A 72,089-nucleotide genomic window follows, 5' to 3' on the forward strand; every position below is an offset into this window, starting at 1 on the left:
AGAACCTTTGAAGTGGGGGGAACCAGTTCGAGCCTCAGCGTCAGCTCTCCTCGTGACCTTGGGCAAATGACTATCTCCCTGCGCTCCGGGCACTCAAAAGTGAGGCTGTAACATGGTTCTTCAGGGCAGCATGTACAGCGCATCGTACACCGTCAGCACCATATATATCAAACTATTATTATTATTTCAAAAGTTAATCAGTGGGGCATTAAACTCCTTCACTGCTTCACATGTCTGGCAGAGACAGCGTAAAGTTTGCCATATAAATGCCTTTACACTACACATTTTAAAGCCTTGCATCGGTCAAGAAAGCAGCGGAAAACCATGAAAACAGTTCATTTCACACCAAATATCTATCATTAAATAGTTAAGGCGCGAAAGTGAAAAGATAGGAAGCAATATATTGCTAGACAACAATTTCTAATAACATAAAGCAATATTATATAGTCACTTACAATACCAAAGCCATTAACAGTTAGACATCTAAGCCACGCAGCCACCTCTGGAGTAGAATCTGCTGAAGGATAATGGGCAACTGAGGCACAGGGAGATAAAATGGCTGGCACCTTAACCATTATACCACACCTCCTCTCTTGTGAGACAAGGCCAGGGAGCTATAAATACCCTCCTGTCCTGCGCATGGGCCATGCCCACTTATGCTGGACACAAACCATCCGCTTGGAAACAACACAACAGTTTGCCAACATCTGCAGGCCTCACATGGAGGACTGGCCTCCTGGGAGGGTGTTATTGCCTACAGAAGGTTGCAATCAGGAGCGGAGATGCCCATGGTCACGGGTCAGGGGAAGGGGCAGTCCCCCCCCCCAAGCTTCTCCTGCTGTCCTGGTGTCCTGTCACAGGGTCTGCGGGGCAGGCAAAGCAAACAAAGTGGAAAGCCCCAATCACAAACAGACTCTGACCTTCTCTGGCCTGGGTGATCAAAACTTCCTGTGCCTTTACTAGCATGGGGGCTGCAATAGTATAGTAGGGGGGGTTTGGGTGAGTTAATCAGGATATTTACAGGGGGGGGGGGAGAAGATGACAGTCAGGGTGGATGGAATGCAGGAATTCTGCAAGAGTGACCAGCCCTCCAGAGAAAGCTACAAGTAGCAGTTGCTGGTAATGTGTCTGACAAACGAGATCAGGGTGGGATTCCTGTGACTGATGGATCGGTTAATCAGTCAGTCATTCCGACAGGAGGGGTTACAATCACTGTGACAGGGCCCAAGGTACCAAAAGATGACATCTTAATGGAATCGACTCTGACAACAGCGAGGGACCTGGGGAGCCACAGGGAAGGAGCGAGGCTGTCTGCTAGCCAGGGAGAATAACTGGAAGGGGCGTAGTCTGACTTGTACTCTCCCTAGAAATAAGAGGAAGCCTTCTGATGAGATGGAGTGAGTGCCCACCTGAGAGAGAGAGTGCCTACCTGAGAGAGAGAGAGAGAGGGAGTGCCCACCTGAGAGAGAGAGAGAGAGGGAGTGCCCACCTGAGAGAGAGAGAGAGAGAGAGAGAGAGAGTACCCACCTGAGAGAGAGAGTGCCCACCTGAAAGAGAGAGAGTGCCCACCTGAGAGAGAGAGAGAGTGCACACCTGAGAGAGAGAGAGAGTGCCCACCTGAGAGAGAGTGTGCCCAACTGAGAGCACACCTGAGAGCCTGCATACGAGAGCGCGCATATGAGAGAGGGAGAGAGTGCATACAAGAGAGAGAGAGCACATACCAGAGAGAGAGAAAGTGCAGACAAGAGAAAGAGAGCACATATGAGAGAGAGAGCGCATACAAGAGAGAGAGAGCGCATATGAGAGAGAGAGTGCATACGAGAGAGAGCATATGAGAGAGCGCATACAAGAGAGAGAGAGAACACATATGAGAGAGAGGGAGAGGGTGCATACAAGAGAGCACATACGAGAGAGAGAGAGAGAGCACGCGCATACGAGAGAGCACACGAGATCGCGCACACGAGAGAGAGAGCATACGTGAGAGAGAACAAGAGAGGGAGCACAGGAGAACGAGAGCTTAGAGAGCGCGCGAGATGCTTTACCAGATGTCTTGGGTTTTACCCCCGAGGAAAGAATCCTGTACCGATTGTAAAGTTACAGGGGTCTGGGCAGCATTATCACGCAGTTCTCAGAATGGCAGCCATTTTAAAAGCCCTCAATAATAATACATCACAAAAATTCGTAAAACAGAAAAGTATTGATTATGACAAATAATATGATCAAAAGAACACACATATACATATCTATATATCTACATATATATACACACACGACGTGGAACTGCACATTTAACTCTTCTAGCCACTTCTACAACCATAACGACTCAGCACTAAAGGGTTAAAGACATTTGGCGGGAAACACTGTCAGTCAAGTGGAAATCAAGGGCCCATTAAATAGTTAATATGTAACCATGGATCTTAGTATTTAGCCGCCTATAGTATCATGCTAGATTATAAACCCAGGTGTGATTACCATAACTTGAACTTGAAGCCAAGTGCTTACTTCCAAAGATATTCTAAAAAAAACCCTATAAAAACAGTTCATAGGTTCACCGCCACGCCCCAAACTGCGCGGGTAACTAGTGTAAGGCCCGGGCCATGGTGCCTTCGCCTGCGCTGAGGCGCGCGGGGGCTGTGGGAAAGCGGGTGCTTTCCCTGGCCATGGTCGATTGGCTGTGGGGGGCGTTCCTAGGGGCGTCACGGAGCAGGTTCACCCTCATTGGGTGAAACCGCTCACGTGACCGCGCGTGTCGCGCAAGAAATCAGTTTAAACTGATTTCTTGCGCAACGTGCGCCCCCTCCTGCCTCTGCCCGCATGGTCTATGTGCGCGATCACTGCCTTAAAGCAATCTGATCGCGCCCGGTGCAGACGCCTCCGCGCGGTCTCCCACACCATGGACTCAGCCGAACTCATTCTGAGGGAGGCGCACTCACGGAGTGCCGAATGGCTCATTTATAGGTTCAATTCCCTCAGCATATGGATTTTGGTTATTTGTGAATGATCCCCTCACCGTACTACTGCTTGGACAGGAAAGCATGATTACAACCTGCAGCTACAGTGAGTAGATGCACCTTTCACTGTCCCCCTAGAAAAGGAATTCCTTTTTACCTTCTCCCCACAAATGTTACCTGCCAGTTATTTTATACCCTCTCCAATAAAAGTTACAGGAAACAGCCGGACTCCGTGAGCATTTAAAGGAGACGGGTTTAGCTACCTGATCCTACTCACTTGCCACAGTGGGCCAGTATATTTGCCCTTAAAAAAACAACTGCAGTCTTCTCACATACCCTTCTGCAACTAGAAAAACGCCTTTTTCTTCACATTTTGCAGCAGTATCAGGGCCGGGGATGCATGGCTGTAAAGAGAGTCGGACTCACTGTTTCAACATTGAGCGCTGGATGGTGCAATTTTTGAAGTGAACCTTCTTTGCTGGCACCTACCAAATGAAAATTTGCCTTGGAGTAAATCGCCTTCATGGTGACGGAAGTGCAGCCGCGGAAGTGACATCACTGCTGGCAGAAGAGCCCAGTGCACCAGCAGCAGGACACAGAGACCACACCCACACACACACACACACACCCACACCCACACACACACACAGAGACACCACACACACCACACAAACACACACACCACACACACACACACACACACACACACAGAGACACCACACACACACACACACACACACACACACACACACACACACACACACACAGAGACACCACACACACACACACACACCCACACCCACACACACACAGAGACACCACACACACCACACAAACACACACACCACACACACACACACACACAGAGAGACACCACACACACACACACACACACACACACACACACACACACACACAGAGACACCACACACACACACACACACACAGAGAGACACCACACACACAAACACACTGACTGACACACACACGCTGACTCACACACACACACACAGACACCACACACACAAACACACTGACTGACACACACACACACTGACACACACACACACACACACACACACACAAAAGGAATTCACAGTTACTATAAATATAGAACTGCAAATAGCTAAAACACATGTTCTAAGTCACACACTGACGCGCACACACACACACTGACGCGCACACACACACTGACGCACACACACACACTGACGCGCACACAACACTGACGTGCACACACACAGTGACTTGGACTACGCACACACACACTGACTGACACACACATTGACTGACACCCACACACAGTGATACACACACACACACACACACAGTGACGCGCACACACACACACAGACACACACAGTGACTTGGACTACGCACACACACACTGACTGACACACACATTGACTGACACCCACACACAGTGATACACACACACACACACACAGTGACGCGCACACACACACAGACACAGACACACACAGTGACTTGGACTACGCACACACACACACATTGACTGACTGACACACACACTGACTGACACACAGACACACATGCACACACATTGACTGACACCCACACACAGTGATACACACACAGTGACGCGCACACACACACACACACACACAGACACACACAGTGACACACACACAAGGAAGTCACAGTTACTATAAATATAGAAGTGCAAATAGATAAAAACACGTGTTCTAAGTCAAACTTCTTTGCGTTTTGGCACGGAAATTGTGTTTTGATTATTAATTAAAAACATCACATCACAAATACAATTTCTGTGACCAAACAGTGACAAAAAACAAAGAAGTTTCACTTAAAATGCGCGTGCTCGGCACACACACACACACACTTTCATTCTCTCAATGTTGCGAGGGGTTAACCTGAAATGTTACTGTAACGACCTGCTTTGAGATTGACAGGTGTCTGCAGCGAACCTGTTGTAGGACCTGTCAATCAAAATGATCTCATTCCTTTTTTTTTACATAACCCCAGACCCGACCCATCGCTGCTATATCCGGATAGTCTGAGGCTGCTGCCTTAGCCACACACATGCAGACGTACGGGAGGTCACATCCCTCCCCAAACATAAGTGCGTGTGTTCCTACTCTGCATAGGACAGGGGTAGCCAACTCCGGACTTCAAGAGCTACCAACAGGTTTTCAGGGTATTCCTGCTTCAGCAGAGGTGGCTCAACCCATCCCTGCTTCAGCACAGGTGGCTCAGTCTTTGATTGAGCCACCTGTGCTGAAGCAGGGATATCCTGAAAACCTGACCTGTTTGGCAGCTCTTGAGAACTGGAGTTGGCCGCCCGTAACCTAGAACATAGGTAGGCACCATTCCTGCCGTGCTGCTACTTTGTTGGGGGTTCTCCTAATGGCGGCTTCAATGTCCCGCGTCCTGTGGGCCAATAAATAGTAAGCCGTGACGTCACCCCTTGTGGCTTCCTATTGGCCCACGTTACGCGGGACATTTAAACCTCGGAGAGATACCGGCACCCACTACAGAGGTAAGTGTCTCAGGAAGCAGGGGGTCCCCGGACCTGACATGAACACGGTTCAGCTCCGGAGACCCCCTGCTTTAAACCTGTTTAAAAAAAACCCACATGTAATGCTGCTTTAATTAGAGACGGCAAGGGGAGTGAAAACGGAGTGCCTTACATACCCATTCAGCAAGTATGGAGAGTGCCGGCTTACACCAATTGCAGTATTATTATCTATTTATAACGCCAACATATTCGGTAGCGCAGTACAATCGGGGTTGGAGGAAACAATAAAATAACAAACATACACATACACTGTTGCAGTAGGTAAGGAGGGGCCTGCCCCAAAGAGCTCACACTCTAGGCCTGGGACATAGTGGCCTTGAAGCTCGCTGAGGCGCGCTCCTGCTCTGCCTCGCCTGCTGAAAATGATGCTTTTCCTGTCCTTGCAGGCGAGGCAGTGAGCGCGCTCAGGGGGCGGGGCGGAGGCGGGGGCGTGCCAGGAGGCGGGGCGGGAGGCGGGGCTAGTTCCCCGCTCCCATTGGACGGGAGCGGTCACGTGACCGCTCCTCCGCTTCCCCGAGCGGCAAATTTCAAAACTGCCTGTCTCTGGAAAGTTTCTCAGCCTCTGCAAGCATCAGCGCGCATGCGGAGGGAGAAACTATAGCCGCGCTGATTACAGATGCAGGGGCTTTGTGCATCTGTTCAGCACGGCTCAGCGCGGCTCAGCGACGCTGATTTTACTATGTCCTAGGCCTAAGGAAGGGTCTTGGGCAGTATCTAGTGCAGGGGCAAGCAACAAATGGGTACAAAATGTTTGGTGGGACGATGCCCTACTGTGCCCCCCTCCCCCTCCCACCACATCCGGTTTAAATAAATAGCTCAGCCTAAACTAAATAACGCCAAATGTGAACAAGGATAATCAAAAACATTCAAATATCAACAACGGGTTTTTTTATTGAGAAAAGGAGGAAAAAAGGTGAAATCCAAATAATTAAAAAAAAAAAATAGAGGAAGAAGAAGAGGAAGAGGACGAATGGGAATGTAAAATGTATCCATGCGATTCCTGGACTTGCATTTTCAGGTAACAGTTTCTCAAGATTAGCATTGATTTTCGGGGGCGATAACAGAGGCAGACGGCGCCCGCACGAGCGTCCGGCAATATCGATCTGGACTGCTGGTTAACGAAGTTTATTGCCCCCCGAAAAAAAAACACCGCATCTAGGGACTAACTTACATTTTATTTTAATTGAATGATTTAACTTCAGTTGTTTTTTTATTTTTCTTTGTTAAAGAAGTGATTAAAATTGGGGTTCATTATAAAAAACGCACGTTAACATGTCATTGTGACGCGTTTTGAGTCCCATTGGGAGAAATGCGCTATACGTCATCATAACTGCTCAGGACATACTTGAAAACGAGAGGTAACGCTCAACGCATTACTTCCTGCTAAAATATTTGATAAATAATTAAATAATATAGCTCCACCCAATGTTCTAGAAGCAGGTTCCTCGGAGTTCTGGCAGAGAGCCTCATTGTGAGTCCTGTAAATTATTCTTAATATTATTATAATGATTATTATTAGTTTCCCCCGTCACGTTTATTTGTAATTGAAAGGATTTCGTTCCTTTCCTTAATATCGACTTTTCATTTGGGCTTCTCCATCACGTGGACCATTCCCAATTCCATCGTGGGCCACCCCTGACCTACCTTGTCCCGAATGTATGTACAGTGAGTTTCCACCGGAAGGCAGCTTGGTAGGACGTCCTGCAAGCCACACATAGCGCGAACGCTCGTATACACCCATAGGGAAACTACTGACAGGTATGCAATGCCTCCCCTAATTACACCAGCAATTTACGGCCTTGGGAAGGGCGTGCAGAACCTGCTTTTAAGCCTCTACGAAGGTGGTGGTGGGGGGGTGGGGGGTGCAAAGGTGACAGCTGGCCCCCAGGCCATGAACATAAGGTAGAGTTTGGTTGGAGTGCATTATGTATTTACAATACAGACATATAGACGTTGACAGAAGATCAGGTTTATGCAGCCAACCTGACGATTTCCCCTACTATCCACAGACAAGACCAGACCATGGATTTTTATTCTCGAACGTGCCTAAGCTCATGTTTCTAGCTCTGCTGGTTAGCTTCTCCGTGCATCAACTACACTTCTAGTAATATAAAAGTGACATGACAAAACGCAGTAGCTGAGAAAGATTTGTTGCATTGCTTCGCTGGGTCGTGGGGAATTCATTCTCTTGGGCCCTGATATGAAAACATCCTTCTAATGATACCCGCCCAAACAGGAGCAATTATTCAGGATCAGAAATGTCACACACACATACAGATAGATCAGAAAGTGTCGATCGTTGGGGCAATCAGCCAATGGCTATCGGCAAAATGTACTGTAACAGATGGAGCCAAGCTGACGGGGTCACCTTGTCACCAAGAGAAATGACAATTTCTTCAACTGTCCCCGTAAGTCTTAAAAAAAATGTATACATATTTCTGTGCCTGGAGTGTTTGCTTTATTAAGAACCGGTTCCAACCTCCTAAACTGCCCCCCCTCCTGCCCCCATTCTAAGAGTATCACACTTATTTTAAGAACTTGCCCTTTATTTCAGCAATCCCCCCGCCAGAAGCCTATATAAATTTAACTCCTATAATGGTAGCCTCGTGATCATCATTTCCGTAATCCAGGGGTGGCCCACTCCAGCACTCAGGGGCACCCAACAGGTCAGGATTTCAGGATATCCTTGCTTCAGCACAGGCAGCTCAATCAGTGGCCCAGTCAAAGACCGAGCCATCTGTGCTGAAGTGGCGGTCTTCGAAAGCCACCTGTGCTGAAGCAGGGATATCCTGAGAACCTGGCCTGTTTGTGGCCCTTGAGGACTGGCATTGTCCACCCCTGCGCACCAATGTTTTGAGAAAGCAGGACACATTGGAGACGTTCACTTGGATCTACCAACACGGCTTGTATTATGGTGTTTTATCATCTTCCGTGACTATTATATATAGCTAGGACAGGCCTGCACAACTCCAGTCCTCGAGGGCCGCAAACAGGCCAGGTATGACTGAGCCACTAATTGAGCCAGCTGTGCTGAAGTAGGGATATCCTGAAAACCTGGCCTGTTTGCGGCCCTCGAGGACTGGAGTTGTGCAGGCCTGAGCAAGGAGGAACCCGTACACTCATCTACGTTCGAGAGATTGCTTGACTAGAGAGTACATACCTGCACCTACTACAGTTTGTATCACATGAGAGTAATATTTTGTGGCGACATAATTCCGCTACTTATGGCGGTCCTCTCTGAGTTTGATACTACAGGGACGCTTACCAACACAGTATCTTCTGTTTACAGGGTATGATAGATACTCTCTATATTGTTTGGAGCATAAATACTATGTTACACACACATACTGTATATGTACTGTTTGCATATACCTCGTACGTCCATGCTAGATTTTCTATGAGGAGATACTACCTATACCTGGGTTATTATTGTAAGTGCTACTATTAAGTTATCACCCTCATATATTACCATACCTACCTAGTCAGCATAGCATACAGACCAGGAGATACAGTATCTATAGGGTGTATTCCCATATACCCACTCATTATAGATAACATTATTCTATGACGCATGCACTTCTATATATATATATATATATATATATATATATATATATCTATATATATATTTTTGAAAACGTATGTTGGCTGAACATCATCAGCAGATGGAATGTTCCGCGGGGAGGGGGGGGGGGGGAGCTGACGGACGGACGAACGACCAGCCGAAACAGCGGGGGAACGGACGGACAGGGGAACGGATGGATGGACGGACGGGGGAGCAAGTGGCTGCCGGAAACATAAATAATGTCACCTCCCCCCCCCACTCTTCCTCCCCCCACCTTCACCTCCCCCCCACCCACGTTCACCTCCCCCCCCACATTCACCTCCCCCACCCCACCTTCACCTCCCGCCTTTCCGGCCCCCCCTGCCTTTCACCCACCCGCCGCCCGCCCTTCCGCCTCTGCCTTTTGCCGCCCTCCCGCCTCTGCCTTTTGCCCGCCCACCCGCCTTTGCCTTTTGCCCGCCCTCCCGCCTCTGCCTTTTGCCCGCCCTCCCGCCTCTGCCTTTTGCCGCCCTCCCGCCTCTGCCTTTTGCCCGCCCACCCGCCTCTGCCTTTTGCCCGCCCTCCCGCCTCTGCCTTTTGCCCGCCCTCCCGCCTCTGCCTTTTGCCCATCCTCCCGCCTTTGCCTTTTGCCCACCCTCCCGCCTCTGCCTTTTGCCCACTCTCCCGCCTCTGCCTTTTGCACACCCGCCTCTGCCTTTCGTCCGCCCTGCCTTTCACCCACCCACCCGCCTCTGCCTTTCGCCCGCCCACCCGCCTCGGCCTTTCGCCCGCCCACCCGCCTCGGCCTTTCGCCCACCCACCCGCCTCGGCCTTTCGCCCGCCCACCCACCTACCCGCCTCGGCTTTTCGCCCGCCCACTTGCCTCTGCCTTTCGCCCGCACACCCGCCTCTGCCGTTCGCCCACCCGACTCCCGCCGCCTCTGCCTTTCACCCCATTACCGCCTCACACCCCTGCGCCCCACAGCCGCCGCACGCACTCAGACACCCGCCGCCTCTCACCCACCCGCCATACTCGACACACACCTGCCGCCTCCCGCCCCTACATCACTGACCAGCCGCCGCCCGCACTCACCACACACCCGCCGCACTCACACCCCTACACACCGACATCACTGAACATCCTCTGCCGCACTCACCACACACCCGCTGCCTCACGCCCTAGCAGGACCCCCACTCACTACCCACGCGCCACCCGTACTGAACACCCACCCGCCGCCTCACACCCTAGCAGGACCCCCACTCACTACCCACGCGCCACCCGTACTTAACACTCACCCGCCGCCTCACACCCTAGCAGGACCCCCACTCACTACCCACGCACCACCCGTACTGAACACCCACCCGCCGCCTCACACCCTAGCAGGACCCCCACTCACTACCCACGCGCCACCCGTACTGAACACCCACCCGCCGCCTCACACCCTAGCAGGACCCCCACTCACTACCCACGCGCCGCCCGTACTGAACACCCACCCGACGCCTCACACCCTAGCGGGACACACGCCTCACATTTTTATATCACATGTCACCAAAATATACATTGTACTGTGGTGTGTTTAGAATAAACCATTTTTAAACAACAACATCGTATTACATTTTCTTACATCTTTATTTTCAACATTATTACACAACCTTTCCACCAAATAGTCAACCTATTGTTCCCCTATTTATAAATAATACTAGCTATTACGGATTTACATCCCGGGCAACGCCGGGTATATCAGCTAATATATATATATATATACTGTACGCTCCAAACTACTACCTCCTTACTTGACACACCATATACTATATAGCGTCACAATATTACCTCGTTGAGGGTCTTGCCACTAGGCATATCTATAGATATACGCTGACATATATTGCACTCAAATAGTTGCGGGGCATCGTCGCCACCCCACCATTGGGGATTTTAATCATTGTCGCTGTAAATAAATTTCACTCGTAGATTATTTTTGATGTAATAAAATTTTATTATTTTGATCCTGGTTCCATGTGGACCTCTGTGGATGGTTCAGAGTCCAGAGTGCAGCCATCATCACAGAGTCATTCACGACAGCCACTTATGAGAACTATTCATCCCACGGGCAGTACAAAGGACTCGGGGCCATCCCTTAAGGTTGGAGGAAAGGAGATTTCACCAGCAACAAAGGAAAGGGTTCTGTACAGTAAGGGCAGTTACAATGTGGAATTCGTTGCCCATGGAGACTGTGATGGCAGATACAATAGATTAGTTCAAAAAAAGTTTGGACACCTTTTTAGATAGGAAAGGTATACAGGGATATACCTAATAAGTATACATGGGAAGGATGTTGATCCAGGGATTAATCCGATTGCCAATTCTTGGAGTCAGGAAGGAATTTATTTTTCCCCTTATGAGATATCATTGGATGATGTGACTCTGGGTTTTTTTGTTTTCCTTCCTCTGGATCAATAAGTAAGTATAGATATCGGATAAAGTATCTGTTGTCTAAATTTAGCATAGGTTGAACTTGATGGACGTACGTCTTTTTTCAACCTCATCTACTATGTAACTATGTAATATAATCTTTTGCCTTATACAGTCCTATACCAGCCTTCCACAGCGAGTGCATCCATTTGGGACCTGTTCTCACCCCCTCGGGCATCATACCTATACATACGTATGCATTATTTCCCATGATGCACCCCGTTTGTTCCCATACTTTGGACATTGTTTATATCGGGGTGAGCGGTAGAGTCATATCCTCGTTGCTCCCACAATTCATCACAACCTGCAGCAAATCTACACCTCTCCAAATACTAACACGGCTACGGACGTTGTTACATGCCTGAGTTCTTTCACTTCATTCCCATTACAAATCTGCATTGCTGAAGCGTGTGCCTTTCACCCGGGGGGGGGGGGGGGGGGGGCACCTCTACTCCTCAAGGGCCACCAACAGGCCAGGTTTTAAAGATATCGCTGCTCGTCGAAGATATCCCAGCTTCAGCACAGGTGGCTTAATCAGTCCCTGCTTCAGCACCGGGTGGCTCAAGATTGAGCCACCTATGCTGAAGCAGGGACATTCTGAAAACTTGACCTGTTGGTGGCCCTTGAGGACTGGAGTTGCCCGCCCCTGCTTTAACCCCAGTGCGTTGCAGGCCTCTGCAAGTTTGTATCACAGGGGAATTGGGAACAGCACAGGAATGTCCCTTTCGATACAAAAACAGCCAGGAGTCCGACAGCTTATCAACGGCTCTTGTACATGATGTAACCAGTGTAACTAGCGCAGCGTCCAGCTCTCCCGGTCGCAGGAATGAGGTCGGGCATAGCGCGGCAGGGTTTGCAGGGCTGTACGTTTGCATTGGCTGGACCAGCGTGAGAAATGTCCGCGCGCCGTCTCTCTGTTGTAAAGGATGTGATGTTGTCATTTGGAAGATTTGCATGATAATACGTCCGGGACTGGAAATTATGCAGAGCGATGCAACGGGAGGAAGGGAAGCGAGTCCGGGGGGTTGGGGGGGGGAGCTTTGTTTTTGTGTGTGTCTGTTTGTGTTGCTAGCGGATCATTTGAATAATTTCATAAACAGCTGAATCCCCGGTGAAATTATATTCAAAGCCCTGTGTGAATAATGCCATTATGTTATAAGGGATCTGCGGAGCAACGCAGAGAGAACTGTGTTTAGACGCACGGCTCCGCTTTTTGGAGCAGAGCTGCGGCCTGTGTAAGGACAGCTTCTTACATCTGATGCAGAATTTTACACTTACGCCGCTTCAGATATGGAGGATTTTGGGGGGAGATAAAAGGGAAAAAGAATGGGGCAGAGAGACGCAGAATGTGATACATCTCATTATAATCTGTGCACCATGTAACTCCCCCCAACTCCTCCTACTGACACCCCTCAAATCACATGCTGGGGCAGAGACGCAGAATGTGATACATCTCATTATAATCTGTGCAACATGTAACTCTTCCCAACTCCTCCTACTGACACCCCTCAAATCACACGCTGGGGCAGAGAGATGCAGAATGTGATACATCTCATTATAATCTGTGCACCATGTAACTCCCCCAACTCCTCCTACTGACACCCCTCAAATCACACGCTGGGGCAGAGAGACGCAGAATGTAATACATCTCATTATAATCTGTGCACCGTGTAACTCCCCCAAATCCTCCTACTGACACCCCTCAAATCACACGCTGGGGCAGAGAGACACAGAATGTGATACATCTCATTATAATCTGTGCACCATGTAACTCCCCCAACTCCTCCTACTGACACCCCTCAAATCACACGCTGGGGCAGAGACGCAGAATGTGATACATCTAATTATAATCTGCGCACCATGTAACTCCCCCAAATCCTCCTACTGACACCCCTCAAATCACACGCTGGGGCAGAGAGACACAGAATGTGATACATCTCATTATAATCTGTGCACCGTGTAGCTCTCCCCAACTCCTCCTACTGACACCCCTCAAATCACACGCTGGGGCAAATGGGGCTAAAATTGGAGCACAATGCTCTTGCTTTTGTGCCAATATTGCCTTGATACAGAGACCCCTTTAGTCTCCGAAGCAAACCTACCACCAAAAAAGAAGCGCGTTATAAATTACCAGGAGCAACCTGTGTGATAATAAGTGTCCCACACACGCAATTTCAAACCTGCTCTCTCCACCAATTTTCTCACACCTCGAACACACAGATGTTGGGGTAATAATTCCCCCCTTCCCCCCCCCCGGTATTTCTTTTATCAGTACATTCATTACTGCATTACCCTGTGCGCTTTGGTGAGCATTTGGTGTTTATTGTGGAGTTCTCTTTGTGCTGCTGTCTATAAGGGGAAAGTAATGGTTAGGAGAGGTATGTGGATCCTACACTGCAAGGGCGGGCAACTCCGGGGCCACCAACAGGTCAGGTTTTCTGGAAATCCCTGCTTCAGAACAGGTGGCTCAATCAGTGGCTCAGTCGAAGCCACTTGTGCTGAAGCAGGGACTGATTTAGCCACCTGTGCTGAAGCAGGGACTGATGGAGCCACCTGTGCAGAAGCAGGGATATCCTTAAAACCTGACCTGTTGGTGGCCCTTGAGTACAGGAGTTGACCAGCCCTGCCATACTGTATCAACTGAATGATTTAGCTATGGCAGCACAACAATAAATATCAATACAAAGTATCTCCTGCTGCACAGAGAGTGGTCCTCAGAGCGGTTCGACGCCGTCACACCTCCCAGCGACGCCAGGTAAAGTGCAGAGACCTCGCGGCTCACCTGGCACTAGGGAACTGGGTGACACCAAGAGGTCCGTCCCTGGGTGGATGGAGGAAGCTGTCACTTCCCTCGCCTCCCACATACCAAGTGGAGCACAGCAGGGACAGACCTGCGGAGGCCGCTCACATAGCGTCGCACACAACCAACACCTAGGCCCATACCTCAGGAATCTCCCCACATCTCCTACCCCCGCCACACACACACGCACACGCACACGCACACGCACACACACACACACACACACACACACACACACACACACACACACACACACACACACACACACACACACACACACACACACACAGAGAGACATACACACACACACACACACAGAGAGAGACACACACACACACACACACACACACACACAGACAATGGTCGGATTAAATGTTTCTAAAAGCAGCAGTCTGACTCATGAGGAAGAAGGCTGCCGGTCTCGCGAACCCTGTGCTCTTGGTCATTCCTCCTCCCTGAGATACTGAGCCCTACAAATCTGGGGTGCGTTGTCATGGAAACCACACAAACGGAACAATAACTCCTTCATATTTATGATTTCTTTTTTTTTTATGGGGGGAGGGTAATATGAATGGGGTCACGCGCACAAAAGCTGCATCATATTATGATTTTTGGCTCGCCGCGTATTTAGGTAAGGGTCACCGTGTTTTAACCTGTTCACTGCCTGAGGCAGTGTAGGCCCATCTGACAACGACATGGGGTATAACACATAGACTGCAGGCTCCACGTAAAATAATGTCCTTAAAAAGTCCTTACTGTTCCCGCCAGGACGAAGACATCTCGCACGTGGGAGGTATCGGAGAGGCTGCAGCGTGCGGAGATTCCTCAGCAACAGCATCTTCCTCAGCTGAGGCGGGCACGGCACGAGTGGAAGAAGTCAGGGGAGAAGGGTCAGATTAACGGTGGCATTAACCCCTTGGTGGCAGCTGCCTGATTCCTCCCCACCACCACCCTTCCTCCCCCCCACACACGGCAGGGGGACACTGTGACATGATACAGGGCAGGGGGACACTGCGACACTGTGACATGATACACTGCAGGGGGACACGGTGACACAGTGACATGATACACTGCAGGGGGACACTGTGACATGATACACGGCAGGGGGACACGGTGACACTTACATGATACACGGCAAGGGGACACTGTGACACTATACACTGCAGGGGGACACTGCGACACTGTGACATGATACACTGCAGCGGGACACAGTGACATGATACACGGCAGGGGGACACTGTGACACTGTGACATGATACACTGCAGCGGGACACTGTGACATGATACACAGCAGGGGACACTGACAGTGACATGATACATCGCAGGGGGACACTGTGACATGATACAGGGCAGGGGGACACTGCTACACTGTGACATGATACACTGCAGGGGGACACTGCGACACTGACATGATACACGGCAGGGGGACACTGTGACACTGTGACATGATACACGGCAGGGGGACACTGTGACACTGACATGATACACTGCAGGGGGACACTGCGACACTGACATTATACACTGCAGGGGGACACGGTGACACAGTGACATGATACACTGCAGGGGGACACGGTGACACAGTGACACGATACACTGCAGGGGGACACTGTGACATGATATACGGCAGGGGCACACTGTGACACAGTGACATGATACACTGCAGCGGGACACAGTGACATGATATACGGCAGGGGCACACTGTGACACAGTGACATGATACACTGCAGCGGGACACTGGGACACTATACACTGCAGCGGGACACTGTGACACTGTGACATGATACACTGCAGCGGGACACAGTGACATGATACACAGCAGGGGACACTGACTGTGACATGATACATGGCAGGGGGACACAGTGACATGATACACTGCAGGGGGACACAGTAACATGATACACTGCAGGGGGACACATGACAATGACATCATACACTGCAGGGGAACAGGTGACAGTGACATGATACACTGCAGGGGGATACTGTGACACAATACATGGCAGGGGGACACTGTGACATGATAAACTGCAGGAGGACACTGACACTGTGACATGATACACGGCAGGGGGACACTGACACTGTGACATGATACACGGCAGGGGGACACTGACACTGTGACATGATACACGGCAGGGGGACACTGACACTGACATGATACACGGCAGGGGGACACTGTGATACTGTGACATGATACACGGCAAGGGGACACTGTGACACTATACACGGCAAGGGGACACTGTGACATGATACACTGCAGGAGGACACTGTGATACTGTGACATGATACACGGCAGGGGCACACTGTGACATGATACACTGCAGGAGGACACTGTGACACGGTGACATGATACACTACAGGGGACACAGTGACACGGTGACATGATACACTACATGGGACACAGTGACACTGTGTCATGATACACTGCAGGGCGTCACTGTGACATGATACACTGCAGGGGACACGGTGACCTGATACACTGCATGGGACACTGTGACACTGTGACATGATACACGGCAGGGGGACACTGCAGGGGACACTGTGACATGATACATTGCAGGGGGTCACTGTAACACTGTGACATGATAAGCGGGGGAATTTTAAATTCCCCTAAGACCTGCGCTTCCGCAAGCGCGCGGAAGCGCAGGTGAGCCCCTACTAAAGCCGCGCTAATTGCGGCTGTAGGGGCTCAGTGCTGAGCGGGAGCGCGCCTCAGCACGCTTCCGCCAGCAAGCGCTAAACATGGCCAAGGCCTTAAACTTAGACTGAGCCTCTGATTGAGCCATCTGTGCTGAAGCTGGGATATCCTGAAAACCTGACCTGTTGGGGGTTGGAAGTTATAGGGATTTAGGGGTGGTGTTTTCATTGAAGATGGCATGTTCACGTGGTTGCGTAGCAGACTCTCAGTGTAATGATATATATTATTTACACTTCTTTCTCCTGGACGATGAATTTTCCAATTCTTCGCCAATTTTCCGCCCAGATCTTATTAATCGGAGCGTGGAACCTTTCTGGTTAAAGGGGTTTGCCTATTCTTCACCCATCGCACAAACCCCCGCAACGGGCAAATGTCCCAAATAATCATCAATTCCTTACAGATATTTCAAGTTACACGATCCGAAGGCAGCGCGGTGATAAGGCGCTCACTTCTGGGCACTTGCAGTAAAAGGGTGCGTGCAGTCACATGACCTCTTCTGGACAATGGCGGAACTCCAGTGGTAACTGCCCCGCTGTCTCTTTCTGATCCAGTCCTGGTTTCCCTGTGACTGCTATATTGCCGTAAGACCTGAGGAAAGATGTAGGGTTAATATATGTGCATCCCCTGCATGTCTTTCTGTCGAAAAAACGATTCCAGAAAGGGGTAATCTAGTCAGCTGTCAAAATGTGATGTTTCTAATGTGTTTAGTCATGGGGTGGGCAACTCCAGTCCTCAAGTGTGCGGGGGCGGGTGGGCCAAGGGACCAATGAGATTTCACCTAGGGACACAGGACATCCAGACAGGCATACAGTGCTTTCACTAATATAGTATAAGATATATATATATATTTTTTTTTTTACATATTCCAGAGACTATAATAACGGTAAGAAAAATAAAGAAATACCAAGTATTTTATCATCTATTTATTGCAGAACACGAATAGTTATAAAATAATAGGTATTAACAAAATATTAATTAAATAAAAAAAAGTGGTGATACAATGAGGTTAAAACTCACTACATTTATTCAGTGGATCTGAGCACTTTGGGGAACTTTGCTTTAAATGATGAGAACCCTTACAGTTTTGTTAAAAAAAAATGTAAATGTAACATTGGGTTTAAAGCATAAATATAGTATATACTTTTCTGAGAGCGAGGTCTTTATTTCTTGGGACCCTTCCTTTTCTTGAGATGCTGTGTTGACAGAATCAGGGAAATGTTCCCTTATTTTGTGTAACAGTGTAAATAACAAATTCACCTGGGCAAGTTCATTCATTTCCCTCTGCTGTGTGGGATATGACTAAAAACTAGGTCCCCAGGAGGCCAGGCGGCTTCTCCGAAAATACTGGATACAATGGTGAACGGTGTAACGGGCTCGAGACACACACACACACACACACAACCTCTCACCACTCCATGCTGTTTCCTCCTCTCCTTGGCCCCACCCACAGGCTCCTGACACCTCCTGATTGGCTGTATTACCCAGCAGCAGCCAATCGGGATGGAGGAAACTGCCCAGCCCCCTAGCAACAGCTCTGTTCTCTCCCTGCTCTGGGAAATCCCGCGGTCCCCCCAAGCCGGTCAGGTCACAATGTCCAGAGAGGTAATACCGGTATACACATACATGTCCAGAGAGGTAATACCGGTATACACATAGACACCCAGAGAGGTAATACCGGTATACACATACATGTCCAGAGAGGTAATACCGGTATACACATAGACACCCAGAGAGGTAATACCGGTATACACATACATGTCCAGAGAGGTAATACCGGTATACACATAGACACCCAGAGAGGTAATACCGGTATACACATACACGCCCAGAGAGGTAATACCGGTATACACATACACGCCCAGAGAGGTAATACTGGTATACACATCACGCCCAGAGAGGTAATACCGGTATACACATACACGCCCAGAGCGGTAACACCGGTATACACATACACGCCCAGAGAGGTAATACCGATATACACCTACACACCCAGAGAGGTAATACCGGTATACACATAGACACCCAGAGAGGTAATACCGGTATACACATACATGTCCAGAGAGGTAATACCGGTATACACATACAGTAGACACCCAGAGAGGTAATACCAGTATACACATACATGTCCAGAGAGGTAATACCGGTATACACATAGACACCCAGAGAGGTAATACCGGTATACACATACACGCCCAGAGAGGTAATACCGGTATACACATACACGCCCAGAGAGGTAATACTGGTATACACATCACGCCCAGAGAGGTAATACCGGTATACACATACACGCCCAGAGCGGTAACACCGGTATACACATACACGCCCAGAGAGGTAATACCGATATACACCTACACACCCAGAGAGGTAATACCGGTATACACATACATGCCCAGAGAGGTAATACCGGTATACACATACACGCCCAGAGAAGTAATACCGGTATACACACACGCCCAGAGAGGTACTACCGGTATACACATACACGCCCAGAGAGGTAATACCGGTATACACACACACGCCCAGAGAGGTAATACCGATATACACATACACACCCAGAGAGGTAATACGGTATACACATACACACCCAGAGAGGTAATACCGGTATACACATACACCCCCAGAGAGGTAATACCGGTAAACACATACACGCCCAGAGAGGTAATACTGGTATACACATACACGCCCAGAGAGGTAATACCGGTATACACATACACGCCCAGAGAGGTAATACCGGTATACACATACACGCCCAGAGAGGTAATACCGGTATACACATACACATGCCCAGAGAGGTAATACCGGTATACACATACACGCCCAGAGAGGTAATACCGGTATACACGTACACGCCCAGAGAGGTAATACCGGTATACACATACACGCCCAGAGAGGTAATACCGGTATACACATACACACCCAGAGAGGTAATACCGGTATACACATACACGCCCAGAGAGGTAATACCAGTATACACATACACGCCCAGAGAGGTAATACCGGTACACACATACACGCCCAGAGAGGTAATACCGGTACACACATACACGCCCAGAGAGGTAATACCGGTATACACATACACGCCCAGAGAGGTAATACCGGTATACACATACACGCCCAGAGAGGTAATACCGGTACACACATACACGCCCAGAGAGGTAATACCGGTATACACATACAGGTCCCGAGAGGTAATACCGGTATACACATACACGCCCAGAGAGGTAATACCGGTATACACATACACGCCCAGAGAGGTAATACCGGTATACACATACACGCCCAGAGAGGTAATACCGGTATACACATACAGGCCCCGAGAGGTAATACCGGTATACACATACACGCCCAGAGAGGTAATACCGGTATACACATACACGCCCAGAGAGGTAATACCGGTATACACATACACGCCCAGAGAGGTAATACCGGTATACACATACACGCCCAGAGAGGTAATACCGTTATACACATACACGCCCAGAGAGGTAATACCGGTATACACGCCCAGAGAGGTAATACCGGTATACACATACACGCCCAGAGAGGTAATACCGGTATACACGCCCAGAGAGGTAATACCGGTATACACATACACGCCCAGAGAGGTAATACCGGTATACACATACACGCCCAGAGAGGTAATACCGGTATACACATACACGCCCAGAGAGGTAATACCGGTATACACATACACGCCCAGAGAGGTAATACCGGTATACACATACACGCCCAGAGAGGTAATACCGGTATACACATATACGCCCAGAGAGGTAATACCGGTATACACATACACGCCCAGAGAGGTAATACCGGTATACACATACACGCCCAGAGAGGTAATACCGGTATACACATACACGCCCAGAGAGGTAATACCGGTATACACATACACGCCCAGAGAGGTAATACCGGTATACACATACACACCCAGAGAGGTAATACCGGTATACACATACACGCCCAGAGAGGTAATACCGGTATACACATACACGCCCAGAGAGGTAATACCGATATACACATACACGCACAGAGAGGTAATACCGGTATACACATACACGCCCAGAGAGGTAATACCGGTATACACATACACGCCCAGAGAGGTAATACCGTTATACACATACACGCCCAGAGAGGTAATACCGGTATACACGCCCAGAGAGGTAATACCGGTATACACATACACGCCCAGAGAAGTAATACCGGTATACACATACACGCCCAGAGAGGTAATACCGGTATACACATACACGCCCAGAGAGGTAATACCGGTATACACATACACGCCCAGAGAGGTAATACCGGTATACACATACACGCCCAGAGAGGTAATACCGGTATACACATACACGCCCAGAGAGGTAATACCGGTATACACATACACGCCCAGAGAGGTAATACCGGTATACACGCCCAGAGAGGTAATACCGGTATACACATACACGCCCAGAGAGGTAATACCGATATACACATACACGCACAGAGAGGTAATACCGGTATACACATACACGCCCAGAGAGGTAATACCGGTATACACATACACGCCCAGAGAGGTAATACCGTTATACACATACACGCCCAGAGAGGTAATACCGGTATACACGCCCAGAGAGGTAATACCGGTATACACATACACGCCCAGAGAAGTAATACCGGTATACACATACACGCCCAGAGAGGTAATACCGGTATACACATACACGCCCAGAGAGGTAATACCGGTATACACATACACGCCCAGAGAGGTAATACCGGTATACACATACACGCCCAGAGAGGTAATACCGGTATACACATTCACGCCCAGAGAGGTAATACCGGTATACACGCCCAGAGAGGTAATACCGGTATACACATACACGCCCAGAGAGGTAATACCGGTATACACATACACGCCCAGAGAGGTAATACCGGTATACACATACACGCCCAGAGAGGTAATACCGGTATACACATACACGCCCAGAGAGGTAATACCGGTATACACATACACGCCCAGAGAGGTAATACCGGTATACACATACACGCCCAGAGAGGTAATACCGGTATACACATACACGCCCAGAGAGGTAATACCGGTATACACATACACGTCCAGAGAGGTAATACCGGTATACACATACACGCCCAGAGAGGTAATACCGGTATACACATACACCCCCAGAGAGGTAATACCGGTATACACATACACGCCCAGAGAGGTAATACCGGCATAGACATACACGTCCAGAGAGGTAATACCGGTATACACATACACACCCAGAGAGGTAATACCGGTATACACATACACCCCCAGAGAGGTAATACCGGTATACACATACACGCCCAGAGAGGTAATACCGGTATACACATACACGCCCAGAGAGGTAATACCGGTATACACATACACGCCCAGAGAGGTAATACCGGTATACACATACACCCCCAGAGAGGTAATACCGGTATACACATACACGCCCAGAGAGGTAATACCGGTATACACACACGCCCAGAGAGGTAATACCGGTATACACATACACCCCCAGAGAGGTAATACCGGTATACACATACACGCCCAGAGAGGTAATACCGGCATACACATACACGCACATATACCTCTCATTTTACAATACTGGACCCCTGGCAGCCCTACGACGCAGACCCTTGCAGTATATGAAGCGTTTTCGTGGCTCTCATTAACTCTTTTTTCCTTCTCCTCCTTAGCGAGTGATTATTGACACGAGAGACATCTTAAACGTGACCCATGGAATAATCATCTAATAATAATAATCATCTCTCCATTTCTCTCTACTCCCTAAAAAAAAAAGAAGCAAAATGAATCCACTTCTGCATTTTGTATTTTCTGGAAAATGCCGAATTCTCTTTTTAAGGTTCAAATATGAAATGCACTTTTGGGGGTTACATGCCCTATTCACAAGCTGGCGGTAACTGGTTGCAGAAGTGAGTTCATTTATCTTGTGTCATAGGTCCTTATTTTATAAAGGGCGATGTCACCCTGACCCGGCGCGATACCACCCTGACCCGGCGCGATACCACCCTGACCCGGCGCTGGGCGATACCACCCTGACCCGGCGCGATACCACCCTGACCCGGCGCGATACCACCCTGACCCGGCGCTGGGCGATACCACCCTGACCCGGCGCTGGGCGATATCACCCTGACCCGGCGCGATACCACCCTGACCCGGCGCGATACCACCCTGACCCGGCGCTGCGCGATACCACCCTGACCCGGCGCTGGGCGATATCACCCTGACCCGGCGCTGGGCGATACCACCCTGACCCGGCGCTGCGCGATACCACCCTGACCCGGCGCTGCGCGATATCACCCTGACCCGGCGCGATACTACCCTGACCCGGCGCTGCGCGATATCACCCTGACCCGGCGCGATACCACCCTGACCCGGCACTGGGCGATATCACCCTGACCCGGCACTGGGCGATATCACCCTGACCCGGCGCTGGGCGATATCACCCTGACCCGGCGCTGCGCGATACCACCCTGACCCGGCACTGCGCGATATCACCCTGACCCGGCGCTGCGCGATATCACCCTGACCCGGCGCGATACCACCCTGACCCGGCACTGGGCGATATCACCCTGACCCGGCGCTGGGCGATATCACCCTGACCCGGCGCTGCGCGATATCACCCTGACCCGGCGCTGGGCGATATCACCCTGACCCGGCGCTGGGCGATATCACCCTGACCCGGCGCTGGGCGATATCACCCTGACCCGGCGCTGGGCGATACCACCCTGACCCGGCGCTGCGCGATACCACCCTGACCCGGCGCTGCGCGATATCACCCTGACCCGGCACTGGGCGATACCACCCTGACCCGGCGCTGGGCGATATCACCCTGACCCGGCGCTGGGCGATACCACCCTGACCCGGCGCTGGGCGATATCACCCTGACCCGGCGCTGCGCGATATCACCCTGACCCGGCGCTGGGCGATACCACCCTGACCCGGCGCTGGGCGATATCACCCTGACCCGGCGCTGGGCGATACCACCCTGACCCGGCGCTGCGCGATATCACCCTGACCCGGCGCTGGGCGATACCACCCTGACCCGGCGCTGCGCGATATCACCCTGACCCGGGGCTGCGCGATATCACCCTGACCCGGCGCTGGGCGATACCACCCTGACCCGGCGCTGGGCGATATTACCCTGACCCGGCGCTGCGCGATATCACCCTGACCCGGCGCTGCGCGATACCACCCTGACCCGGCGCTGCGCGATATCACCCTGACCCGGCGCTGGGCGATACCACCCTGACCCGGCGCTGCGCGATACCACCCTGACCCGGCGCTGCGCGATATCACCCTGACCCTGCGCTGCGCGATACCACCCTGACCCGGCGCTGCGCGATATCACCCTGACCCGGCGCTGCGCGATATCACCCTGACCCGGCGCTGCGCGATATCACCCTGACCCGGCGCGATATCACCCTGACCCAGCGCTGCGCGATATCACCCTGACCCGGCGCTATATCACCCTGACCCAGCGCTGCGCTATATCACCCTGACCCGGCGCTGCGCGATATCACCCTGACCCGGCGCTGGGCGATATCACCCTGACCCGGCGCTGGGCGATATCACCCTGACCCGGCGCTGCGCGATATCACCCTGACCCGGCGCTGCGCGATATCACCCTGACCCGGCGCTGCACGATATCACCCTGACCCGGCGCTGCGCGATATCACCCTGACCCGGCGCTGGGCGATATCACCCTGACCCGGCGCTGGGCGATATCACCCTGACCCGGCGCTGGGCGATATCACCCTGACCCGGCGCTGCGCGATATCACCCTGACCCGGCGCTGCGCGATATCACCCTGACCTGGCGCTGGGCGATATCACCCTGACCCGGCGCGATATCACCCTGACCCGGCGCTGTGCAATATCACCCTGACCCGGCGCTGCGCGATATCACCCTGACCCGGCGCTGCGCGATACCACCCTGACCCGGCGCTGCGCGATATCACCCTGACCCGGCGCTGCGCGATATCACCCTGACCCGGCGCTGGGCGATATCACCCTGACCCGGCGCTGGGCGATATCACCCTGACCCGGCGCTGGGCGATACCACCCTGACCCGCGCTGCGCGATACCACCCTGACCCGGCGCTGCGCGATACCACCCTGACCCGGTGCTGGATGATACCACCCTTACCGGTGCCAACGCATAGAAAGCCCGATCGGCATGAGCGGCGCAATGTTCATGGCTGCGCTGCAGCGCTGGATCTGTGTAACCGTGACGGCCATTTAAATACTGACGCTGTGCTGGGTACAGGAGGGACAGGATTCGGGAATGCCGTTTAAAGGCCAGCGGTACTAACCGCGGCTAAGGCCTAATGCCTAGAGCTCTGCGCTTCCAGATCTCCGTGGCGCCAGTCTCCCGGAAATGTAGCATCATTGCTCTCAGACTTTAATATACCATTTTTTGTAATTATTTTTCGTTAAAATCCCATTTTTTTATTCAGAACCCCTCAAATCTCAGTGAAGCTGCTCTTGGACTTCACATATCACACCTTAAGGCGCAGGTGCACAACACGGTGCCAAGCGTTCGCACGCCTGTGCTCGTATTCATATCAATGGGAGCAGAGGCGTGCCGGTGCTTAGCACCGTGTTGTGAATCTGGGCCCAAGTGAGCGCACCAATTAGCCACTTACTGGCTTTTTATAAAACAAAAAGAAACACACCAGGCTTGCAACGTGTATATCACCTTTAGTACAGTGTATATTTATTGCAAACAATGATACACAGGAGGGTACGTTTCACAATGTCGACAAAAGGATCGGCAAAAGAAAACAGCGATAGTCACAAAATAATAAACACAAAGAGATGAACAAGTTTCAACCGCGACAATGAAAGAGATGGAGTCAGCTGTGGCGGGTTTTTTTAAGTTAAAGGAATATTTATGGCCGGCTTTTCATAAGGACGGCATTAAAGCTGCAGTTCAGTCTATATCCTGCATGTGTGTTTTTTTTAATAAATCAGTTCTGTAGTAAGAAAAAATACTTTTAGCATTTTCTGTTTTTAAAAAAACAACAACTTTGAAAGACCAATTTTCTTGTATTCTATTTTAACAGCCATTTGCTAAGGCACTGCCCCTTCATGTCCTGTCACAAGCCCTGGCACACCCCTTTGTCAGCCCTGCCCTCCCTCTAGCACATGTCAGTGCAGGAGTGCTCATGAATATTCATGAGCTTCTACTGAGTGACAGAAGCAGAAGAAAAACAGATCCCTTCACTAATTATGTCACCAAATTTCGCCTATCAATACATGGAGAACGAATTGACCTGCAGCTATGCAGTTCTTTAGGTAATTAGAGATTGCACACATGAAACTATTGAAGTAAAAAAATTAATTTAAAAAAAAAGACTGAACTGCAGCTTTAATTAACCCAGGGGGGGGCTCAACGACAGTCCTCAAGCCCCCCCCCCCCCCCCAACAAGTCAGGTTTTCAGGATATCCCAGCGTCGAAGACTGAGCCTCTGATTGAGCCACGTGTGCTGAAGCGGGGACTGATTGAGCCACCTGTGCTGAGGCTATCCTGCAAATCCGACCTGTTTGGGGGAGGCTTGAGGACAGGAGTTGAGCCCCCCTGAATTAAGGAAGGCTCTGTGGTGTCTAAACATTACAAATATAACCTGTAACATTTTATTTTTCTAAGCAAATGATAAAAACCGTTCACCGTTCGCAACGGTTATTTCTGCAACGTTTTTCCTTTCTGTAAGGATTTGCTTAGAGAAGGCATATATATATATATATACTGTTGATTTAACAGCGGATATATCAATCGTGTGCGTGATCTGCTGCTTTGTATGATTCCTGCCACCGATCTGTTTCAACCATGTCATTTTCGAGCCACGGGAAGGAACGCCGAGTGTAAAGGGAAGCAAAAAAAAACAAAAAACAAGTGACAGAGAACAAAACAAAAAAAAACATAATTTAACAAGAAGCGTTCAGTCTTCCGAGAGCGGAGTGAGCAGCATGCTAACATAATGTCACAAAAATTAAGAAGTACGGAGATCCTTTTATGTGGCGGTCTGGGTGTTTTTTAGTTGTTTTTTTTATAAGCATTTATTTTTTTCTCTTCCTTTCATCGGATTATTACTTCTTTTTTTTATTTATTATAATAAAATAAATTAAGATATGCTTTTCTTTCTGGCATAAAAAATGTGTTTTGAAATCTGGAGACAGGTTCGGGAGTTTTCACCCCTTCTTTGCTGGACAGGGTTGTAGAGGTGAAGGTTTAAGGTCACTTGGTTTGAATCAGGGTTTGTCAGGCACCGTGTGAAGGGTCAGGCTTGGACATTGAGTGTGATATTGGCACTTGGGTGTAATTGTGGAAATAAATTCCCGATGTGTTTGTTTTAGCGCTAGCTTTAAGTCATAATGGTATCAAACAAACAAAATTAAGAACTTCTAATATACAGCATTTAAAATTCTGCATTACAAAAGGTTAAGAGGCCTAACTCCTGCTCAGACGCCTCTCTTAATTACTTATCCAAACGGTCCGATCCGTTATTAAAAAACGTTATGCAAGAATAAACTTCTGTACAAAAATACGATTGCAAGAAAAAATTAAGAGTGTATAGATTTTTTTTTTTTTTTACAAAAAAAAACTAGTTGAGCAGAAAAAAGGAGCATTTTTCTTTAAAAAAAAAAAAAAAAGACGTTTTCTAAATATAAATGTATAAACCCCCACAAAAAAAGGCAATGAATCATACACAGTACATACTAAAAAAAAGTATTTCTGGTGGAGAATAGTCCTCACAGAGGATCTGCTCTTTTATATATATATATATATATTTTTTTTTAATTACGACTAAAAACATAATAATTACAAAGTCCTCCGAACAGCCAAGAAATTGCTTTTCAAAAAAGTCTCTCTGTTCGCTCCCTCTGGGTTGATATAGGTCACAAGTCCGTTTACGGGAATCACACTCGTTCTCGCTGGTTGCCAGCAGAGGGCGCTAAGCCCTGTGCGGTATGAAGGGCGCCACGCCCCATACGGGAAGATGGGCACCACGCTTTTCGCCGGTGAGCGATGCTTTGACAAATTGTCTGGTAAAGTCAGCCCCCCTACCTGCCTCTTTATGGCCTGGTCAGCTGTGTGTAGACAGGCTGCTCCCAGTGCTGTGGGCTATGTGTTTGGGGGATAGAGGGCACCCCTGTCGTGTCTGCGATGGGAGTGTACATGGGACGTTGGCTTGGGTTCATGTAGCTGAAGGTAGAGTAGAGGCTGGAGCTCTGGCCGGCGGCGTGGCTGTAGTAGGAGTTGGAGCCCTGATGTTCGGCGTAGTCATATTGTGAGCGTGTGATGGTAGGGTAAGAGGCGCCGTAATGTTGCAGGTTGAAAGAGCTGTAGTTGAGTTGTTGGGGCGAATGCTGTTGCTGTTGGTCGCTGTAATGGCTGGGGCTCAACTGCTCTGTCTTGATGTGTGTTCTCTGCTGGGATTGGCTCTGCTCGCTGTTCAGGGTAGACAGCGCCTGCTGCTGCGCCTGCTGCTGCTTGGACATCCAAGCGTGACCTGCCCCCGTGCCAGCACTGGACGCGCTGCTGATGCCGTAGCTGCCGGTGTAGGTCACCTGCGTGGAGGCGACTCCCGGGTGGCCGTTGGGCGGGAGGTATTGGTCAAACTCGTTGACGTCGAAGGTCTCGATGTTGGAGATGACCTCGCTGCTCAGCTCCCCGATGTCAACGTCTCGGAAGTCGATGTGGGGAGGCTGCCGGCCGTTCTCCTGCACGGGGCGACCTTCCCGTTTCAGGTCCGGCTTGCCTGGCTGAGCGTCGGTTTTGGGGGTGGTGGGAGGGGTTGGAGGACCCTGGGACTGGCCTGCAGGAAACAGAACACAACGGGTCCGTTATTACATTGGCGCCGATCATTAGAACTTGTTACTGCTGCAGTCTCGCTGACAAGTTGTGAATATCTCATTTGATATATTTATATGTCCCAGCTTCAGCACAAGTGGCTCAGAGCCTCTGATTGAGCCACCTGTGCTGAAGCTGGGATATCCTGAGAACCTGACCTGTTGGAGGGGGTGGGGGGCTTGAGGACAGGGGTTGAGCGCCCCCTGCCTTATATCCCAGCTCCGCTAACCCACGAAATCTAAAGCCAACCCTTTTTAAGCAGGTGCTACATAATGACCCTACAATAACATGGTTAATGGTTAACTGCAGATTCCCCTTTCATCTGCACAGCGAGAGGTTAACCCTCTGGTTACTGGCGGGAGAAGAGGTTGGGTGTACGGACCGGTCCCATTGCCACACACGCACATGCGATGGCATTTACACGCCGTGAGCGCCTGTAATGCCCAAAGCGCATTTGCTGGGGAGAAGACGGGATTACTGTGGGTCCCGTAAAGCAAGTGGGTGATCAATTCGCGCCAAGCACCAGCGACCACGCCAAGCACCAGCGACCACGCTAAGCACCAGCGACCACGCCAAGCACCAGCGACCACGCTAAGCACCAGCAGCCACGCTAAGCACCAGCTACCACGCAAAGCACCAGCTACCATGCCAAGCACCAGCGACCACGCTAAGCACCAGCAACCACGCTAAGCACCAGCTACCACGCCAAGCACCAGCGACCATGGTAAGCACCAGCTACCACGCCAAGCACCAGCTGCCACGCCAAGCACCAGCTGCCACGCCAAGCACCAGCTGCCACGTCAAGCACCAGCTGCCACACCAAGCACCAGCAACCACGCCAAGCACCGTCGACCACGCCAAGCACCAGCAACCACGCCAAGCACCAGCTACCACACCAATCACCAGCTACCACGCCAAGCACCAGCTAGCACGCCAAGCACCAGCTACCACGCCAAGCACCATCGACCACGCCAAGCACCAGCTACCCGCACCACACCAAGCACCAGCTACCATGCCAAGCACCAGCTACCCGCACCACGCCAAGCACCAGCTACCCGCACCACGCCAAGCACCAGCTACCATGCCAAGCACCATCGACCACGCCAAGCACCAGCTACCCGCACCACGCCAAGCACCAGCTACCATGCCAAGCACCATCGACCACGCCAAGCACCAGCTACCCGCACCTTGCCGAGCACCAGCTACCACGCCGAGCACCAGCTACCACGCCAAGCACCAGCGACCACGCCAAGCACCAGCGACCACGCCAAGCACCAGCAACCACGCCGAGCACCAGCTACCACGCCAAGCACCAGCAACCACGCCAAGCACCAGCAACCACGCCAAGCACCAGTTACCCGCACCAGCTACCACGCCAAGCACCAGCAACCACGCCAAGCACCAGCAACCACGCCAAGCACCAGTTACCCGCACCAGCTACCACGCCGAGCACCAGCAACCACGCCAAGCACCAGCAACCACGCCAAGCACCAGTTACCCGCACCAGCTACCACGCCGAGCACCAGCAACCACGCCAAGCACCAGTTACCACACCAAGCACCAGTGGCCATGCCAGACATATCACTAATCCCAGCTAAAATACTCCTGCATCATACGTGTGTGTGTGTATGTGTATGTGTATGTATATACACACACACACACACACACACACATAAAGCGTGTCCACACTAATAGATACACAGTACATGTATTTGTAGGAGTTCCATGCCTCTTAATGAGAACCCACACACCCCACCCGCATACATATACACACACACACACACCCGCATACATACACACACACACACACCCGCATACATATACACACACACACCCCACCCGCATACATATACACACACACACACACACACACACCCGCATACATATACACACACACCCCCACCCGCATACATATACACACACACACACCCACCCGCATACATATACACACACCCCCCCACCCGCATACATATACACACACACCCACCCGCATACATATACACACACACCCCCCCACCCGCATACATATACACACACACACACACACACCCGCATACATATACACACACCCCCACCCGCATACATATACACACACACACCCCCCCACCCGCATTCATATACACACACCCCCCCACCCGCATACATATACACACACACACACCCCCCCACCCGCATACATATACACACACACACACACCCCACCCGCATACATATACACACACACAAACCCCCACCCGCATACATATACACACACACAAACCCCCACCCGCATACATACACACACACACACACACCCACACACTCCCACCCGCATACATACACACACACACACCCACCCGCATACATATACACACACACACCCCCACCCGCATACATATACACACACACACCCCCACCCGTATACATATACACACACACCCCCCCACCCGCATACATATACACACACACACACCCGCATACATATACACACACACACCCGCATACATATACACACACACACCCACCCACCTGCATACATATACACACACCCCCCCACCCACATACATATACACACACACACCCCACCCGCATACATATACACACACACACCCCACCCGCATACATATACACACACACACAAACACCCCCCCACCCGCATACATATACACACACACACCCCCACCCGCATACATATACACACACACACACCCCACCCGCATACATATACACACACACACACAAACACCCCCCCCCCACCCGCATACATATACACACACACACCCCCACCCGCATACATATACACACACACACACCACCCACCCGCATACATATACACACACACACAAACACCCCCCCCACCCGCATACATATACACACACACACACACCCGCATACATACACACACACACACACACACCCGCATACATATACACACACACACCCCACCCGCATACATATACACACACACACACACACACCCGCATACATATACACACACACCCCCACCCGCATACATATACACACACACACACCCACCCGCATACATATACACACACCCCCCCACCCGCATACATATACACACACACACACCCACCCGCATACATATACACACACACACCCCCACCCGCATACATATACACACACACACACACACCCGCATACATATACACACCCCCCCACCCGCATACATATACACACACACACACCCCCACCCGCATTCATATACACACACCCCCCCACCCGCATACATATACACACACACACACCCCCCCACCCGCATACATATACACACACACACACACCCCACCCGCATACATATACACACACACAAACCCCCACCCGCATACATATACACACACACAAACCCCCACCCGCATACATACACACACACACACACCCACACACTCCCACCCGCATACATACACACACACACACACACCCACACGCATACATATACACACACACACCCCCACCCGCATACATATACACACACACACACACCCGTATACATATACACACACACACCCCCACCCGCATACATATACACACACACACACACACCCGCATACATATACACACACACACCCGCATACATATACACACACACACCCACCCACCTGCATACATATACACACACCCCCCCACCCACATACATATACACACACACACCCCACCCGCATACATATACACACACACACCCCACCCGCATACATATACACACACACACAAACACCCCCCCACCCGCATACATATACACACACACACACACACCCGCATACATATACACACACACACACCCCACCCGCATACATATACACACACACACAAACACCCCCCCCCCACCCGCATACATATACACACACACACCCCCACCCGCATACATATACACACACACACACCACCCACCCGCATACATATACACACACACACAAACACCCCCCCCACCCGCATACATATACACACACACACAAACCCCCCCCCACCCGCATACATATACACACACACACAAACACCCCCCCACCCGCATACATATACACACACACACAAACACCCCCCCACCCGCATACATATACACACATACACAAACACCCCCCCACCCGCATACATATACACACACACACAAACACCCCCCACCCGCATACATATACACACACACACAAACACACACCCCCACCCGCATACATATACACACACACACCCCCCCACCCGCATACATATACACAAACACCCACCCGCATACATATACACACACAAACACACACCCCCACCCGCATACATATACACACACACCCCCCCCACCCGCATACATATACACACACACACCCCCCACCCGCATACATATATACACACACACCCCCCACCCGCATACATATACACACACACACACCCCCACCCGCATACATATACACACACACACACCCCACCCGCATACATATATACACACACACCCCCACCCGCATACATATATACACACACAAACACCCACCCGCATACATATACACACACAAACACCCCCCCACCCGCATACATATACACACACACACCCCACCCGTATACATATATACACACACACCCCACCCGCATACATACATATATACACACACAAACACCCACCCGCATACATATACACACACAAACACCCACCCCCACCCGCATACATATACACACACACACAAACACACACCCCCACCCGCATACATATACACACACACCCCCCCACCCGCATACATATACACACACACACACACACCCCCACCCGCATACATATACACACACACACAAACACACACCCCCACCCGCATACATATACACACACACACCCCCCACCTGCATACATATATACACACACACCCCCACCCGCATACATATACACCCCCCCTCCACCCGCATACATATACACACACACACACCCCCACCAGCATACATATACACACATCCCCCCTCCACCCGCATACATATACACACATTCCCCCTCCACCCGCATACATATACACACACCCCCCCACCCGCATACATATACACACACACAAACACCCACCCGCATACATATACACACACACCCTCCACCCGCATACATATACACACATCCCCCCTCCACCCGCATACATATACACACACACCCCCCCACCCGCATACATATACACACACACAAACACCCACCCGCATACATATACACACACACACCCTCCACCCGCATACATATACACACACGCCCCCACCCGCATACATATACACACACACAAACACCCACCCTCATACATATACACACACACACCCCACCCGCATACATATACACACCCACCCTTACCCACATACATATACACACACACCCCTCCACCCGCATACATATACACACACCCCTCCCCACCCGCATACATATACACACACACCCCACCCGCATACATATACACACACCCCACCCGCATACATATACACACACACACACACCCCACCCGCATACATATACACACACCCCCCCCCACCCGCATACATATAAACACACAACCCCCCCACCCGCATACATACACACACCCCTCCCCACCCGCATACATATACACACACAACCCCCCCACCTGCATACATATACACACACACACCCCACCCGCATACATATACACACACCCCCACCCGCATGCATATACACACACACCCCCACCCGCATACATATACACACACCCCACCCCCATACATATACACACACCCCACCCCCACCCGCATACATATACACACACACACACCCCCACCCGCATACATATACACACACACACACCCCCACCCACATACATATACACACACTCCCCCCCCCACCCGCATACATATACACACACACACCCCCCCACCCGCATACATATACACACACACACCCCACCCGCATACATATACACACACACACCCCCACCCGCATACATATATACACCCCCCCCACCCGCATACATATACACACACCCCCAACACGCATACATATACATACACACCCCCACCCGCATACATATACACACACAGAGACCCCACCCGCATACATATACACACACACTTCACCCGCATATATACACACACACACACACACACACACACACCCACATATATACACACACACCCCACCTGCATACAATAACACACACACCCCACCCGCATACATACATACACACTCACACCGTGTATATATATATTGTATATATAAACAACAGGTATTACCAGATCTTCACCCGGAAAGAAGAGACAGCACACAGCCAAGTTGAAATAACAATATATAGAGGTAACAAAAACCAAAGCACTATATCCGTCGGATGAAGATCTGGTAATACCTGGTGTTTTAATATCGCATATGGGATAAGCATCAGCTCTTCATTGTTTACAGAGTGCCTGCTGCCTTGTTTCCCCTATATTGTATATATATATATATATATATATATATATATATATATATATATAATATATATTATATGTGGGTGGTGTGTATATATATATACAGTGGTTGACAAATCACCAAACAATCTACTCGCCACCTAGTACCAAACGTGTGCTGCTTGGGCTAATATTTACTCGCCCGGGGCTTAAATCCACTCGCCCGGGGCGAGCAAATGTATAGGTTTGTCGAACACTGTATATATATATATTATTGAAGCTCGGCTAACACGGTACTGATACCTCTACATGTATATATATATATATGTATGTATGTGTGTATAAAGATATCTATATATACACACACACGTATGAAAAAATATATATATACATACACACACACAAATAGAAATGCACAGCTGCAATCTGCAAGCAATATACGGGACAGGTTTAAGAAGCTTCGCCTTTTAGAGCGTTAATATTTCCTGCATTTCCCCGACCAGAGAGCACTGCCCTCCCCCCCCCACCCCCGGGTTAACCCATCGCTGCCAAAGTAGGGCCAGCCACGCATCACTTGCCGGCCTCTCTGGCAGCGCAGGGGTTAACCCCCCCCCCCCCCCCTCCACGCCCCACGCGTGTGAATGGGATAGAAGGAGCGTGCCGTACCTGAGTGCTCCCCGGGCGAGTGCACCTCGCTCATGCTGGACGCGGAGTGGGGCGAGTCGGCCTGCAGGGCCTTGAAGATGGCGGTGGGCGAGATGTGGGTTTGCTCCGAGCCGTCCTCCTGCTCCGACTGCCCGTTCTTGACCGACTTCCTGCGGCGCGGCTGGTATTTGTAGTCGGGGTGATCCTTCTTGTGCTGGATCCTCAGCCTCTCGGCTTCCTCCACGAAGGGACGCTTCTCGCCCTCGTTCAGCAGCCTGGGGGAGAAGAGGAGCAGTGGCCCCCAGTCAGTCTCTCTGCTAACATACTCTGCGCTGTGCAGTGATACTAAGCATCTCTATGTGGCAGGCCCGGGTATACCTGCAGCACTCCTCAAGGGCCACCAACAGGTCAGGTTTTCAGGATATCCCTGCTTCTGCACATGTGGCTCAGTCAGCCCCTGCGTCAGCACAGGTCTTTGACTGAGCTACCTGTGCTGAAGCAGGAATATCCTGAAAACCTGACCTGTTGGTGACCCTTGAGGACTAGAGTGGTCCGTCCCTGACCTGCAGGCTGCCGTGTATATTGATTGGGGGTCTCCATGCCAAATTAATACATTGAATAAAACCAAAACAAATCTGCCTGAAGGAGGGAGCTTTCTCGCCCAGTGAGCTAGCACTCTTTTTAACCACGAGTAAGCTATTAAAGGTCTCGCGTCTACCTTTTCTTTGTCTATTCTACAGGGCACAGCCCAATCCTCTACTACTTGCAATGAAACCTGGTATCGCTATACTCTGATAAGTGCACGCCCTGACAATGAAAAACATTCTGCACTGTATGATGATGCCGAGTATCTCTGCAAACTTACAACCCCTTGAAAAATGACCATGGTTTTATAATGATGGCAGGGAACTTTCTGACCATTGAACATGCCATGATATGGCTCTATACATTTCCAGTCCACTAAACGCCTTTTCTCATCACAGAAATGCCAATTTAACCCTTTCACTGCCAGAGGTTTTTTTTGTGTTTTTTTTAATGCTGACATTAAAAAGAGTTAAAATAGCTTCAACAACAGGTACCCTTGCCAGGTCTGCCATGCAGTAAATATCTTTGTAGCCCGGTGACTTTCTGTTATCTGTCACAACAGGTTCTATAAACTAGAACCGCTAAAGCCAGATCGGGTAAAAGAGAGAGGGAGGAAAGGAAAAAAAAACCCCAATAGCCTTTGAGCTAGATAAATTTACTTTTACAATCTCCGAAGCCTTTGAAACCATCAGATAAAGGAAGCAATAATTCCTTTGAAGTGGTTGGAGTAACATCTATCAGAGGGGTGCTCAACTCCTGCCCTCAACAGGTCAGGTCCCCCCTCCCCCCCCCCCCAACAGGTCAGGTTTTCAGGATATCCCAGCTTCAGCACAGGTGGCTCAATCAGAGGCTCAGTCGAGCCTCTGATTGAGCCACCTGTGCTGAAGCAGGGACTTATTGAGCCACCTGTGCAGAAGCAGGGGCTTATTGGGCCACCTGTGCAGAAGCAGGGACTTATTGGGCCACCTGTGCAGAAGCAGGGACTTATTGGGCCACCTGTGCAGAAGCTGAACCTGACCTGTTGGGGGGGATAGTTAGAGGACTGTGGTTGAGCACCCACGGTCTATCGTGCCAGATAGCGGCGGAGGCGGCGTACTGCTCCGCACCCTACAACCTCCACCTGAGCTACTCAGCGGGACAAGTGGCCCTGCATCACAGCAGAGCGGAAGAGGTTAAACAAATCTGGGCGCTTGCACTTAAATACCAACGTTAATTTACAGAGCGCCTAGCTGGCCCCTCTGGAAGCGAAGGGGTTAACATGCACCTTTACTGACGCGACATGGAAATCAGCAGAAATGACACCTGTGACCCCCCGCGGATCAGAGGTATAACTATATAGCGCCGTCCAGGTACACAGCGCTAATACGCGGGACAGCGTAATATAACGCATAGGATAAGGAGTCCCTGCCCCGAAGAGCTTACAATCTAATCTGCATGGTATATGCACTGGGGAGTATCGTGTTTAACGCCACGTCTAGCACTAGAAATACAGACGGGTTTCTCACCCAGTTACAATTTAACAAAGGTTGAACTCGATGGGCACACGTCTTTTTTCAACCTCGTCTACCGTGTAACTATATAACGTGTAACTATATAACGTGTGACGCGGTTATTATGGAATTTAATACACCGCCACAAAATATTCCGCGCACAACAGCTGTCACCAAGCAATGTGTCCCTACGTGTGTCTGGCTGCTCAGTACACATCTATATTACAGCCAGCTCATGCCTAACACCTCTCTGGATATAAAGCACACACCCCTTTAAGTTCAATACAGCCAGACACAACCTTCAGTTCTGCCCAAAATATACACCGGTTAACCTCATTTAAATCACCCTATAATGGGGGTGCCACCACTTGAAACCACATGTAACAAAAGTGTTTAACCCCTTTCCTGCCGGGGGGGAGGGTGGTGGGGGGTAGCCACACATAGCGCTGCAACGCGTGGCTGGCCCCAAGGGGTTAAAAAATCTTTTCCGCCCCCACCCCTCCACCAAACCAGCTTGGACCCTGCGCTCAGGAATGGGAACATGCAATTACAAGCTCTGGGAGAGTGCCCCACTGGGGAACCCCGTCATCAGATCCCAGAATTAACATGCAATCAGGGGTGGGGTGGGCATGGAAGGGTTAAATGCTGGAAAGACAGCAGGTAGCTTTGCCCTAAGGGTTAAATGCATGCAGAACAATGTCTGACCGAGCACCTACAGGACTATCCCCAACATGCAGAACAAGGTCTGACCAGCACCTACAGCACTGCCCAGCACCTACAGCACTGCTCCCCAGCATGCAGAACAAGGTCTGACCAGCACCTACAGCACTGCCCAGCACCTACAGCACTGCTCCCCAGCATGCAGAACAAGGTCTGACCCAGCACCTACAGCACTGCTCCCCAGCATGCAGAACAAGGTCTGACCCAGCACCTACAGCACTATCCCCAGCACCTACAGCACTGCTCCCCAGCATGCAGAACAAGGTCTGACCCAGCACCTACAGCACTATCCCCAACATGCAGAACAAGGTCTGACCCAGCACCTACAGCACTATCCCCAGCACCTACAGCACTGCTCCCCAGCATGCAGAACAAGGTCTGACCCAGCACCTACAGCACTATCCCCAACATGCAGAACAAGGTCTGACCGAACACCTACAGCACTGCCCAGCACCTACAGCACTGCTCCCCAGCATGCAGAACAAGGTCTGACCCAACACCTACAGCACTGCTCCCCAGCATGCAGAACAAGGTCTGACCCAGCACCTACAGTAATACTCCCCAACATGCAGAACAAGGTCTGACCGAACACCTACAGCACTACCCAGCACCTACAGCACTACCCAGCTCCTACAGCACTACCCAGCTCCTACAGCACTGCTCCCCAGCACCTACAGCACTGCTCCCCAGCACCTACAGCTACTCCCCAGCATGCAGAAGTGTAGAGAGTGTAGGGACAGTCTTACCTCCACAGTTTGCCCAGGGTTTTGCTTAGCTCTGCATTGTGTAGATGGGGGTATTGATCTGCCAGCTTCCTCCTTGCAGCTTGTGCCCACACCATAAAAGCATTCATTGGTCTCTTGACATGGGGCTTGCTTTTGCTGGATCCATTGACCCTCACTGGCATGGGGACCAGGGTCCAGTCATACCCTTTCAGCACCTGGCTGACCGCTTCTCTGATGCAAACAGGGAACTTCTCATCCTCTGTCTCTTTCTTCAAGTCCAGGTCGCCCTTGGGGAATGTGTTCTCCTGGGGTCTGGTGTTCTCAGTGTCTGAGCCAGAACCAGATGGGCAGGGGGATCCAGCAGAGTCCTCAGTCATGGTTGGGCTGGGGGCACCAGATATACATTTCTCCTGCTCTTCTGTCATCTTCATGAAAGGATCCAGGAGATTCATGCGAGAAACGTACAGAGGGAAATTGTGAGAATAAAAAATATATATATACAAAAAGGAAGAAGTGGCGCTGGCAGCGTGTGTAGGGGCACAAGCTGGGCACAAGCTGGGCACCGCTAACTGCTCTCAAACAGCAGCCTCAGAAAAAGAACAATGCTAAGAAAAGCTGCACTGAAAGTCTCTCTTCTTCTGCACTGCTGCAAAAATGCCAAAGGAATTCAAGTGATCTTCTAGATATCTGCTGCTACAGACATACACACTTGCACAGTCCTTTGCTGATCTTTTTCAGCCTATATATATATAATATATATATATATACTATATATTAAAAAAAATCAGATTGCAAAGTATTCTCTAGCAAACTCTCCCTGCTCAGCTCAAGCAGCCAGACACCAAGTCAACTTCGAGATCTGGGCTATAACTCAGGCAGATTCTGGAATAAATACACTCCTCTTTAGAAACTTGCAGCCAATGGCAGGAGCGCTGTGTGTAATGGATTGGCTGTTGGATTTGGGGAGGAGAACAGGGGTCCCAGTGCAGGGAAAAAAAACCCTCTTCAGAGTGACAGAGATTGAGAGCTGAAATGCTGCGCTCCTGGACGTTTTGTGTGTGATATCTTCTGGCGAATTATGCCTTTGTTTGGCTAGACACATTTTATTGTCCTCGGTAGGAAATGCAGTCTATTTGTTTTATTAAAGATACAACACGAGTTACATATTTTGCACACTCATAATAAACTAGGAATGATTAAATAACTGAGTGGCTATCTACATGAAGATCAAATATGACTAACAAAGACATATTTTGACTTTAGGTTCATTTTTTTTAATGCACATATGTCTTATTCAATGTACCAAATGTATATTTCAGTATTTGGAAATGTTAAGTTAAAGACATTTACACTTTAATAGACACGCGTGGGATATTAAACGGTGACTTCAAAGCTAATATCTCAATCCAAGAAGGTTGACTTTGGTTTCTCCTAATGCGTTGTATTTCGAACTGTTACAGTGTTACACAATGACCCTGTACAGTCATAATTGTGTCATTTGACTACAATGTCATATTAATGGAATAATACTAACCACACACACACACGTTTTGCAAAGACCTTAGTTATTCAATGTATAAATCAGCTATAGTTGAGTGGTTGACATAAACTAGATATCTATGCCAGACAACACAAGAGTTAAACTGACTTTGTCTTTGATATACATGCTTTATGATGTGTTTGTACACTTTATGTTGTTACTTATGTAAAGCAAGAAGCAATGTGTGTTCCCAATTATTACATCATAGCTAAAACCAGAAACTGATCTTATAAGACATTCAGATCTGTCATGGGATGGGATGCACATCAAACATGGACTGTCTGTTCAATCACAATTTCAGTTCAGTCTTTTTTTTCCCCTTCAAACCCCTCAATTTGGCCAAGAGTCACACTAACCCATGTTACCATACAAAAACTCCTATTGATGATGTGTGTGCAAACGCAATGCTGTAGCTGCAAGCAAATTCAATTACTGGTTTGTTTTCTTGAAATCAGTGGCTACGCTGCTCAGTGGGTTTCTTGTGGTGAATCTTAAACTTTTTATAGCATGTTTGAAATATTTTGCTTGTCCCCTCAAACACCCCTCCTCCCCCCCCCCCCCCCCCCCCCAGGAAAATGTAGTTTTTTACACAGACAATCCCAATTGCTGCTTGGAGGGGAAATAAACCCTCAGTCCTAACTGCTTGAAAATGCTATTCCAGTGCAAAAATAAGTTACTGAAAGTCTGTGCACTATAAACACCTTTCAAATGTACCTTTACAGCTAAGTTAGCCATGTGCATTAGTGTGGGAGGGAGTTGTACTCATATAAAGCTATTTTACTATGGACAGGTCTAGTGCAACACAATATAGATGTTATCAGAGAAAGCTTCTTTATACAATAAATATGCATGGTAACACCCATTGAGCAATTTAAAAAAAAAAATGAAAAATAAGTGTATTCATTTAATTCAGCAGAATGTCCCTAATAATATTTCGAGGTGGGGTTTTGCAGAAGGTGTAATGCTGAGTGGTGGCCAGAGGGGTCGCCAAATGCTCAGAAACCCAGTCCCAGATTCACTCCGAGGATTCAGCAGTCAGAGTTATTGGGGGAGGAGGAGGGAGAAACGGCTATTTATCACTTTATTTCCAGAGATCCAGCGTTAATAAACGTTGCTCAGCAACCTCACAGAGAATCGGTAGCAATGTTTGACCACTGATTGCTTTTAATTACAACCTATCTTCAATAAATAATAAGCCCACCTCTACTTTTAATTGAGCTCCCCTTTAAATACAGCAATTACTTATCAGAAAGCAACATGTCAGTTGATTTTATTGATGTCATGTTCTATATAACGCTGGCATTGCATTGCTCAGGGTCACAGGAGTTAATTGCAGAATATTATGGATTACTTTAAAAGGAGGCATGGACTTTGTTCCAATTCTTAATCCCCATTTGCCATTAATCTGAAGACATTTGCCTTTTTTTTGTTGTTTAGTATCCAAATTCTCAAATGAAACAGCCTTTGGTTACGTTTCACAACAGTGCCCCATATAATATAAATAGTATTATTAATAATAATAACTAATACAGTGTATGATGGACCTGCCCATCTGGAAGGATATTATTTTATACAAATGTTCAACATCAGATACTTGTATCTTAAATTATCCTGAAACACGAAACTAAAATAGACTAAAAAAAAAAAAATCAAACGAAATTCCGATTTACTTAAGAAAACAAAAACCCTCACTGTTATTTTAAATACTGCATGTAATTTATATCGCTGTCAAATATTAAAATCAAATAAATTGACTTTCTATTTCATATAGTAATTTGTTGGAGCAGCCGACACAAAGGTGCAAAGTGCTGTCACTTAGATCCATTCAACTTGCTGCAGTTTTACGAAAGTTGGGTCACAGAGAAATGTTCACAGAATCAGAAGTCAATATTTTCTCCTTGGAAAATTCTGCTCATCAAAGAATGCACAGTCAAGAAAACAAAGGATACATTTTGATTGTTCTATTCAGGAAACATAATTGTAATTGTTTGATGTAATCCCTAAATGCTAAATGAGTTATAAACTAGTTTTTTTCCCCCCTGAAGTTTATGGAGTTATTGCACTGTAATTGTCAATTTACAGGGTTTTTTTTTTTAACTGTATTTAACGATCTGCTCGCACTGGGAACCTTCTTCTTTATTAATTTACAACAAAACGATAGCAAAAAAATCATAACATTTAATTTCCAAACATTCTAAGAAAATGTATTAATAATAGCTGTTTTACTATTGAAAATATTTTAAAGCACTGCAAAAAATGTCAAAAAACAGTACATATAAATTGAAATGGTAGAAACACCGATATATAAATATCTTTAGCTACAGTAAATCAAATGGATTTTTTAATCGCAAAACGTGAATACAGCAATTAAATCTTTACAAGGTAAAGCTTAAAAACAGATTTGTTTAAAAATAAAGATGAAAAAGATATTTTCTAAACATCATTGATTTAATAATTAAATGTATTGTTTAGCAAGAGAAGAAAATGTAAAAAAAAAAAAAAAAAAAGCCCAGTGGGAAATAAATGTTTGGAATAATATAGCGTTTTCCAAATTAGTCTTTGAGATCAAACTTACAAACTTATGCATGTGTTGCATTGAGATGTAACAGGCTGGGGATTAGTTCCAGAAGTAACGAGGCTGTTACAATGTCTCCACTGCTCCTTAACTTTTACATATTGATACAATAATATTGACATAATAATTATTAATTTAATAATTAACAAAAAGGCACCCTAGCTGAATTGCCAAACTCCCAGAGTAACACTGTTTGCTGAGCTGTGCTTGTGACAAGCTTGCAAACTTTTCAACATTTTATTCCTCTGAGAAAAAAAAACCACTGAGGGCAGAGACCAGTGCTCAATAAATCCTGGATAAATGATCCCAAACTACATCCCATCACAAATAAACACACCATGAAAATGTCACATAAAAAGACACATGCAACGTTCATTTATATAACTCTGCCCTCATACAAAATGTAGCAGCACAGAGAACATCTTGCAGACAAAATCCTATTTTCCTCTATTATTGAGGAATCTTAAAGGTTAAATAAAAATGTCAAATATATATGTCTGTCTTTTTGTTTTATTATCTCTTACCATCCTGCTGTTTCTCTTGCCGACCTTTCTAGTTGGTGATTATTTGATATTGTGGTATTTTCAAAATAATATCTGCAAATGTTACCTTTATTCCTTGTTTTACCTCCAAATATTTATCTGTATTTTACACACGTTGTTTTGTGTGTGTGTGTGATAAACAATTTTTAAATAACACAAAAGGCATAGCCACTTACCCCAGGTGAGTAGAGAGGACATTTGAAGAGGAAGGAAAACAACACAATAGAAAGATCTCTCTCATAAGCCTGGCAAATATTTATTGTAGCTGCAGTGATATAAATCAGGCCTGTTTGTAGAGTATTTGTGCTGATGAGATGTCAGCTACTCAGCAAATATGGAACATTTACTAACATAGGGATATTGCTTATATTAATATTTCTAGGTAATATATAGAAACAAGTAAAATAAATTATTTCAATTGATCAGCCTGCCTCCACAGACTTCATAAATTCATATTATTCATAATTAACATATAATTACATATTTAGTTTCTTGAAACACATTTTTGGGTATAAATTGTGTGTGTGTATATATATATATATATATATATATATATATATATACAGAAGAAAATAACAATACATGGATATACAGTATACAATAATCATATTTATGTTATGTTATATTACAGTTCATACTGTAACTATATATTTTATATATTCGAATTATTTATTCGTTTAATGTCTTCTTTTTTTTTTAATGTTTAATAGTGAATCCTTTTGGAGTGAAGAAAAAAAAAGAATAATCTTACCATGTCAAATATTTCACTAGTTCTCACCACGTTGCTGCCAATCATGGCAGGGTCAGTGTTTGGGTACATGTTCTGTAATAGGTGTGGGGACAGAAATAGTTTATGACTGAATCTGCTTCCATAACACAGAGGACAATAAACCCAGGTCTGGAAACTACAACCTACAAGAGGAGTTTGGAAGACAGTGACATTTACCTACAGTATGCTCCAGGCTTATTTATTTTAGTGTTTACACTGAAAACACAAGAGTTTCTAGGGCAGTACAAGTTATTTCAGTGCACAGGGCACTGTGCAAACACTGTCCCCTCTAGTGACAGTCAAGTGTGTGTGTGTGTGTGTGAAAGGAGAGATTAATAGGGCTTCTCAATGGGCTTTACCCTGCCTAGAGGATCAAGGATGCAGGAGAAAGAGTAGCAGGTTTCTCTGTCTGTTTGACCCCTCTCTGTAACATGCCTCTTCACTTTCTTTGCTTAGGACTGCGCTTTGCTTGGTGACACCGCTATTTTCGGTGTGTTTTGTAAATATCAGCCTGTGTTCTTGTCTTATTGTGACTTTTGCCCAACCACCAAGGTACATCAGTCATGCATCATCTCTCTGCCACGCACCGGCTGCCCACCTCCTGTAGCTGGTTAGTTGGTTAGGATGACCTGCTGGTCTCTATTGCAATGTTGTCGGTTAATGGGAAAATACTCTGGTATCCTAAAGCTGGGGTACTCAACTCCAGTCATCAACCCCTCCTCCCCTCCAAGAGGTCAGGTTTTGAGGATATCCCAGCTTCAGCACAGGTGGCTCAATCAGAGTCTCTGATTGAGCCACCTGTGCTGATGCAGTGACTGTACCAGTGTGCTGAAGCAGGGTTGTCCTGAAAACCTGACCTGTTGGGGAGGGGGGTCTCCAGGACATGCCTGTCTTAAAGAACTACAATTTTCACAATTCACTTTTACTGTTATCAAACACTCAAGTGTCAGCTGTAAAGTTCAGGTGTGTATTTGAAGATATTTAGGATTGATACATACATGCCTTCATGTCTGCATTATATTCTGCCTTTATACAACTTACACAGCAGAATATAGGATGGATTTAGTAAAGTTTAGTAAAACACATGCATTTTCTGTTTCATACACAGATTTCCGGTTTTGCATTGCTTCTGCAGGACATTACAAAAGATGGAATTAATATATTTTGTATACAAAATATTCACAGCTCCCCCCATTGATCTGCATGTATTTTTTGGGGGGGGGGGGTGGGGGGGGGGAGAGGTTTTGCCTCAGTCTCCCCTGTGTATTTCTTCAATGAGTACAAAGCATAATAACTCCACACAATAAATATCTGTTACACTGACCCTGATTCTAACTTCCAATGACTGTGACCATTTCACACTGAATATTATGCTAGGTATATACACTGTTACTAAATAAATAAGCAAGAACCTATACATTGTGGGCAGCAAATGCAGATAAAACCTCCCTGCTTACACACTGGTAATATGAATGTCTGAATGAAATCTGCAAGCTTGTACAGCACAGAATGAGTTACTGTCCATGTGCCCTTGCATAGAAACCATATCTGTATTTTAATAAAGTAACATTTGTATCTTATTTATTAACATATTAACTCCCCTCCCTTGCAACTTATTAAATGCTAAAGGAGGTATTAAAATGGAGATCTGTAAAGTGCTTGTTGTGGTTTACAATATTTTTGTCGTTTTGATTTTTTTAGCAAATCATTGAGATTAATTTTATAAATGTGTTTTTTTTTTAAACGTCATTCCCTAAAATCAGCTGGAGGGTTGTAATGCTGGGTAATGGTTGCAACGCAAATATTTATGTGGCTTACAAAAATATTATACAAAGGAACCCAAAAAAGAAAGATTGTGCAAAAAAACAAAAAAAAAACAAAGATTAGAAATATCAGGACAGCGTTTTTAATTCAATTCTTGGTGAAGGCGGAATATGGAAAACTTGTATGTGCTAATCCAAATTTGTTCTGCCAACATTTCTAATTTGTATGGGAAATATGATAAACAAAACGGATACAAAAATAATGTTGTTGGAGAAAAGAATGAAGGGATATGGATTATGTCAATTCGTCGTTAATACAATGCATTGGCCCCTCTGGCGGTGAAAGTGTTAAACTGATGCCGTTACAGCAGGGGCGGCCAGCTCCCGTCCTCAAGGGCCACCAACAGGTCAGGTTTTCAATATACCCCGGCTTCAGCACAGGTATGTATGTATGGCTTTATTTAAATAGCACCATTAATGTACATAGCGCTTCGCAGCAGTAACTGGCTCAATCAGTCCCTGCTTCAGCACAGGTGGCTCAATCAGTCCCTGCTTCAGCACAGGTGGCTCAATCAGTCCCTGCTTCAGCACAGGTGGCTCAATCCGTCTTCGATTGAGCCGCTGAATGAGCCACCTATGCTGAAGCAGGGATATCATGAAACCCTGACCTGTTGGTGGCCTTTGAGGACTGGAGTTGGTCACCCGTCTGAGTAATTTTCCTCTTGTAACTGTCAATGTCTCAAGGTACTTTGCATCAACTGTGCCCCGTATGTATCAGTTCTGGAAGGTCTCCAGGAGGAGGTTGAGAAGGGGTTAAGTGACGACCGGAGGATAATGTGATGGATTCAATTCCCCGTGCCGTTTTTTCACACTTTTCATACAACATTTGAACCGATGCGGCCCTTTCAGAATATCTCCCAGTGTTCGCTGCTACATTACAGTATATAGCTACATATATACATACATCCATGCATGCATACATACATACATACATATATGCATACATACATACATACATACATATATGCATACAAACATACATACATACTGTACATACATGCATACATACATATATACATATATACATCCATCCATGCATACAAACATACATACATACTGTACATATATCCATCCATTCATACATCCATACAAACATACATGCATACATACTGTACATACATACATGCATACATACTGTACATGCATACATACTGTACATACATACATACTGTACATACATACATACATGCATGCATACATACTGTACATACATAGATACATGCATACATACATACATGCATACATACTGTACATACATAGATACATGCATACATACTGTACATACATAGATACATACATACTGTACATACATAGATACATGCATACATACTGTACATACATAGATACATACATACATACTGTACATACATACATACATACATACATACATACATACATACATACATGAATACATGCATACATACATACTGTACATTCATACATACATACGGTACATACATACTGTACATACATACATGCATACATACATATATACATACATGCATACATACATGCATACATACTGTACATACATAGATACATGCATACACACTGTACATAAATAGATACACGCATACATACTGTACATGCATGCATACATACTGTACATACATAGATGCATGCATACATACTGTACATACATAGATACATGCATACATACATGCATGCATACATACTGTACATACATAGATACATGCATACATACATGCATGCATACATACTGTACATACATAGATACATGCATGCATACATACTGTACATACATAGATACATGCATACATACATACATACTGTACATACATAGATACATGCATGCATACATACTGTACATACATAGATACATGCATGCATACATACTGTACATACATAGATACATGCATGCATACATACTGTACATACATAGATACATGCATGCATACATACTGTACATACATAGATACATGCATACATACATACAGCTATGAGCTCAGTGAGGTAGAAATGTTTCAGGTTTCCATACAGCTGAAATCCCTCAATGCTTTCAAAGGGGTAAAAAGTGCCAGGCATTTAAATGTAAATTTTCAAATCACATCCCTTACCAATATTGACATTAAAGTCCTTTGCTACCAGATACAAAGCGAGGCATGGATGACTCCCCTGGCACTGAAGGGTTAATGGATTTGAGGTACGATGCCCCTGCTGATCCCATCAGAACATTTACACAAATTGCCTTTTTCTGTCCCCCGATCTCACACTTTTTTATATTTCTGTCCTATTTGTAATCACGTGGTCCCCCCCCCCTCCCTCCACGGGACCCCCTCTCCCTCCACTGGACCCCCCCTCCCTCCACGGGACCCCCTCTCCCTCCACTGGACCCCCCCTCCCTCCACGGGACCCCCTCTCCCTCCACTGGACTTTTCCAGCTGAAGATATTTCAAGCTATTAAACCCATAGTCAGCTGGAAAGCAATTGTGTAACGCGTGAGATACCTCACTATACCACTTAGATTGTAAGCTCTCCGGGGCAGGGATTTCCTTTCTTATTGCCTGATCTTATTTGTTGCACTTATTGTATTAGAATTCCCTGCACTGTGTTGTCTCTCTTGTAAAGCGCTGAGATCACTGTGGGTGTTATATAAATAAAGCTATACATACTGTATGGTTCTGCCGTTCCCCAATATCGCAACTCCAATATACAAATTGTACCTTAACCCAGCAGTGCTCAACTCCACTCCTCAAGCCTCACCAACAGGTCAGATTTTCAGGATATCCCTGCTTCAGCACAGGTGCCTCAATCAGTCCCTACTTCAGCACAGGTGGCTCAATCAGTCCCTGCTTCAGCACAGCTGGCTCAGTCAGTCCCTGCTTCAGCACAGGTGGCTCAATCAGAGGCTCAGTCGAAGATTGAGCCACCTGTGCTGAAGCTGGGATATCCTGAAGACCTGACCTGTTGGGGGCCCTTGAGGACTGGAATTGCCCACCCCTGCGTAAACCCCCCGCAAGTAGCTTCAAACTCGATAAAAGTCAAACGTTGTTTTTATATATTTTTTGGAATTGAACCCGCCGGACGAGGGGTGAGTGGGGCAGTTTCGTGGCGCCCTTACACAGGAACACAATTTCATGTATCGTGTTGGAGGACGTTACCTGCTGAAAGAACTCTTCCGGGAGGCGAGAGAACACTTGAAAACAAGTTTAATTTGACACAGACATCAACTGATGAAAAAGTGAAATGCTATATATGGAAATATGGTGCGAAGAGCTTGTTAGAAACCCCAGCGCCTCTGCTTGTCTCCAGACACAGACTTTTTATTAGCAGATACAATATAGGGGGGACAAGGACATATAATTCAAGTGGCACTTTAAAAATAAAATATATATATTTTAATATCCGCAGCCTTTGATTACCTTTATGGAAAAGTAAATACCTAAGCTGCCGATCGATTGCTTCTCCCGTGATCGATCAGCAAACATCCTGCTTCCCCAGGTTTCACTATATTGCTACCTTTTAGGTTCAATCAATCCTTCAGTCAGTGTAACTCAGCAGCTACAATGTATTCTTATATTACTAAGGTAACATTGTCTATTGTTACAGTTTGCAGCTCAAACTGCTGGGAACATTGGCAACAAATGATTACAACCAGGATCTTACACTGCTGGGGAGGTGGGCTAAAACCTGCTATAGAAATCAAAGGATGCTCAGTATATGAAAACTCGTTAAAAATGGCATTAAGACTAAAATAAAAATAATGTAGTATCATCTAATACTACAGAACTGATTTATTAAAAAAAAAAAACCCACACATATATAGGATATTGCTGGGATTGCTCCTTTAAAGTATAAAATAACAAATGAGTCCCTATCTCAAAAAGCTTACACTTGGATATTGAGTCTCAGCACGGGGGGCTCAGGAATAGAGTAATTAGAGGAACATGAATCTGCCAGACTGAAATAGTAAATGGCGCTTCCTATCTCTCCGCAGAAAAATAAATGGATGTGTCTGCGTAATCTAAAACTGACCAGCTAGACTTCCCAAAAAAACAGCTTCGATCCCGTCCCGGCACCAGCAGAGGGGCTGAACAGTTTGGGTTTCAAAGAAAACTCACATTCCCTCTACCTGTTTGTGCAAAGCCCCTGCTAATGTACAGGGAACATAATTGTTTATTTGGAGAAGTAAAGTTGTGGAAATGTAGTTGGAGGGTGTAATGTGCTCAGCACGTGAGTGCGTCTCAGCTACCTGTGTTCCCTTAATAGGTTTCAGATGTCTGGAGTACAAAAGAGGCTTATATAAAGATGGCCACAGCAGCACAACGCAAGGGCTCTCCGGGACGCCCGCTACGGGCTGCGTTTTGCAGACTGGAGATTAGGGGGATCTATGCACTAAGATCAGATGTCCCAGGACATGCTTGAAAACGAGAGGTAACTCTCAATGTATTACTTCCTGGTAACAGATTTTATAAATAAATAAATAATGAGTTTTTTTTGTGCTAAACAGTGCAGAGCTTCATAAAATGTGCGTTGTGCGTACGAAGACCTCGCAGATGACACACTGTTTGCAGTTGTGTGGAATACCTGATGAATACAATTTAAATGTGTATTTTTTGTTTATAACCAGTGTTAGTAAATAAGAATGATTAGTGTAATATTATTTATAATAGTCGTAACGGTGAAAAGAATACATTTAGGTGACCTTTCGAACGCAATATCTGTTGATACACAGCACCTTCATTCTGCGCTGACGCTAATAACACAGGTTTACGCCAAGTTAAATGCGACGGGGGATTTGGACGCATTTTTTGCCGGTTTTTTTTGGAGCACAGTTTGTTTTTTTAGGCACATTGCCATTGACGTTTGGAGGCCCAGGGCAGCCATTTCTGTGGGCCGCCAAACATGGGGAAAAAATGGAGTTTTGCTTGCGTCCAAAAATCCTGGGTTGCAAAGGTTAGTACTTAGGAAAAAAGTATGCAGGAGTGACATTATACACCGCGCTGGACCTCTTACTGGGGGTAACGTATCAGAGCAACAGGGGTGCAGTTCTGGGGCAAAACAAACTTCACCAGACTTAATCAATTTGAAAAAAAATAAAAAATCCTATATTTGATGGGATTCTGTTTTGCACCAGAAAAGCCGGCACTCGAATTATTTGGTAAATCGAATCGCAAGTCCCACTTCAGAGGACAGTACCGAAGTCAGGGGGAAACATTGCTTATTCATCTTTCACCCTTTCGATGCCCGGACAGCTTGTAAATCGATGCATAGGACACCCTGGGGTTATTTGTGAATATGTAACATCCTTTACTGGCGCTTTTAAGGAACAAACCTTAGCATTTAAATCAGGGGTCTCAAACTCAGTCCTCAAGCCCCCCCCCCCAACAGGCCAGGTGGCTCAATCAGTCCCTGCTTCAGCACAGGTAGCTCGTTCAGCCCCTGCTTTAGCACAGGTGGCTCAATCAGTCCCTGCTTCAGCACAGGGTGGCTCAATCAGTCCCTACTTCAGCACAGGTGGCTCAATCAGTCCCTGCTTCAGCACAGGGTGGCTCAATCAGTCCCTATTTCAGCACAGGTGGCTCAATCAGTCCCTGCTTTAGCACAGGTGGCTCAGTCAGTCCCTGCTTCAGCACAGGGTGGCTCAATCAGTCCCTGCTTCAGCACAGGTGGCTCAATCAGTCCCTGCTTCAACTGAGCCGCTGATTGAGCCACCCTGTGCTGCAGGAGGGGTATCCATCACACCTGGCCTGTTGGGGTCCTTGAGGACTGAGTTTGAGACCCCTGATCTATATAAACCGCTAAACCAATGAAAAATAAATACATGTCATTAGCTGACTGAATGACTAAGTGACCCTGTGCTGCTGCTAGCTCACCCAATCTGGAGACATGTGCAATGCTTCATGTAGGTGCTCCTCGTAATAACTTTTACACATGGATCAATAAGTCTTTCATTTTAAGAAACCTGGTGGGGTTTTTTTTTTTTTTTTAATGGTTAATTGGGTTGTAATATCTCTGGTGGAGGAAAAAGTAGTGTGTCTGAGTTGCTGACCTTTGTGGTGGGAGGCACTGGTTTACTCGGAGGACCTGACTCTACGCCATCTTGAGCCAGCTAATGGATCAGTTCCAAACTCGTAAGGGCGGGGGGTCGTTGTAGTGTGTACAGTGCTGTGGTGTAATGCTATATAAGGATGGACCATTCCAGAGGCACATTTTGTAGACTTATAGGAGTCTACGGTTTTATTCTATGAACAGCAATAGTTCCGATCCAGCGCTAATGCACGGAAAACTCTGTTGAAGTCCCTGGGGTTTTTTCGTGTGCTAGCGTCAAATTGGAGCTTTTGAACTTCATAGAAAAAAGCCCCATGTATCAAAATCTCCCGGCGGCAAGACTGGGAAAAGAAAAAAGCCTGCAACATATATAACAAAATATGTATATAAAACAAATCAAATATATTTATATATATTTTTATATATATGTTGTAGGGTTTTTGTTAGATACAGAGTGTGTATATATATATATACACACACACTCTGTATTTAACAAAAACCCTACAACATATATAAAAAAAAAACCTGTAATATATATATAACAAAAAACCCTACAACATATACAACAAAACCTCCTGTAATATATATAACAAAACCCTACAACATATAGAACAAAAACTCCTGTATTATACACACAAAAACCCTACAACATATATATGTTGTGGGGTTTTTCATATATATGTTGTAGGGTTTTGTTATATATTGCAGAGTTTTTTGTTATACAGCAAAAAACCTTTGCAATATCTATAACACAAACCCTACAAAATATATAACAAAAACCCTCCAACATATAATGCATAACAAAAACCTTACAACAAAAAAAACACTGTGTCCTATGGCACTGTATTCTCTGATAAATCTGTTGAAATACTTTTGGCCCAGTTCTGCCAGCCAGAGACCCCATAAGCCCCCCCATTTTTCTGTAAGAATTCTGCATCCTTTTGCTCACATTCTAAACTGGTCAAGTCGTACCCCCCCCCCATTCATGCACACACACACCCTCCCCATTCCTGCGCACACACCCCCCTCCCCCATTCCTGCGCACACCCCCCCATTCCTGCACACACACACCCTCCCCATTCCTGCGCACACCCCCCCTCCCCCATTCCTGCGCACACACCCCCATTCCTGCGCACACACACCCTCCCCATTCCTGCGCACACACCCCCCCTCCCCCATTCCTGCGCACACACCCCCTCCCCCATTCCTGCGCACACACACCCTCCCCATTCCTGCGCACACACCCCCCTCCTCCCCCATTCCTGCGCACACCCCAAAGTTCTTAGGTTTTTCTCTGGCCTCCAGCCCCCGGAGTCAGAGAGATGGGGGACGTGAGGTGGGGATTGTGACTTCTGGAACTTGTAAAAATGTTTGTTTTGGTAATACTCAGACTCCCTCACTGATCCTACCCCCCCCTAACCCCCCCCCCCCCCCCAGCCCTGAATCACTTGGAAATCTTATCTGCCAGGCTCAGGTTAATTTGAAACTATGATTTATTTGAAAAATATAGAAGACTGCTCCTGGATCACTATGGTTTGCTAAGGGCGGGCGGGGGGGGGGGGGGGGGGGGGGGGTTATTTACATAGCCTTTATTTATTTTAAAACTTCACCTTTCTATGCGACTGCATAATAAACACGATTTTCGCTTATTTAACAGACACAGAGCAACCGACCAGAGAAATACCCTGTAGATAAAGCACATCGCTTACACCCTTTCTGTGCAAAGCCGCGCGTACAGGAGCTGGCCCATCTGATACTGAAGTGGGTTAAACCAGGAGTTCTCAACTGCAGTCCTCCAGGGCCACCAACAGGTCAGGTTTTTGGGATATCCCTGCTTCAGCACAGGTGGCTCAATCAGTGGCTCAGTCTGAGCCGCTGATTGAGCCACCTGTGCTGAAGCAGGGACTGATTGAGCCACCTGTGCTGAAGCAGGGACATGCTGAAAACCTGACCTGTTGGGTGGAGGGGGGGAGGGGTCTGTAGTTGAGAACCCCTGGGTTAAACTGACCCCCCCCCTTTATCATACTTAGTTACACACCGAGTCGCTGCCAGGAAAGGGAACATTGCCGCTTGGAGATCAATGGGCAACGGCAAAAATCCCGCGGATGATTCGCAGAAGCGTAATGTCCTACTCTGCGCTGCGAGGAAATGATGGGATTAGGTTATTTTTCAGGAGTAAAAAAAAGCCACATTATCAGTCCGTGCTGGAGACAGAGAGGCGCGGGTGGCGCACGCGAGCTGGTGACATCTGCCGCGCGTCTGCTGTTATATTGTGAAAATAATTATAATTAGAGGAAAAATAATTCAAAGTAGGCGGGGGATTTAGGCAGTTTTCGATTCTCCCCGAATGCTGGAATTAAGGGGAAGACTGCGGCGCCTGGCAGGAAATGGGGAGAGGTGGCAGCTTTTAGGAGTCTGAACTGTATTGGCAAGCTAAATTAAATGTGGAACAAAGCAGGAGCCAACGTTTCAGCTGGGCGGGTGGCCTTCATCAGGCTTAGGAAACAAAGGAAGACAACACCATGAAGAAGGTTACTTAGCCGCTAAAACGTTGGCCATTAATGATGTTTTAATATCATTTCAAGATCATTCCTATAACTGCAGACCCTGGAGAGCCTGTATGGGGTAGATAGGTAGCATTGTCTGTCTTTGGTAGCTCCCTGGAAACATTTTTTTGCCGTTTACCCCATTTTTGGGGAGTGCACCCACTATAGCGGGTATACTCATTGGGCTTAAAGAGATCCGTCCCCTTTTGCTTCTCGTTTGCTTTTCTTTATATAAAGATAAATGACCAATTAACAATATCACGATTCAACCCGCCAATCATGACAGGACGTTCGGGGGTTGGTAAAGCTACGGCCACCATCTTTTGCGGCCCACCGGTCGGCAGCGAACGGTATCACCGATACTGTGCAGGGGACCCTTTCATGGAGTTTATCTGCGTTTGCAACTACCATGGCGATCCCTACATCAATACATATTAAAGGCGGCGGGATTATGGATTATTATAAAGCCGGGATTATACCAAAAATGGCGTGCCGCCTGAAAAATAAAACAGACCAATACGAGTGCACATACCAAGCGCGACGTAAGCAGTAGCGTCACATATCTCTTAGGCATCTTCACATGTAGCGCGGCGACGTCGCTTCGATGACGTCACCGGATCGCTTTGCAGCTCGGCAGTTTTTGGTAGAAATATCGAATTTGGGCTGCGCTTATAGTGCCGGCGACAGCGACGTCGCGGCAAGACAAATGCATTGCCGCCGTCGCGTGCGTTTATAGTAAGCGCGGCGCGACGGAGCGACGGATTGGTCGCGATCGCTGGAAGTCATCTCTGTTTGATTTTCCAGCGTCTGTCGCCTGACCGTCGCGTCGCCGGCACTACAAGCGCGGCGTAAGAGTGCAGGAGTGCCGATGTGGAGGAATAGAAAGAGTTTATTTACGTCTATTTAACAACGCGGCGAACACATTGCGGCATTTGCTGCTGTCATCATTTTGCTGCACAAATAACACTCATGATGAGCGTCCCGATGGTGGCCAAACGGTTGATGGCGTTGGGTTTTCCTTTGGTAAATCAGGTATGGGGAAGCTCTTCCCTGACCCTATATATTTACCTATACGTAGCCGGATTTGGTTTCAGGTGGGGATAGATTGGAAACACGCTCTGGCCGGGTGGGTCAGTTCCTGAGTAGGATTTTGACGTGGGACGTGGGGCTCACAGCTTACAAGCTGACAGCTTTATCACCCTGGAAATGTTTCGGCTTTATCAGCCATATCCTCCCGTGGGCAGAAGAGGGTATGCGTGCGGCTTCCCCCTGGTGGGCTGACGGTCAGGAAGCCCGGGCTGAGGATACGGAAACCGCTGGCTTCCCGGGTTTTAAGGTTCTTAATCTCTGGACCCGCTTTAAATAGGTAGGCTCCTGCTTAACCGCTTGGCTGCCAGGGCCCCCCCCCCCCCTTCCCCCTCCGGCGACGCACCCGCCGGCACGTTGAGAGCCCCTTAACCGCTTCACTGCCTAAGTGAGCAGATTCACGGTTAGGCAAAAAGTGACACTTCAACACAAACAGGGTTATTAACCTCTCAAGCCAAACAGCAAAGCTGAGTAGTAGTGAGCGCCTGAAGTGGGCCCTTGGTGTCAATGTCGCTATCTTTGAGGTGGGTTCCAATTCAGGGGTCAGCTCTCCTTGTGACTCCAACACCCCGTGCTTCAGGCATTAGACTGTAAGCTCTTGAGAAGGGGCTCGTGCCTCTGTACAGTGCTGCGTACACTGTCAGCGGCTCGGTGAGTAATAGCGCTGACTCTGGAGCAGGGGAGCCCGATTCAAATCCCGATTTGTGAAATAAAGGCCTTTCTATTTCAAATGAATGCGTGGTAGTGATACTGTGGGTCTGTGAATAAAAACGCTGTGTTACTCTTCCATACCTGTTACTACAATCATACTCTGACTACTTACCGCATGTAGAATATCTGAAGAAGAGACCTGTGAGGTCTGAAAAACCTCATATACAGCAACCCCTATGGAGGACTATAATAATAATAGCATGTTCTTGTATAGCGCTGCTAGTTTTACACAGCGCTTTACAGAGACATTTTGCAGGCACAGTCCCTGTCCCGTGGAGCTTACAATCTATATTTTTGGTGCCTGAGGCACAGGGAGATAAAGTGACTTGCCCGAGATCACAATGAGCTGACACCGGGAATTGAACCAGGTTCCCCTGATGTACACTCAGTGTAACTGTTATCAGAGTCAGCGTCTTTACTCGCTGAGCCGCTCCTTCTTCTTACTAGCAGCTGCCCTTTGGGAATTGTAGTGTTTTTGCAAGTCAGTGAGTGAGTGTGAGTCTGCAGGTATGTCTGTGAGTGTGTCTGTGAGCGAGTGTGTGTATCGGACTTTGAGTGTGCACATGTGAGTGAGAGTCTGTGAGTGAGTCTGTGTATCTGAGTGTGATTGAGAGTCCAGGTGTGTGAGTTCACGTGGGTGAGTTTGTAAGTGTGAGTCTGTGTGTGTGAGTTTGTGAGTGAGTCTCTGAGTACATCTGTGAGTGTAAATATGGGTGTGAGTATGTGTGTCTGTGAGTGTAAATATGCACGTGTGAGTATCTTTGAGTGTGCGAGCGAGTGCTACAGATAACTGCGCTGTTTTCACAGCCGTTACAATAGTACGACGAGCGCCGACTCATAGCACCAACACCAGGAGAAGATTAAGCGAAACACCGGCAGAGTTACCCGCCCCATAGAATAAGGCGATGAGCGGCTGAGCGCTTTCACTCTGGAAGGTCACCACATCTGTAATATTAACCCCTCTGATACCAGTAGCGCAGACACTTCACGCAGCTTTCCTTGTGCCTTCACTCCCCTCCTTCTAGATTGTAAGCCCCGTGGTTGGGGCAGGGATCTCCTTCCCAATGTCTCCGTTATATGTACTCTTTTGTCACCCAATGTTATTGTCCTCCGTCCCCATTGTACTGCACCACGGAATATGTTGCCGCCGTACACATAAAAGCGTATAATAGGCAGCAAAGGGGTTAACCCAGAGTTGGGCAACTCCGGTCCACAACGGTCACCAACAGGTCAGGTTTCAAGGATAGCCCTGCTTCAGCCCAGTTGGCTCAGTCTTCGACGGCACCACCTGTGCTGAAGCAGGGATATCCTGAAAAAGCCTGACCTGTTGGCGACCGTTGAGGACAGGAGTTGCCCGCCCCAGGGTTAACCCCAAATAGCAGAGTGGGACTGTGTTGAGATGTATCGGCAGGTCAGCTAGACAAACACGGCGCTTCAAGAGTTAACCTCACAAAAAGCCACACAATTGCATCACAAAGATATTGCGCAGCAGAGTGCAGAGCGGAGGTCTGGGAGCGCGGCTGCTTTCTCTCACACTTGGGGTGCTGGGGACCGTTGTGCAAAGGTACTGCGCAAAATACGCCTTGGGAACGTTTACCAGATGTAACAAATACACGAGAATATGAAGCTGATCAGACCCGTTGGAACTGCCTTTAAAACAAGGAACATGCATATGTCCCAGCAAACTGGCTGCACAGGAGAATTCCTACCCGCAGAGTAATCCCAGGTTCATTTAACATGTCTATAGCATCATGCAGGCAGAGAGGCTAAAGAGAAATGACACTGCTTCAAAGCTGACTCAGACCAGAACATTTTAAGCACAATGAAAATTCATGTTGTTGTAGCTGAAAACGCAGGATTGCCGAGGCGTGTGTGGGAGAGAACGTGCATTAACCATTTAAATAAGGGGCGTCAAACTCAGTCCTCAAGGGCCACCAACAGGCCAGGTTTTATGGATATCCCTGCTTCAGCACAGGTGGCTCAATCAATGGCTCAACCTTTGACTGCACCTGTGCTGAAGCAGGGATGCCCATCAAACCTGGCATGTTGGTGGCCCTTGAGGACTGAGTTTGACACCCCCCGATTTAAAGTCACCCAACAACCAGCATGCAACAGTTATAAAGAAAAATGGAGGGGTTATGCCACGGACCTATCGCGACCCTATATAAAAACCCGGCAGCAAAGCAGTGAATGGAAACATACCATGTACATTTACAGGTTCCCGGCGGTCCGGCAGAGATGCTCTTTTTGGGAAGGCTGTCCTGCCGAGAAGGCCTCCGGATAGGACGTCCCGGACGAGCGTTCCATGGCGTGGGGATCGCTCTCACACTGGCTGCTTCTGGGCTCCCATTTACTGCACTCTGCTCATATATAGTTAACATGAAGCAAAATATTGTTGAAAGTCATTTTGCCTGCCTACTCTTATCTGCGCTAGCATGGCAAGCGCTTTGTACTGCCTTGGCAAACCCTGAATGCAGGTATTGTTAACCTCCGCTATAGCCCAGCATAGAAACAAAAGCATGGATCTGCCTCGTCTTTGATATCCCAGAGTCGTGTTGGCGTTCCTCGTAAAAGGCTTTATTATTTTAGGCTTTTTTTTTTTATTTTTTAGCTGGGGGGGAAACGGAGCAACGAGGGTCTTCAGCAGAAAATGCAACCTCTGCCACTAACCCTTCACTGCAGGAGGTCTCTGCCATGCTGTGCTCACGTTTGCAGTGGCCTTTGTTCCATGGGCTTGCGAAGGAGCTTCCCCGCGCTGGAGAAGGTTTTAGCCCCATTCATTGCAGTGGAGCTGAAGTCTTCCCCCAGCAGCTTATTTAACTCCTTTAACCTTTCCATATAACATATTCCATTGGGGCTATTCCCCAAGGATTCACTACGCCACCGACTGCCGCGCACGTGAATTTTAGTTGACGTGGGACCGTCCAAATCGCAGTTTAGTGAATCTCTCCCAATGTGTGGCAGGACTTTCAAGCAGCAACATTGGGTTACAAAGGAAAAGATGGACACAGGTGACAATGGTATGGTGTCACTGGACTGTTTAATGAGTGGGGAACCCCGGACTTTCTCTGAAATACTAATGGTTTGTTCCCAATTTTATATATATGTATGTATGTATGTATGTATGTATGTATGTGTGTAGTATATGTATATGTGTATATGTATATGTGTATATGTATCTGCAACCCTGCCTTTCACCATTATCCCCAGCATACAGTGCTCACACTGCAGCCAGGGATTCTGGGAAATGACATGCAAATGAGCACACAATGTGTCACCTTTTGTCTGAAAAACCATTGTTACATGGAGCCCATATAAGCCAATGCTCGCTGTTAACACAGCTTTAAAAGCACAGCATGGGAATCAGATGCAAAGCCAGAGAAACCACTCACAGACATGTTTCTACCTTAATGGGTATCATCAGTGTGAAGTTGGTTGTACTGCAAAGCCAGCCATATTAAAACACAATTGCTCCCCATCAGGTTATCAACAGTTCCTATAAAATGTATCGGCAACTGAAACAAAATCCCCACTTACAGCTACATTTTACACAATTGTTTTTGCAGCGACGGCGTTCTAATACAAAGAAATACATTGGTGCATGTTAATCTAATTGCTAACGTGCTGCAGTATTTATAATTGCAAGCTGCGACCTCCACGTGATGGTGAGTTTTGCAGGTTGGCACGAGCCATCCTTGGCCGGTACAAATCTCTGGTTAACAAACAGGCTACATTGGGTGCCACAATGTGCTACTCATCCCCCCGGGCAGCGAAAGGGTTAAGAAATGTAACACAGGTGCTGCAGCTGCCAGCTGGACAAAGTCCTCAGCTTCAGCTTGTTTTGACCACTCTAAATGTATCTTCTTCTTCTGTAATGAAGATGTTCTCCATGCTACAGTAAGTTGGGTCCCTTTCCTTGTTGTATCTCCAGTTGACATCTCTCCTCTGATCTATGACCTTTAACGACCTCTGTCTAATCACCAGTACCTGGCTACCTAGATCAAAGGGGAAACTGACATTATCTGTCACTATGATTCCTCTAATTAACTGTCACTGACTCTGGTTGCCAAAGTCCATCTTCAGCAAAGTCAATCAAATTTCCTGTCTTCACTGCTACTCAATAACTTGTCCTGTTCTCCTCTCCAGTTCTGTGTCCCCCTCTCTCCTGAACGCTCAAATCAAACTCTATAATTGGATGTATCAGTCTCACCCTGAGGGAGGTGACCGTGTCACAACTGTGAGTCAGATGTACTAAGGTTGGTAGCAGAGTTTCTTACAGCTGATGCTGCTCACGTTTGTGCACAAGTTAATGCGATGACCAAAGGATCCTAAAAACCTCATGGATAAGAGATGCAAACGTCCTAAAACATATTCTCTAACTGCTCCCTATAACCCCTCCCCTAACTGCTCCTATAACTGCTCCCCTAACTGCTCCTATAACCCCTCCCCTAACTGCTCCTATAACCCCTCCCCTAACTGCTCCTATAACTGCTCCCCTAACTGCTCCCCTAACTGCTCCTATAACCCCTCCCCTAACTGCTCCTATAACTGCTCCCCTAACTGCTCCTATAACCCCTCCCCTAACTGCTCCTTTAACCTTTCCATATAACACCTCCCCTAACTGCTCTTATAACCACTCCCTATAACTCCTCCCCTAACTGCTCTTATAACCACTCCCTATAACTCCTCCCCTAACTTCTCCTATAACCTTTCCCTATAACTCCTCCCCTAACTGCTCCTTTAACCTTTCCATATAACACCTCCCCTAACTGCTCTTATAACCACTCCCTATAACTCCTCCCCTAACTGCCCTATAACCTTTCCCTATAGCTCCTCCCCTAACTGCTCCTATAACCTTTCCCTATAACTCCTCCCCTAACTGCTCTTATAACCACTCCCTATAACCCCTCCCCTAACTGCTCCTTTAACCTTTCCATATAACACCTCCCCTAACTGCTCTTATAACCTTTCCTTATAACTCCTCCCCTAACTGCTTCTATAACCGTTTCCTATAACTCCTCCCCTAACTGCTCCTTTAACCTTTCCATATAACACCTCCCCTAACTGCTCTTATAACCGCTCCCTATAACTTCTCCACTAACTGCTCCTATACCTGCTCCCTATAACTCCTCCCCTCACTGCTCCTTTAACCGCTCCCTATAACTCCTCCCCTAACTGCTCCTTTAACCGCTCCCTATAACTCCTCCCCTCACTGCTCCTTTAACCGCTCCCTATAACTCCTCCCCTAACTGCTCCTATAACCGCTCCCTATAACTCCTCCCCTAACTGCTCCTATAACCGCTCCCTATAACTCCTCCCCTAACTGCTCCTTTAACCGCTCCCTATAACTCCTCCCCTCACTGCTCCTTTAACCGCTCCCTACAACTCCTCCCCTAACTGCTCCCATAACTCCTCTTGTAATTGCTCCTGTAAACGCTCTGGAAACCAATAACAACATTAGTGAAGCGCAACGCAAACAAAACGCCTTTACTGATTGTCTGCAAAGGGGTGGTCCATGAAAATGACGCCCTTTGTGCCAACTGATAGCAAAACATCCATATCCGATTCCTTCTGCACAGCACCTAACACCTTTCTTATATGACTTCCAAAATCGCCTATGTGAACCGCTTGGGTTTCTCCAAATCTGCCATGTCCAATTATGGATGGGACCAGCATGCACAGGTCTTCACATTTGTTGGGGTTCAAGAAATGTGGAGCCCAACTCTGACCGGACAAGGCCATTATGTAAATATGGAGGTCACAACTGGGAAATACAAGTTTCAAATGTGTAACACTGTATCCACATGACAATGGTTTGAGACACCCAGCACATTGGGCAAGGTAAAGTCACATTGTACATAGCTTGGCTGTGTCCAACTGACCCAACCCACGGGCAGTAAGTGTCTTGCCCTTGGTTCAGCGATGGTGGTTTCAGCAAACAAGAGGTCAGACCGAGTAATGTCTCCGCCAATAATGCCATATCTAGCGTCCAACACAAACAGGCACTACAGTAACAATACAAACCTGCAGCGCAGATTCCCACGCGGCAGAAACGCGGATACGACGGTGTGATTATAGAAGCACCCATCGAAGCCTCTTATTAAGGCGCCTCTGGATCCCAACCTACTGCTATTACTGGCATGCAGACGCCTTGATGAGCACTTGTGTTGTTATTCTTTTCGAGAACATTGTTTGCTTTAACTCATACACCCCACAAAGGTTTGCATAACAGCGTCGGGAGCCAGTTGTGTTGGTGGCGTGGTTGGTTAAAACCTGATTTCTCACATGGTAAGAAGGTCCTTGCTCCCCCTAGCTCACTGATTAGCTGCTGGAGAGGGGAGGCACTTCTCTCACTGCCTTAATCGGCACCATGCCTGGGCTTTTTATAGGGATGGGACCATGGTTTCTCTTACAATACGAGATAGTCGTCCAGCGATGGGAGGTACAGATGGGAGGCACAGCTGCACGTAGGCAGAACATACCAGCGATTTCACAACATCTGACACAACCCATATGTCCTTTGTAGACATTTTATACATTCAATAATTTAAATGAATATGTATGAAATTATCTAAAGGTTGTGCTAGATTTTCACACATAATAAACAGATTGTCCTAAAACACCTTCCCACCATCAGCTCCTTACATTGGATGTTACATTGCATAACGCTGATTTGAGGATCAATTATTCATTCCATGTAATGGGATCCATGATTTGTTTTAGTAGCCTTAATGTTTTAGTAGCCTTTAGTATGCGGCGGAAGCATAGATCAATTGTGGGCTGCGATACATTTTCTGTGTACAGAACTTTGCAACCCTCACAAGTCTCTTCTTCATGTCTACAGAGCTTTCCCAACCTCACAGGTCTCTTCTTCACACGTACAGAGCTTTCCCAACCTCACAGGTCTCTTCTTCACGTGTACAGAGCTTTCCAACTCTCACGGGTCTTGTCTTCATGTGTACAGAGCTTCCCAACCGTCATAGGTCTCTTATTGATGTGTACAGAGCTTTCCAAACCTCACAGGTCTCTTCTTCACGTGTACCGTGCTTTCCAAACCTCACAGGTCTCTTCTTCATGTATACACACTAATGTGTCTATGAAGAGCCTCCTTGTTGGTCCATTAACAAGTATCACAGCCAACAAGGAATCTACAATAAAAACGACAAATTCAGTGTCCCAGCTCCAGCCACGCAAACACTGGCGGTGTTAGATACACAGCCCCCTTGGGGCTCCCTTTCCCCCCCATTCACGGCAGACAGGTAAAGCAATTAAGTAGAACACAAAGCGCTATTGTTCCAGGTCATAAATTCTGGCTTAAAGATGAGAATTGGGCAATCGGGGACAACACCCTGGTACTGTGGGACAGAAGGAATGTTGGATGCGAAGGTAAGAACAGGTGGGTAGAGATGAAAGCGAGCAGGCATGGAATGGAAGAGTTTCATCCCTGTTCCTGTCTGCATTTCTTGTCTTGTATCCAGCTGGAAAGGACAACTCTCCCCCCCCCCCCCCTAAAAATATGCTTCCCTCACCACTCTCATTTTCAAATAAATATTTGGGGCGTCCCGAGCATGAAAACAACACTGGAGCGTCTCTGCCAGGTCCCGAGGTACAGAGAAACGCTTTGGAAAGCCTCTATCTTTATGGGTTGCAAACATCGCTTTAACTAGAGCAGGGGTTTCTAAGTATTTTTGAGGGGTTAAGGAACCCTATATGAAATTCTGAGGAACCCCGATCCTCTCTAATAGCGTGTCTAAGATCAGATGCATTGTAAGGAACCCCAACCCTCTCTAATAGCGTGTCTGAGATCAGATGCATTGTAAGGAACCCCAACCCTCTCTAATAGCGTGTCTGAGATCAGATGCATTGTAAGGAACCCCAACCCTCTCTAATAGCGTGTCTGAGATCAGATGCATTGTAAGGAACCCCAACCCTCTCTAATAGCGCGTCTGAGATCAGATGCATCGTAAGGAACCCCAACCCTCTCTAATAGCGCGTCTGAGATCAGATGTATTGTAAGGAACCCCAACCCTCTCTAATAGTGTCTGAGATCAGATGCATTGTAAGGAACCCCAACCCTCTCTAATAGCGTGTCTGAGATCAGATGCATTGTAAGGAACCCCAACCCTCTCTAATAGCGTGTCTGAGATCAGATACATTGTAAGGAACCCCAACCCTCTCTAATAGCGCGTCTGAGATCAGATGCATTGTAAGGAACCCCAACCCTCTCTAATAGCGCGTCTGAGATCAGATGCATTGTAAGGAACCTCAAACCCTCTCTAATAGCGCGTCTGAGATCAGATGCATTGTAAGGAACTCCAACCCTCTCTAATAGCGCGTCTGAGATCAGATGTATTGTAAGGAACCCCAACCCTCTCTAATAGTGTCTGAGATCAGATGCATTGTAAGGAACCCCAACCCTCTCTAATAGCGTGTCTGAGATCAGATGCATTGTAAGGAACCCCAACCCTCTCTAATAGCGTGTCTGAGATCAGATGCATTGTAAGGAACCCCAACCCTCTCTAATAGCGTGTCTGAGATCAGATGCATTGTAAGGAACCCCAACCCTCTCTAATAGCGCGACTGAGATCAGATGCATTGTAAGGAACCCCAACCCTCTCTAATAGCGCGTCTGAGATCAGATGTATTGTAAGGAACCCCAACCCTCTCTAATAGTGTCTGAGATCAGATGCATTGTAAGGAACCCCAACCCTCTCTAATAGCGTGTCTGAGATCAGATGCATTGTAAGGAACCCCAACCCTCTCTAATAGCGCGTCTGAGATCAGATGTATTGTAAGGAACCCCAACCCTCTCTAATAGTGTGTCTGAGATCAGATACATTGTAAGGAACCCCAACCCTCTCTAATAGCGCGTCTGAGATCAGATGCATTGTAAGGAACCCCAACCCTCTCTAATAGCGCGTCTGAGATCAGATGCATTGTAAGGAACCTCAAACCCTCTCTAATAGCGCGTCTGAGATCAGATGCATTGTAAGGAACCCCAACCCTCTCTAATAGCGCGTCTGAGATCAGATGTATTGTAAGGAACCCCAACCCTCTCTAATAGTGTCTGAGATCAGATGCATTGTAAGGAACCCCAACCCTCTCTAATAGCGTGTCTGAGATCAGATGCATTGTAAGGAACCCCAACCCTCTCTAATAGTGTGTCTGAGATCAGATACATTGTAAGGAACCCCAACCCTCTCTAATAGCGCGTCTGAGATCAGATGCATTGTAAGGAACCCCAACCCTCTCTAATAGCGCGTCTGAGATCAGATGCATTGTAAGGAACCTCAAACCCTCTCTAATAGCGCGTCTGAGATCAGATGCATTGTAAGGAACCCCAACCCTCTCTAATAGCGCGTCTGAGATCAGATGTATTGTAAGGAACCCCAACCCTCTCTAATAGTGTCTGAGATCAGATGCATTGTAAGGAACCCCAACCCTCTCTAATAGCGTGTCTGAGATCAGATGCATTGTAAGGAACCCCAACCCTCTCTAATAGCGTGTCTGAGATCAGATGCATTGTAAGGAACCCCAACCCTCTCTAATAGCGTGTCTGAGATCAGATGCATTGTAAGGAACCCCAACCCTCTCTAATAGCGCGTCTGAGATCAGATGCATTGTAAGGAACCCCAACCCTCTCTAATAGCGTGTCTGAGATCAGATGCATTGTAAGGAACCCCAACCCTCTCTAATAGCGTGTCTGAGATCAGATACATTGTAAGGAACCCCAACCCTCTCTAATAGCGCGTCTGAGATCAGACGCATTGTAAGGAACCCCAACCCTCTCTAATAGCGTGACTGAGATCAGATGCATTGTAAGGAACCCCAACCCTCTCTAATAGCGTGTCTGAGATCAGATGCATTGTAAACTCTTCTGTATTTGATATCATTTTCAACATCACCAGAAAATTGCAGGGCACCCAAGGGTTCCTAGGAACCTCTGTTGAAAAACACTGAATTAGAGGAATGCTTGTTTGTTAATAACTTAAGTAGCCGGCGTTGCTCCGGAATTCTAAGAAACACACAAATACTGAGATTTATAAATGGAAAATATAATGTTTTAGTTTCTTATTGGGAAATCTCCGGCTAAAACATCAACAAACTCCTCCCAGAATAGTGTTATTGACTCTGAGGTCCTGAAGTGTGCGAGCGAGCGCCTCTAACGCTGCGTGTGTGTGGGGGACATTGCGCTCGGAAGTGTGCGAGCGAGCGCCTCTAACGCTGTGTGTGTGTGGGGGACATTGCGCTCTCTGAAGTGTGCGAGCGAGCGCCTCTAACGCTGCGTATGTGGGGACATTGCGCTCTCTGAAGTGTGCGAGCGAGCGCCTCTAACGCTGTGTGCGGGACATTGCACTCTCTGAAGTGAGCGAGCGAGCGCCTCTAACGCTGTGTGTGTGGGACATTGTACTCTCTGAAGTGTGCGAGCGAGCGCCTCTAACGCTGTGTGTGTGGGACATTGTACTCTCTGAAGTGTGCGAGCGAGCGCCTCTAACGCTGCGTGTGTGGGACATTGCGCTCTCTGAAGTGTGTGAGCGAGCGTCTCTAACGCTGCGTGTGTGGGACATTGCGCTCTCTGAAGTGTGTGAGCGAGCGTCTCTAACGCTGCGTGTGTGGGACATTGCGCTCTCTGAAGTGTGTGAACGAGCGTCTCTAACGCTGCGTGTGTGGGACATTGCGCTCTCTGAAGTGTGCGAGCGAGCGCTTGTAACGCTGCGTGTGAGGGACATTGCACTCTCTGAAGTGTGCGAGCGCCTCTAACGCTGTGTGTGGGGACATTGCGCTCTCTGAAGTGTGCGAGCGAGCGCTTGTAACGTTGCGTGTGTGGGGGACATTGCGCTCTCTGAAGTGTGCGAGCGAGCGCCTCTAACGCTGCGTGTGTGTGGGACATTGCGCTCGGAAGTGTGCGAGCGAGCGCCTCTAACGCTGCCTGTGTGAGGGACATTGCGCTCTCTGAAGTGTGCGAGCGAGCGCCTCTAACGCTGTGTGTGGGGACATTGCGCTCTCTGAAGTGTGCGAGCGAGCACCTCTAACGCTGTGTGTGGGGACATTGCGCTCTCTGAAGTGTGCGAGCGAGCGCCTCTAACGCTGTGTGTGGGGACATTGTGCTCTCTGAAGTGTGCGAGCGAGCGCCTCTAACGCTGTGTGTGGGGACATTGCGCTCTCTGAAGTGTGCGAGCGAGCGCCTCTAACGCTGCGGCGCCTCTAACGCTGTGTGTGGGGACATTGCGCTCTCTGAAGTGTGCGAGCGAGCACCTCTAACGCTGTGTGTGGGGACATTGCGCTCTCTGAAGTGTGCGAGCGAGCGCCTCTAACGCTGTGTGTGGGGACATTGTGCTCTCTGAAGTGTGCGAGCGAGCGCCTCTAACGCTGTGTGTGGGGACATTGCGCTCTCTGAAGTGTGCGAGCGAGCGCCTCTAACGCTGCGTGTGTGTGGGACATTGCGCTCGGAAGTGTGCGAGCGAGCGCCTCTAACGCTGCGTGTGTGCGGGACATTGCGCTCTCTGAAGTGTGCGAGCGAGCGCCTCTAACGCTGCGTGTGTGGGACATCGCGCTCTCTGAAGTGTGTGAGCGAGCGCTTGTAACGCTGCGTGTGTGGGACATTGCGCTCTCTGAAGTGTGCGAGCGAGCACCACTAACGCTGCGTGTGTGGGACATTGCGCTCTCTGAAGTGTGCGAGCGAGCGCCTCTAACGCTGTGTGTGGGGACATTGCGCTCTCGTCCCAAACATGGATCTCGCTCTGGAAGAACTTTCGCTGCTCCGGGATTTTTGCTAATGTTGCAAATTGAATTTTCAGAGAGACCGAGATGAAGTGGCAGCTCCAGGGTTGTGTGAGGGGATAATTTCATTTGCAATGTCATTTGTGAATTGTATCCAAACAAACAAAAATCTGCTCCTTGATCTCAGGAAGCATCATGCAAAATGTGGTTACGAATAACTTTCTAAAATATATAGTAGATGAAGGCAGCCATGCATCATACTCCCGACCCTAGTAATGCCATGCAGTGTGCCATCCTCCCGACCCCAGTAATGCCATGCAGTGTGCCATCCTCCCGACCCTAGTAATGCCATGCAGTGTGCCATCCTCCCGACCCCAGTAATGCCATGCAGTGTGCCATCCTCCCGACCCTAGTAATGCCATGCAGTGTGCCATCCTCCCGACCCCAGTAATGCCATGCAGTGTGCCATCCTCCCGACCCTAGTAATGCCATGCAGTGTGCCATCCTCCCGACCCCAGTAATGCCATGCAGTGTGCCATTCTCCCGACCCTAGTAATGCCATGCAGTGTGCCATCCTCCCGACCCTAGTAATGCCATGCAGTGTGCCATCCTCCCGACCCTAGTAATGCCATGCAGTGTGCCATCCTCCCGACCCCAGTAATGCCATGCAGTGTGCCATCCTCCCGACCCTAGTAATGCCATGCAGTGTGCCATCCTCCCGACCCCAGTAATGCCATGCAGTGTGCCATTCTCCCGACCCTAGTAATGCCATGCAGTGTGCCATCCTCCCGACCCTAGTAATGCCATGCAGTGTGCCATCCTCCCGACCCCAGTAATGCCATGCAGTGTGCCATCCTCCCGACCCTAGTAATGCCATGCAGTGTGCCATCCTCCCGACCCCAGTAATGCCATGCAGTGTGCCATCCTCCCGACCCCAGTAATGCCATGCAGTGTGCCATTCTCCTGACCCTAGTAATGCCATGCAGTGTGCCATCCTCCCGACCCCAGTAATGCCATGCAGTGTGCCATCCTCCCGACCCCAGTAATGCCATGCAGTGTGCCATCCTCCCGACCCTAGTAATGCCATGCAGTGTGCCATCCTCCCGACCCCAGTAATGCCATGCAGTGTGCCATTCTCCTGACCCTAGTAATGCCATGCAGTGTGCCATCCTCCCGACCCTAGTAATGCCATGCAGTGTGCCATCCTCTTGGCCCTAGTAATGCATGCAGTGTGCCATCCTCCTGAACCTAGTAATGCCATGCAATGTGCCATTCTCCTGACCCTAGTAATGCCATGCAGTGTGCCATCCTCCTGAACCTAGTAATGGCATGTAATGTGCCATCCTCCTGAACCTAGTAATGACATGCAATGTGCCATTCTCCTGACCCCAGAAACACCATGCAGTGTGCCATCCTCCTGAACCTAGTAACGCCATGCAGTGTGCCATCCTCCCCACCCTAGTAATGCCATGCAGTGCGCCATTCTCTTGGCCCTAGTAATGCCATGCAGTGTGCCATCCTCCTAAACCTAGTAATGCCATGCAGTGCACCATCCTCCTGAACCTAGTAATGCCATGCAGTGTGCCATCCTCCCCAACCCTAGTAACGCCATGCAGTGTGCCATCCTCCCGACCCTAGTAATGCCATGCAGTATGCCATCCTCCCGACCCCAGTAATGCCATGCAGTGTGCCATCCTCCCGACCCTAGTAATGCCATGCAGTGTGCCATCCTCCCGACCCCAGTAATGCCATGCAGTGTGCCATTCTCCTGACCCTAGTAATGCCATGCAATGTGCCATCCTCCCGACCCTAGTAATGCCATGCAGTGTGCCATCCTCTTGGCCCTAGTAATGTCATGCAGTGTGCCATCCTCCTGAACCTAGTAATGACATGCAATGTGCCATTCTCCTGACCCCAGGAACACCATGCAGTGTGCCATCCTCCTGAACCTAGTAACGCCATGCAGTGTGCCATCCTCCTGAACCTAGTAACGCCATGCAGTGTGCCATCCTCCCCACCCTAGTAATGCCATGCAGTGCGCCATTCTCTTGGCCCTAGTAATGCCATGCAGTGTGCCATCCTCCTAAACCTAGTAATGCCATGCAGTGCGCCATCCTCCTGAACCTAGTAATGCCATGCAGTGTGCCATCCTCCCCAACCCTAGTAACGCCATGCAGTGTGCCATCCTCCTGAACCTAGTAACGCCATGCAGTGTGCCATCCTCCCCACCCTAGTAATGCCATGCAGTATGCCATCCTCCTGACCCTACTAAAGCCATGCAGTGTACCATCCTCATGCCCCTAGTAATGCATGCAGTGTGCCATCCTCCTGACCCTAGTAATGCCATGCAGTGTGCCATCCTCCTAACCCTAGTAATGCCATGCAGTGTAACATCCTCCCCACCCTAGTAATGCCATGCAGTGCGCCATCCTCTTGGCCCTAATAATGCCATGCAGTGTGCCATCCTCCCCACTCTAGCAACGCCATGCAGTGTGCCATCCTCCTGACCCTACTAAAGCCATGCAGTGTACCATCCTCATGCCCCTAGTAATGCATGCAGTGTGCCATCCTCCTGACCCTAGTAATGCCATGGAGTGTACCATCCTCATGCCCCTAGCAACGCCATGCAGTGTGCCATCCTCCTAACCCTAGTAATGCCACGCTGTGTAACATCCTCCCCACCCTAGTAATGCCATGCAGTGTGCCATCCTCCTGACCCTAGTAATGCCATGCAGTGTGCCATCCTCCTGACCCTAGTAATGCCATGCAGTGTACCATCCTCATGCCCCTAGCAACGCCATGCAGTGTGCCATCCTCCTGACCCTAGTAATGCCAAGCAGTGTGCCATCTTCCTGACCCCAGTAATGCCATGCAGTGTGCCATCCTCCTGACCCTAGTAATGCTATGCAGTGTGCTATCTTCCTGACCCTAGTAATGCCAAGCAGTGTGCCATCTTCTTGACCCCAGTAATGCCATGCAGTGTGCCATCTTCCTGACCCCAGTAATGCCATGCAGTGTGCAATCCTCCCCACCCTAGTAATGCCATGCAGTGTGCCATCCACTTGACCCTAGTAATGCCATGCAGTGTGCCATCCACTTGACCCCAGTAATGCCATGCAGTGTGCCATCTTCCTGACCCCAGTAATGCCATGCAGTGTGCCATCCTCCCCACCCTAGTAATGCCATGCAGTGTGCCATCCACTTGACCCTAGTAATGCCATGCAGTGTGCCATCCACTTGACCCTAGTAATGCCATGCAGTGTGCCATCCTCCCCACCCTAGTAATGCCATGCAATGTGCCATCCTCCTGACCCTAGTAATGCCATGCAGTGTGCCATCCACTTGACCCTAGTAATGCCATGCAGTGTGCCATCCTCCCCA

The 72,089-nt window shown here is 48.2% G+C and overlaps 1 protein-coding gene across 3 annotated transcripts; it reads right to left on the reverse strand.

Annotated features, from left to right (window-relative positions):
• Positions 1-25,720: 25,720 nt before the first annotated feature.
• Positions 25,721-59,383, reverse strand: SOX9 (SRY-box transcription factor 9). Of its 3 annotated transcripts, XM_075580091.1 has the most exons (4): positions 59,190-59,326; positions 39,405-39,808; positions 35,885-36,138; positions 25,721-28,859 (listed from the first exon to the last, which is right to left on the reverse strand). In XM_075580091.1, the coding sequence occupies exons 1-4, from the start codon at positions 59,196-59,198 to the stop codon at positions 28,117-28,119; spliced, it is 1,410 nt and encodes a 469-aa protein (XP_075436206.1). In that variant the 5' UTR covers positions 59,199-59,326; the 3' UTR covers positions 25,721-28,116. The 3 variants fall into 3 exon arrangements, with proteins under 3 accessions (XP_075436206.1, XP_075436207.1, XP_075436205.1); XM_075580092.1 differs by lacking the exon at positions 39,405-39,808 and having other exon boundaries at positions 59,190-59,383; XM_075580090.1 differs by lacking the exon at positions 59,190-59,326 and having other exon boundaries at positions 39,405-40,246.
• Positions 59,384-72,089: the final 12,706 nt, after the last annotated feature.

The sequence above is a fragment of the Ascaphus truei genome, chromosome 22, assembly GCF_040206685.1.
Source record: "Ascaphus truei isolate aAscTru1 chromosome 22, aAscTru1.hap1, whole genome shotgun sequence".
In the NCBI taxonomy this organism is placed as follows: Eukaryota; Metazoa; Chordata; class Amphibia; order Anura; family Ascaphidae; genus Ascaphus; species Ascaphus truei.

What these genes read in the sequence shown, in the direction of transcription:
- SOX9 (XM_075580090.1), bottom strand. Translation starts at nt 39,835, where the DNA reads ATGAATCTCCTGGATCCTTTCATGAAGATGACAGAAGAGCAGGAGAAA. An exon ending in ACCCTGGGCAAACTGTGGAG is followed by an intron (nt 36,139 to 39,404) that starts GTAAGACTGTCC and finishes CTTCTCCCCCAG; the next exon opens with GCTGCTGAACGAGGGCGAGA. An exon ending in CTCGCCCGGGGAGCACTCAG is followed by an intron (nt 28,860 to 35,884) that starts GTACGGCACGCT and finishes TGTTTCCTGCAG; the next exon opens with GCCAGTCCCAGGGTCCTCCA.